Source organism: Periplaneta americana, chromosome 3, assembly GCF_040183065.1.
Source record: "Periplaneta americana isolate PAMFEO1 chromosome 3, P.americana_PAMFEO1_priV1, whole genome shotgun sequence".
NCBI classification, from domain to species: Eukaryota; Metazoa; Arthropoda; class Insecta; order Blattodea; family Blattidae; genus Periplaneta; species Periplaneta americana.
Window position 1 is genome coordinate 37,148,891 of NC_091119.1, and position 56,501 is coordinate 37,205,391.

The 56,501-nt window shown below is 35.5% G+C and overlaps 2 protein-coding genes across 2 annotated transcripts; one reads left to right on the forward strand and one right to left on the reverse strand.

Annotated features, from left to right (window-relative positions):
• Positions 1-4,387: 4,387 nt before the first annotated feature.
• RpL35A (ribosomal protein L35A) lies at positions 4,388-17,068 on the forward strand. The gene is made up of 4 exons (XM_069820322.1): positions 4,388-4,472; positions 4,820-5,111; positions 6,318-6,476; positions 16,969-17,068. Exons 2-4 carry the CDS (start codon positions 4,836-4,838, stop codon positions 16,990-16,992), a joined length of 459 nt encoding a protein of 152 aa, XP_069676423.1. The 5' UTR covers positions 4,388-4,472; positions 4,820-4,835; the 3' UTR covers positions 16,993-17,068.
• A 144-nt stretch (positions 17,069-17,212) lies between these two features.
• Positions 17,213-29,489, reverse strand: LOC138695931 (uncharacterized). The gene is made up of 3 exons (XM_069820321.1): positions 29,138-29,489; positions 20,777-20,999; positions 17,213-17,656 (listed from the first exon to the last, which is right to left on the reverse strand). The coding sequence occupies exons 1-3, from the start codon at positions 29,264-29,266 to the stop codon at positions 17,439-17,441; spliced, it is 570 nt and encodes a 189-aa protein (XP_069676422.1). The 5' UTR covers positions 29,267-29,489; the 3' UTR covers positions 17,213-17,438.
• Positions 29,490-56,501: the final 27,012 nt, after the last annotated feature.

The following is a 56,501-nucleotide window of genomic DNA, read 5'->3' on the forward strand; positions in this document are numbered from 1 at the left end:
TCCGGCTACATCAAAGGTACAGACGCGAAGTGTCCATTCTTTATAATCCCTATTCGCTGGAGCTACCCTCTATCAGGAGGCCTTTGCCCTTCAAGGGACACATTAGGCTAGTATTATTATTATTATTATTATTATTATTATTATTATTATTATTATTATTATTATTATTATTATGAAACTCCGGGTTCTCTAAAAGCCATTTGTAAATAAGTAAGACTGTTTTATCACAAATACCCGCTCCTGTACTCCATGTTCATAACCTTGTATTACGCTGATCGTCCTCTAGATTGAATTAATTCCTCATTCTGCAGAGTCTAATGAGTCTCATAATCAAAAGCATGACAAACAACAGGTACAGACTTACTGTAGAAATGCAATGGATAATGAGACAGAGTGCCAACGGAAGTCTTAATGCAGGAGGCAATCAAAATCGAACTTTCTACTGAAAGTTCGATTTTGATTGCCTCCTGCCTCCTGGGGTGTTCAGAGCACAAAGGAATCAAGTCCATTTTTGGTCAATTGGGAAATATTTCGTCTGTACATACCTTAGATGATGTGGACATATTGCAGGAACTCAAAATGGATCCTATAGTTAATTTTGTTCAACAATATCGACTTCAGTGGAAAAAACATGTCGAAAGGATGGATCGCACTAGATGGCCTAAACAAATTCTTACTTATGTACCAAGAGGAAAGAGGAAATTGGGAAGACCACGAAAGCGCTGGCATGAGACCGTAACAGATCCTGTAGGGTCTAATACGTGAGGGATATGATGATGATGATGATGATGATGATGATGATGATGATGATGATGATGATGATGATGATGATGATACCTTAGATGAGGCTACTTTATAGCATAAAAGATATGTCCTCACAATCTTTGCAATAGTGCAGATGTTTAAAATCACACTCACCTTTAATGGATTATTAACTATACCCATACATAAAGACTTTAAGTCTAATTTTCTGAAAAAGTTTATTTTTGTGACTTGATTCCCTTGTGCTCTGAACGCCCCAAATGTAGACAAGACAAAATTTATATAAGATAGAAGTTCATTAAAGACTGGAAATTTAGAATTTGAAAAGGTCCATCCAAAATTCCTTTTGCTGCAACTAAAGTGTACTGTTATAAAACAATAATTCAGCAAGACATTTTGTACAAAAAGATGGACTCTAAAGTAGACCGAAAACAAACTAATAGCACAGTCTACTATATATATATATATATATATATATATATATATATATATATATATATATATATATATATATATATATGTATATATATATATATGTGTATATATATATATATATATATATATATATATATATATATATATATAGTCACGAAGCTCAATACGTAGTAAATATGCATCCATAGATAGTTGCTAACCACTAGGATCGCTACTATCGCCTCATTACAGACAATGCGAAATAGTACCTGCACAGTCTATTGTTCCTAGTACCCGCATAAACTCAAGCTTTGTGAATGTATATACAGTACTATACTGTGCTAATAGTTCTTTAAAACAAAGTACTGTGTGGCATTTTTGGGCCAGTTAACGAGGATGACATATGAAGAATAAGAAAAATACAGAGATTAGAATTTTATTTCTGGAAACAGATATAGTCCTAATTGCAAATAACAAAAATAAAAGACTCCGTTAGTTGGGACATGTGTTGAGGAGAGAAGATGCTTCCTTATTAAAATTGCATTGCAGAAAAACCCCACTGAACGTAGATCATTTGGCAGACTTAAATTGAGGTGGAAAGGTCAAGTTCGCTGGACCTAGATCGCGTAAGGGGAACTGAAGTACACGGCAGAACAGAATGGAGGAAGCTTACGAATGAGGCCAAAAACCTGATATTTGAAGATCTATGGAATTAAGTAGCTAATGGGCTAAAGTAGGTTATATGAATATGTATAAAGCAGTGGGCAGCATGTCTCACTACGAAACTAGGCGTTCCGAATCCTGGTTGGAACAAGTAGTCCAGTTGGAGTTTCTCCTCAACCAATTCGAAGCAAATGCTGAGACATTTTTGGTGTTGTGTTCTCGGACTCATTTCGCCACCATTAATTTCAACCTCATTTATCATTATTCAGTAATTTCAGGTCAACAAAATGATAGAGTAGGACGTAATACCGTTGACATGGATTCAGATTGCATCGTTCTGAGGAAGTTACAGAACTCTCGAGTGGACTGAGAGGCATTAAACTTGGACTTCATCGGAACCGAGTGTTATGTAAGCCGAATCGATTCTTTGCACTAAATAGTGAATCACGATATTTAGGCCTATAGCAACGCAGTCCTACGAACTTCAGTCATCCCTACGGTAGCAGCGGTAAACATATTACGCCTCGGGCTGCGGTGAGTGCCTTCGAGACCCTCCTCCGTGATCCCGCGCCGTAGCGTCGTGGTCTAAGGACTCTAAAGGTAAGCGTTCGTATCGCACTCCTCGTACGAATCGCACAACTGCAGTGCATTCACTGTAACGGCTCCATCTCATCGCCTCATCGGATTCCACTATCAGCTGTTTAAAACATGACGTCGTACGATATTGACATTGCTGAAAACAGAGGAGTTGAGGTTAGGTCTATTAATTACGTCTGTTAGCGAATAAGAATTTGTAATTGCTTCATGCGTCTTAATTGAAGAGAAAGAAACGAAAGAAATATTGGTTACATAATATATTTGCAAGAAATGACTTGATTACTGTAATGGGAACGCCTCAAATTATATAATTCTTCGCAATTTTCTACACACGAAATAAGTTTTCCGTCTGGCATTTTGACGCGACACTGAACATGGCACAACATAATAGTAACAGTTGACCAACTAAATTGATTTATTAAAGAAGGCCATGATCGCACTCATCGGAAAAGTTGCCCATCCGAGAAACGTGGACGGATTTGCCGGTAGTGAACGTGGTTACATAACAATTACAGCAAAGATAGTCTTTTTCCGATCCGTGCGATTCGTCCGATGCGTGCGATATGATGTAGTGAACGCTTACCTTAAAGCCTTGGATTTTTCTTATTTTTTTTAACCGACGCATGCGAGTTTTCAGAAAAATCAAGGCTTTAGGCATCATACTTAGGACTCACGTTACGGAATACGCTGGTTCGAGTTCTAATGGGAAGGAATTTTCTCATGAAATATCAGCCAGTGAATGGGATCGGTGCTCACTTAGCATTGTGAAGCTACGAGAGATAGCGAAGTCCGGTTAAGAAAACCAGCTACAACGGCTGGGAGAATCATTGTGCCAACCATACGATATCTCCGTTCTGGGTGGATGATCGTTCACCTCTACTGAAGCATGTGGACTTGAGGCCAGCAGTCGGCTGGTCGGTCTTGGCTCTTTATGGGCTGTCGTGCCACGGATTATTATTATTATTATTATTATTATTATTATTATTATTATTATTATCATCAACTGCTACTACTACTATTACCATCCGTTAATAACTTAAAGAAGGAGCTGCGCTGTAATCAAGAAGGCTATAATAATACAGGTGAACCGTAAGTAATGCCATTAATTTCAGGGAGTTATTTTTTTTAGATATTTCAAACCAAAAATTTTAATGCAATGTTGATCGTTTTTGTTTCGCTTTCGAGATAAAAATTGTTTTATATGGAACGTGTTTTGGGAAGACTATTGATTTAATTCCCAAATATGTTCAGTCATTTTAAGCGAGCAATGCATTATGATAATAAATTATTGAAAGAATTTTAGTTTTGTCCTTTAAATGTGTAGAAATTTGATCCGAACAAATATAACGTTTTAAAATTCCTTTTCAGAACGAAGAGTTTCTCGTTAGCCACAATTTTCATAATGCACCAATACTCTTTAGGTCTTAGACTACGCCGTACTTAATCATTAATACTTTTATTAGTTAAATGTATGAACTTTTAAAACATTGGAAAGGTATTTACGAGTAAATATGTTGAGACCGGGCCCTCGTCTTATGGAAAAATAATTTACCGGACCGCGTTCTCTCAAAAGTTGAGAACCATTGTCCTAAACAACAACAATTTTGCAGTGATGATATTCAAGAAGTCTAACAACCAGTTCTCTGATGTGTAAACATATGCGGTATATCTATATGGTAATGCAAATACTTACTTACTTACAAATGGCTTTTAAAGAACCTCTTTCAAATTTAGCGGTTCTTTCACAGAGAACAGTTGCTTGCAAAGAGAATTGGATCAAAGGTAAATTATGAGTTGAAAATGTTACAAATTCATAGTCAATATTAAAATGTATATAAAATACAACATTGAAAACATATTATGTTCTATAAATATTAAATATTTATTTGTTTCTCACTTTGGAAGTTTAATTAATTAAATTAGTAGAGAGATATTTTATTTCTTTGATTCGTGTAGACAACCCTGCTCCCATCATTCTCAGTTCCTTTTTCATACTTCCGTTCTTTTGTACGGCATATGTGTTTTGGTGAAATAAGGTGTGTATAGAGGAATGTATTGTAAATATTACAAAGTTACTTTGCATGTATGAATCCAAATTGCTTGTTACTGCTGAAGTAAAAAGTATTTTCTTTTATATTCATTGGTCACATAATAATAATAACGTCTATTTTCAACGATGATGATAGATATTGTCATGTGCTCGCATAGATAGTTGTTGGCTGTTTTAGGTTAACTTTGTTATGTAGGGAATTAAATCATTAATTTCAGATAGTGTTATAGTTTAAATTGGTATTTTCAGATAATGTTACAGCTTATATTGGTATAAAGAGTGAATTTTTTTTGGAGTTCTTGTGATTTAATTTGTACTGAATGTTTTGTGTAGTTAATAGCCGAATACAATGGCGGATGCAGAAAAGCCAGCGAAGGCTAAAGTGGAGAAGAAACCCAAGGAAAAGAAGGAGAAGGCACCTAAAGAGAAACCAACAGAACGGCCCCCATTGAAAAAACGTCCCAAGAAGCGCCATGGTCGTCTCTACGCGAAAGCTGTTTTTACTGGTTACAAGAGAGGTTTAAGAAACCAACACGAGAACACAGCCCTGTTGAAGGTTGAGGGTTGCACCAAGAAACCAGACAGCTGGTTTTATGTTGGAAAACGCTGTGTATATGTATACAAGGTATATGTGATCATTTTCGGTTAAACAAATAGGCCTATAATGGCTAAACTAGCGCTGAGGTAGTTTCTTATACACCTTGCATATACGAATCTATAACAGGTTAGGTTGGTTAGTTTAGACATTTATTATGCTTTGCATTTACGATCAACTGCATCTCTACAATCCTTTTCCCCGATTTTCACTTCCGAAATCACGAAACTACCTCAGCGTTAGTTTTACCATAATTTATCTATTCTGTAGATATTTATAGTCCTATTTATATAATTTCGTGTAAATATTAATTTGAGAAAAATTCGTTCCGGCACCGGGAATCTAACCCGGGATATTCAGCTCTGCGCGCTGAGTGCTCTTTTCATCTGAGCTATGCCGGGACACGATCCAAGGTGCCGGCCGAACTCTCCTCCTACCTGCATTTTTAAGACATTCAAGCCATGTATGCAGAAGCGCATATTTAAATGACTTTATGGCCATTTTCGACAACAGTTTATGAATACTGTTCGCATCGATATATACATATAGCTTATTCACATGTGTGGTCTCGCCATCCTCATTGAATAATCAATGGCTATAAATAGTCATTCTGTAAATATGCAGAGCTGAGAGGTGCCGGAACGAATTTTTCTCAAATATATTCACAGAACGTAAGTCTTGTAGCAGCAAACTGTTAATTAAAAGCATTACATTGAACCGAACCAGAGTATTTTAAGGTTAAAATTTAGCAGAATTGTTTTATTCCTAGTAGGATTTCGAGATTCTGTTCAGAATTTGGTTGGCAATGCTGGTCTCTCCTCATTTTCCTTACCTCTCGAAGAAAATGAGGGCTAGAGACTGGACAGCTGTACTGTACTACTGGTAATAGAAATTCTCTCTCATCACCTTTACATTCCTCTCCACACGATTATTAGCTTTAGTTAACTAGGATACCTATGGTATGTATCACAATGGAAAATAAATATTCTCTTACGAAACTGTTTCCTTGTAAATTTAAAGGAAACTTTTCCTAGCATACTTTACATTAAAAACATTGCTTTGAGCAATGTTTCTCTGTTGCTAACAATATGGGATCATTCCCCCCCCCCCCATCACTTTGACATTGCTTCAATTTATGTATGATATGGACTCCAGTGCAGTGATAATCTTGAGGCTGGTATTTTAATAACGATTTTATGTGTTTCATTGTCTAAATATGGACATTTTTTTCGTTAGGCTAAGAATAGGACACCTGTCCCTGGAAATACAAGAAAGAAGACAAAAGTTCGCGCTATTTGGGGAAAGGTGACAAGACCTCACGGGACCTCAGGAGCTGTCCGCGCCAAGTTCAAAACAAATCTTCCTGCAAAGGCAATGGGACAGCGCATCAGAATTGTGAGTTACTTTACAGAAACTAAAGAACTAATGACATTATCTAAAAGACTGGTATAGCGTTCGGTTTCCGCATCGCTTACACACTATTATGAATTGTGCATTCGGCACCTCAAAACCTCGTAAAGAGCGTAGCTGCACCAGTCTTTCAGATTTTCCCGATGTCCACTCTGAGTCTTCCAATAAGCTGCTCCCTTGATGGTGATCTAAGTTGTTTAAAAAACAGTGTATACTGAGGATCATGTAAGAGTAATTCCTAAAAGATTAATTTAGTCGTCTTTTCAGTGTTGCCAACTAATACTAGATACCACCAAAAGGATAAAATCACACAATGCCATGTAGCCCTACTATAATAATAATAATAATAATAATAATAATAATAATAATAATAATAATATAATATTAAAAATAACGATGTCTTGCTTATTTACGACATCTCATCTTTATGTTGGGGAGGTGTTTTCTAAAAGGTTCAATAATTTGTAAAAGAGTATATTTTTCTTCTGGACCTCTTGCACATTATGTTAGTAACTAGTAGATTAGTGTATGGGCTATTCCATATGAAATCGAACAGTAAAAAACCTCGCATTTTTTTTATACTCTAATTTTTTCCCTATTTATACAAGGTGCTGAGGAGAGTGCATTTGCAAAAATATACTATCGAAAGTCAAACGGTTTTCGTATTGTTGAGCGACAAATTTAGCGTATTTTAGAAAAACAAGCCTCTTTCAGCGCTCAGAACTCTGGAACCATTTACTGCAGAACATTGAACGGGAGCTCATTTTGAAGCTGATATTTGATAGGTTATGATTTTTTATTTTTATTATATACAGAGAGACAGATAATCTGATTTTACTTACTTTGAGGCTTTTTGCCCATTTGTAAAAATGTAAAAAAAAATTGAGAAAAAACCTTGCATTATTAAGAGGGATTCGGCATTGTTTGCTTAATGTCACGGCAATAAGTTTCGAGGGTATTAAATAAATTATATTCACACACCTAGACTTGAAAAGCGCAACACAGCAAGCACTGGCCGAGAGATGAAGATAAGCTTTGGGCGTCATTTTACTCCTGTGTTTATGAAAACCCAGCTATGCGCTACTAGACGAAACATCACGTGTTTATGTCTACTGGCCTTGCTTGCCTAGGCTAGCTCCCGCCTCACAGTCAGCTGGTTGGCTCACACACGTACTATTTATTTTCTTTATTTGATTTTTCAATACTTTCTAGTAACATTGCACCAGTAAAAAATACGTGTTTATTTGTACTTTCAATGCAAAATCTAACCATATATTTTAAAAATATTTTTTCGTGGGCAAAGGTGTCTTAATTAAGAAAAATCTAAATTTCTCCATTTCCATCAAAAGTAAGAAAAACTGTTTACTTGTCAATATAAACTTTAACTTCTCAGCATCAAAATAAACCATGATTTTGATCATTGGGTGAAAGGCTTTTGGAGCCACAACAGTTTAAAGTTGCTAATTTTATGAAAATACGATGAATTAAAATATTTTAAATTTAAACACTATGAAGTTCTGATGCCTCAAACTTTGCACAAAGCATTGTATCATAGTTGTCTACGGACAGAAAAAGTTTCATTGTATTTGAAAATTGCAATGTCAATTTTCTCTATATTTTGGTCGATTTGAGATGGAATAGCCCATATGATCTAATATTAAAATGTATTTTGTCTGACAACATGAAATTCATTGCTTTGATTAAACAGTTCACGAATCACGAGACCTAACCTAAAAATATATTTTGTTTGATCACTTGAAATGATTAGTATGAATCCTGAAAACGAATGCCACTTTGAAATGTATGCTTTAGAATATGTACTCCATTACTGTAATAAGAGTGTAAACACGAAAGAAGTTAATTAAAATGTGAAATGGTATTTCTATCGATTACTCAAGGGCATGTATCACACGAAATATGTTATATTTATTTACACTTGGCCTACCTGACTCTAATCTCGAAATTGTAACCACAACACAAAGCAACACATACAATAAGTATTATGTGTTAATATTAATACCGGTACTGATATTAATTAATTATTAATATGTTCAAATTTCACTAGCTTCCAGTAATGGCCTCAGAAATCTAGAACAATTTGAATTTTCAGAATTTAAACTACTGACAACTTGTGTCACTGCTGCCAATATAACAGTTATAAAAATCACTACCAGTTGTATTTCTCAGTACCTGCAAACTAGAAAATCACCATAATCCACTAGCTTATGTAGTAATGGGGAAAAATGGTTAGATTTCACCCTTAGGGTATTAAGTAACATTTAGATCTTACTAGTTTCTTGGTCATTTATTCCATACATCAATAAAATTCTTTCAAATTGAATTTTTTCTTTGTAATATGATCCATCAATTGTTTCGTTTGGGGGGATGACATGTAAGTTTGTCTTGCTGTAGCAAGGTATCCCAACACAAGAGCAACCATAATTTTCAACAGAAATTTGAGGGCTTTCGGTCCTGATATGTCTGTAATGCCGGTTGGGTTTGGGATTTGATTCCACTAGACTGTCATTTGCGTGTGCTCACTTCTTGTGTTCTGGAATGTCATGTGTGAATTAAGAATCAGTCAAGCTTTTACAAAATATTTGTTTACCTTCAGTATTCTTTGGCAGCTGGATAGCTCAGTTAAGAGCAACTGGTTATGGACTGGAAAGTCCGGGATTCGATCCCGGGTGGTGACGGGATTTTCTCGTGACCAAACTTTCAGAACAGCTCCGAGGTTCACTCAGCCTCCTATCAAATTGAGTACTGGGTCTATCCCAGGAACAAAAAACTGTCAGAGTATAGTGCCAACCACACCACCTCATTCTAATGCCGAGGTCAAAAAATGCATGGAGCACTACCTTCATGCCCCCCATGTGCCTTGTGGCATAAATAGCTGGCAACTGACTTGAGCCGAGCATAGTAACGGAATGCTCATAGTGAGCAAATGTTACAAAGCGAGCATTCATGTGCATTGCGAATGCTCACTTTGAATGCTCGGCTCAGAAGTGCTCCATATTTCATTTCTGTGTGAGATGTCAGATGCGAGTGCTGCTTTCATTGTTACGGGATGGTGTTATTTGCAAGGGAAGAAGAAAAATCAGAAATGTTGGTGGCAAGCGAATGTATATACAGGCATAGGCATGTTAATGATGCATTGAATTTATTAAATATTTTGAACAATCAAGAAATCTGTGGTTAATATAAATATTCATTAGAATATTTTCTACAGATTTCGAGTACTTGATGTAATTGATCCAAGAGTTACAAAAGAAGACACTGCATTCATTTTCATAAAAATTTGTTATATAGGAGAGAATTGATTAATTTTCTCTAAAAACCACCTCATATAAAAGGGTAGTTCCTCTTACATAAATGTAGTGAGAGTTTTTACAGAAAAATAGATTCTGCCTGTAACTTCTGTGGAAAATTTTATAAAAATCCGTTAGATAGTAGAGAATTCGTTAATTTTGTCTAAATGCAACCCTGTAAAGGGGTAGCTTCTCTTATGGAAACTAAATCAGAGTTTGTACACAAAAAATATAGCTTATGCTACCTGTAACCCCTGTACAGAGTTCAATACAAATCTGTTACATAGAAGAGAAGTTGTTAATTCTGTCTAAATGCATCCCTGGAAAGGGGTAGCTTCTCTTATAGAAACTATATCAGTTTAATACAAATCTGTGACATAGAAGTTGTTAATTTTGTATAAATGCACCCTTGTAAAGGGGTAGCTTCTCTTATAGAAACTGTAACAGTTTAATACAAATCTGTTACATAGGAGAGAAGTTAATTTTGTCTAAATGCACCCCTGTAAAGGGGTAGCTTCTCTTATAGAAACTATATCAGTTTAATACAAATCTGTGACATAGAAGTTGTTAATTTTGTATAAATGCACCCCTGTAAAGGGGTAGCTTCTCTTATAGAAACTGTAACAGTTTAATACAAATCTGTGACATAGAAGTTGTTAATTTTGTATAAATGCACCCCTGTAAAGGGGTAGCTTCTCTTATAGAAACTGTAACAGTTTAATACAAATCTGTTACATAGGAGAGAAGTTAATTTTGTATAAATGCACCCCAGTAAAGGGGTAGCTTCTCTTATAGAAACTGTAACAGTTTAATACAAATCTGTTACATAGGAGAGAAGTTAATTTTGTCTAAATGCACCCTGTAAAGGGGTAGCTTCTCTTTTAGAAACTATATCAGTTTAATACAAATCTGTGACATAGAAGTTGTTAATTTTGTATAAATGCACCCCTGTAAAGGGGTAGCTTCTCTTATAGAAACTGTAACAGTTTAATACAAATCTGTTACATAGGAGAGAAGTTAATTTTGTATAAATGCACCCCTGTAAAGGGGTAGCTTCTCTTATAGAAACTATATCAGTTTAATACAAATCTGTGACATAGAAGTTGTTAATTTTGTATAAATGCACCCCTGTAAAGGGGTAGCTTCTCTTATAGAAACTGTAACAGTTTAATACAAATCTGTTACATAGGAGAGAAGTTAATTTTGTATAAATGCACCCCTGTAAAGGGGTAGCTTCTCTTATAGAAACTATATCAGTTTAATACAAATCTGTGATATAGAAGTTGTTAATTTTGTATAAATGCACCCCTGTAAAGGGGTAGCTTCTCTTATAGAAACTGTAACAGTTTAATACAAATCTGTTACATAGGAGAGAAGTTAATTTTGTATAAATGCACCCCTGTAAAGGGGTAGCTTCTCTTATAGAAACTATATCAGTTTAATACAAATCTGTGATATAGAAGTTGTTAATTTTGTATAAATGCACCCCTGTAAAGGGGTAGCTTCTCTTATAGAAACTGTAACAGTTTAATACAAATCTGTTACATAGGAGAGAAGTTAATTTTGTATAAATGCACCCCTGTAAAGGGGTAGCTTCTCTCATAGAAACTATATCAGTTTAATACAAATCTGTGACATAGAAGTTGTTAATTTTGTATAAATGCACCCCTGTAAAGGGGTAGCTTCTCTTATAGAAACTGTAACAGTTTAATACAAATCTGTTACATAGGAGAGAAGTTAATTTTGTATAAATGCACCCCTGTAAAGGGGTAGCTTCTCTTATAGAAACTATATCAGTTTAATACAAATCTGTGACATAGAAGTTGTTAATTTTGTATAAATGCACCCTTGTAAAGGGGTAGCTTCTCTTATAGAAACTGTAACAGTTTAATACAAATCTGTTACATAGGAGAGAAGTTAATTTTGTCTAAATGCACCCCTGTAAAGGGGTAGCTTCTCTTACAGAAACCATATCAGTTTAATACAAATCTGTGACATAGAAGTTGTTAATTTTGTATAAATGCACCCCTGTAAAGGGGTAGCTTCTCTTATAGAAACTGTAACAGTTTAATACAAATCTGTTACATAGGAGAGAAGTTAATTTTGTCTAAATGCACCCTGTAAAGGGGTAGCTTCTCTTATAGAAACTGTAACAGTTTAATACAAATCTGTTACATAGGAGAGAAGTTAATTTTGTCTAAATGCACCCTGTAAAGGGGTAGTTTCTCTTTTAGAAACTATAGCAGTTTAATACAAATCTGTTACATAGGAGAGAAGTTAATTTTGTCTAAATGCACCCTGTAAAGGGGTAGCTTCTCTTTTAGAAACTATAGCAGTTTAATACAAATCTGTTACATAGGAGAGAAGTTAATTTTGTCTAAATGCACCCTGTAAAGGGGTAGCTTCTCTTTTAGAAACTATAGCAGTTTAATACAAATCTGTTACATAGGAGAGAAGTTAATTTTGTCTAAATGCACCCTGTAAAGGGGTAGCTTCTCTTATAGAAACTATATCGGTTTAATACAAATCTGTGACATAGAAGTTGTTAATTTTGTATAAATGCACCCCTGTAAAGGGGTAGCTTCTCTTATAGAAACTGTAACAGTTTAATACAAATCTGTTACATAGGAGAGAAGTTAATTTTGTCTAAATGCACCCTGTAAAGGGGTAGCTTCTCTTTTAGAAACTATATCAGTTTAATACAAATCTGTGACATAGAAGTTGTTAATTTTGTATAAATGCACCCCTGTAAAGGGGTAGCTTCTCTTATAGAAACTGTAACAGTTTAATACAAATCTGTTACATAGGAGAGAAGTTAATTTTGTATAAATGCACCCCTGTAAAGGGGTAGCTTCTCTTATAGAAACTATATCAGTTTAATACAAATCTGTGACATAGAAGTTGTTAATTTTGTATAAATGCACCCCTGTAAAGGGGTAGCTTCTCTTATAGAAACTGTAACAGTTTAATACAAATCTGTTACATAGGAGAGAAGTTAATTTTGTATAAATGCACCCCTGTAAAGGGGTAGCTTCTCTTATAGAAACTATATCAGTTTAATACAAATCTGTGATATAGAAGTTGTTAATTTTGTATAAATGCACCCCTGTAAAGGGGTAGCTTCTCTTATAGAAACTGTAACAGTTTAATACAAATCTGTTACATAGGAGAGAAGTTAATTTTGTATAAATGCACCCCTGTAAAGGGGTAGCTTCTCTTATAGAAACTATATCAGTTTAATACAAATCTGTGATATAGAAGTTGTTAATTTTGTATAAATGCACCCCTGTAAAGGGGTAGCTTCTCTTATAGAAACTGTAACAGTTTAATACAAATCTGTTACATAGGAGAGAAGTTAATTTTGTATAAATGCACCCCTGTAAAGGGGTAGCTTCTCTCATAGAAACTATATCAGTTTAATACAAATCTGTGACATAGAAGTTGTTAATTTTGTATAAATGCACCCCTGTAAAGGGGTAGCTTCTCTTATAGAAACTGTAACAGTTTAATACAAATCTGTTACATAGGAGAGAAGTTAATTTTGTATAAATGCACCCCTGTAAAGGGGTAGCTTCTCTTATAGAAACTATATCAGTTTAATACAAATCTGTGACATAGAAGTTGTTAATTTTGTATAAATGCACCCTTGTAAAGGGGTAGCTTCTCTTATAGAAAATGTAACAGTTTAATACAAATCTGTTACATAGGAGAGAAGTTAATTTTGTCTAAATGCACCCCTGTAAAGGGGTAGCTTCTCTTACAGAAACCATATCAGTTTAATACAAATCTGTGACATAGAAGTTGTTAATTTTGTATAAATGCACCCCTGTAAAGGGGTAGCTTCTCTTATAGAAACTGTAACAGTTTAATACAAATCTGTTACATAGGAGAGAAGTTAATTTTGTCTAAATGCACCCTGTAAAGGGGTAGCTTCTCTTATAGAAACTGTAACAGTTTAATACAAATCTGTTACATAGGAGAGAAGTTAATTTTGTCTAAATGCACCCTGTAAAGGGGTAGTTTCTCTTTTAGAAACTATAGCAGTTTAATACAAATCTGTTACATAGGAGAGAAGTTAATTTTGTCTGAATGCACCCTGTAAAGGGGTAGCTTCTCTTTTAGAAACTATAGCAGTTTAATACAAATCTGTTACATAGGAGAGAAGTTAATTTTGTCTAAATGCACCCTGTAAAGGGGTAGCTTCTCTTTTAGAAACTATAGCAGTTTAATACAAATCTGTTACATAGGAGAGAAGTTAATTTTGTCTAAATGCACCCTGTAAAGGGGTAGCTTCTCTTATAGAAACTATATCAGTTTAATACAAATCTGTGACATAGAAGTTGTTAATTTTGTATAAATGCACCCCTGTAAAGGGGTAGCTTCTCTTATAGAAACTGTAACAGTTTAATACAAATCTGTTACATAGGAGAGAAGTTAATTTTGTATAAATGCACCCCTGTAAAGGGGTAGCTTCTCTTATAGAAACTATATCAGTTTAATACAAATCTGTGACATAGAAGTTGTTAATTTTGTATAAATGCACCCCTGTAAAGGGGTAGCTTCTCTTATAGAAACTGTAACAGTTTAATACAAATCTGTTACATAGGAGAGAAGTTAATTTTGTATAAATGCACCCCTGTAAAGGGGTAGCTTCTCTTATAGAAACTATATCAGTTTAATACAAATCTGTGACATAGAAGTTGTTAATTTTGTATAAATGCACCCCTGTAAAGGGGTAGCTTCTCTTATAGAAACTGTAACAGTTTAATACAAATCTGTTACATAGGAGAGAAGTTAATTTTGTATAAATGCACCCCTGTAAAGGGGTAGCTTCTCTCATAGAAACTATATCAGTTTAATACAAATCTGTGATATAGAAGTTGTTAATTTTGTATAAATGCACCCCTGTAAAGGGGTAGCTTCTCTTATAGAAACTGTAACAGTTTAATACAAATCTGTTACATAGGAGAGAAGTTAATTTTGTATAAATGCACCCCTGTAAAGGGGTAGCTTCTCTTATAGAAACTATATCAGTTTAATACAAATCTGTGACATAGAAGTTGTTAATTTTGTATAAATGCACCCCTGTAAAGGGGTAGCTTCTCTTATAGAAACTGTAACAGTTTAATACAAATCTGTTACATAGGAGAGAAGTTAATTTTGTATAAATGCACCCCTGTAAAGGGGTAGCTTCTCTCATAGAAACTATATCAGTTTAATACAAATCTGTGACATAGAAGTTGTTAATTTTGTATAAATGCACCCCTGTAAAGGGGTAGCTTCTCTTATAGAAACTGTAACAGTTTAATACAAATCTGTTACATAGGAGAGAAGTTAATTTTGTATAAATGCACCCCTGTAAACGGGTAGCTTCTCTCATAGAAACTATATCAGTTTAATACAAATCTGTGACATAGAAGTTGTTAATTTTGTATAAATGCACCCCTGTAAAGGGGTAGCTTCTCTTATAGAAACTGTAACAGTTTAATACAAATCTGTTACATAGGAGAGAAGTTAATTTTGTCTAAATGCACCCTGTAAAGGGGTAGCTGCTCTTATAGAAACCATATCAGTTTAATACAAATCTGTGACATAGAAGTTGTTAATTTTGTATAAATGCACCCCTGTAAAGGGGTAGCTTCTCTTATAGAAAGTATATCAGTTTAATACAAATCTGTGACATAGAAGTTGTTAATTTTGTATAAATGCACCCCTGTAAAGGGGTAGCTTCTCTTATAGAAACCATATCAGTTTAATACAAATCTGTGACATAGAAGTTGTTAATTTTGTATAAATGCACCCCTGTAAAGGGGTAGCTTCTCTTATAGAAACTGTAACAGTTTAATACAAATCTGTTACATAGGAGAGAAGTTAATTTTGTCTAAATGCACCCTGTAAAGGGGTAGCTTCTCTTTTAGAAACTATAGCAGTTTAATACAAATCTGTTATATAGAAGAGAAGTTATTAATTTTGTCTGGTTAGATTTGCGTTCTGATCCGCTGTGCGTCTGTGTGATGCAACTGTGCTTGTGCAGCTCACTTACCTGTACTGTAATACAGTGGAACTTTGATGCATCGTTTCCGTTATCGTCGTTTTCCCGCCTTTTTTTGTTCGCTTTTTTTTTTTTTTGTCCCGGAAATAGTTTCATATAAATAACGTTATTTTTTCCCATTTCCATTGTTAAAGTATCGTTTTATCAAATCGATCGTCGAGAAATGACGGTCCCAATGCTATATTTTCCCGCATGGATAGTTTACTTTTAATTTGAAAGAGCGATCTTTTTGCTCTCCATTATTATCTTCAAGCAAGAGGATGCAGAAGATTGTGATCCGGAGACTGTATCAAACTTCGTGGAGAAATGTAAAATGTATTACACCACCATGATACATGACGTGATTTGTCATCTTAGTGCAGCATGTGAACTCTCCACATACGTTAATGCAGAAATTAGTTACTACATATGTGATCTGTGCTATGAAGAAAGGTACTAGATTCTGAAAAGAAATGCAATTTTATAGTAACTTATTGATTAATCATATTTTTCCACACAAGAACAATGAGGAGGTGTATAAACACTTGATACAGTATTATGGAATATATTACGCAGTTGTCTTCAATTGTTCTCTGCATATAACTCAAGTCATGTAGCAGCAAACTAGAATAATTAAAAACATTACATTGAACCAGACCAGAATGTTTTAAGGTTAAAATTGAAGCAAAATAATTTCGTTCGAGGTTTTGTTCAGAACTTCAAAATGCCACAGGTTGGCAATGCTCGTTTTACTTCTCATTCCTCTTCCCTCGCGAAAGTCTCTGTTTTCTGTCTCTGAATTCGCAACTTGCAAAAAGATCACTTAAATACTGAACTTGTAATAGCTTTCACAACATTTCAGATCTCATTGTATTTTCTGTTATGGACGTTCAAAATGTTAATTGAGAAAAAATATTAATTATAAATAAGAGATCATCCAAGTATTCAAGAAGTTAAAAAGAATAGGGTTTAAATGCAAGAAATTTGCTTTTAGAAAGGACCACGTTTAATGTAGTTAACAACTATTGTTAATTCCAAATTTCGAGATCTGTGTCAACTCACCGAGTGTATTCACTATAACTTCTGTTCGTCCTGGTAAAAGCTACATGGACTCATATTTTGTTCTTTTCTGTTTCAGATGTTGTATCCATCCCGAATTTGAATTTTCCATCAGAAATAATCGAGAAAATGTTGTTTGGGCTGTGTACAATATAAAAATAAATTTTCTTCATTGGTAATTTGTTACTTTATTATACAATAACATGTGTTTAGACCATAGATGTCCAATTGTAACTCGTACGAGGTAACCCCTGGCGTAAGCAACCCGCAGCGCATATTCTTTAAGGTCGTTTTTCCTATTTTATATGGAAACTTACTGGTCTTAGCAGAGCATGCTTGACGTGCAATACCTCCTGGTTCTATAGGCGTTTGGACACCCATGGTTTAGACCTTAACCTATTACATTTCACTCCTTGTATACTCAGTTACTGCCAAATGTTTGTATTACAAATGTCCAGTCCTGTGGTATAAATTTAATGCTGATGCTATTTTATGTGGATTAGGTTTTGTTTAAGTTACTGCTTTTATAAATCTAGTTATACTCTTCATTCAGCACTTGTTCCACGTGATCATTGTGATGTCATTCATGTCGAAACCTTTTGCCAAAAGTTCTGAAGATACTTGTAAAAGTTCTATCTGCGAGGCACTGGTCTTGCGCATTGCCACCGCTGTCCAAAGATGTACAGATTTTCCATGCTGTATCATGCAGAAAGTCATGGTCAGTCGCGACTTAGGGGAAGCATGTAGTACTTTTACTGTGAGGTTACCTGCAAACAAGAATATATCCTTCAATTGTATCACATTTCATTTAGAAAAAATATCGTTAAATCTCTTGGAACCCTGTTGCAGTATAATGACAAAGTAGCTAGTATTTAATGTTTCTTTTCCTACCTCAATCTATTTTTACTTTTTTATCAGGGTGGGTTGGAGTAATATGGGCATAAAAACAGCCTTTATTAAGTTTAGAGACTCATAGCACAGTCTACTATATACAGTCACGAAGCTTGGGGTGATTTTTTGCAAATCTCGTGATAGTTGCTAGCCGCTTGGAGCGCTGTGAGTACTAGGAACAGCCACAGCCATCGTGATCTAATACAGGCTGTAAGGCAGACCATGTAACTCGCTTAGCCTGATCACGAAGGGCGGCGTTTCAACCATATAAATTAGTTGGAGTACATAAACAGTAACATATGTTTCTCTAAAATGTAGTGTAATTCCATTAATAAAATTTAAAACAATTATTATGAGACACTTCAGACATAATTTACTTGCGAGTTAAGACGTAATATTATTTATGGTGTGAAAATTACGTTGTTCGTATGTGTAATACCTGCCTTTATTTCGATTAAATATTGCGAAATTCTTGTACATTCATTTATGCACGATTCAATAATTTTCAATTGGACTGCACGGATATTTAGATATGTTGAAATTATAGGTTATGTTTACTGTACCAGTTGCCCCTTTCTGTCTAAATTTAGTGATCTCCAATGCCTTGTCATTCATATGAAAATTTAAGGAAGGTAGATGTGCTAAATTGAAATCCCAATATAAATTCTTTTTTATTAAACCTCAAAATAGCTTCCATTCTAAACTTGAAATGTTCACGCGAACAGATTATGTTAACATGTAAAATTCTCTTCACATTAAAATAACACAGTTTTGTAATTATTTCTGCAACATATTATGCAACAAGAAGTAAACGGAACTTATAACACACATTACACTAAATAAAGCTTAGCAATGATAAGCAATGAAGTTATAATATTTCACTGAGCTCCATACACTGAAATAGAAAACCCGAACAAACATTACGGCGTGGTCTAGATCGAAAAAGCATTGACTGTGCCATATTTCGCATTTTTGTGAAAAGTTCATTATCGGTTGTAATAATTGTAAATGGCTAAAATACAATAATTTGAATAATAACATGGGGCAAGGAGACGTTTGTAGTACTATAAATTGTAAGAAAATTAGGTTAGAGTTATCCTTCTTCCGAAAGATCCAGGAAGGTGAGTTTATAGAATATAATATATTTTTTATGAAAATAATATATAAACCTTACGTATTTCATATTTAAATAGTGAAAGGAAGGTGTTAATTTTTTTCAAAAGAACACGATATCGAAATACAATACACTTTATGGTCTGCTAGGGAAAGAGTCTGTAATGAGGCGATAGTAGCGATCCTGGTGGTGAGCAACTATCTATGGATGCATATTTCAACCGTTTACGTTTGCATATTTAGTAAGTATTAAGCTTCGTGACTGTATATACTAGACTGTGCTCATAGCCTGTTACCATAATAACATTATCCAGTCAGTTTTTTTATATGTTAGCACTGTGACCTTTTAGAATGATTTTATTGCATTTCCAAATATATTGGCCTCTTCTTATAATAACAACCTAAGTATACTCAACTTACCCCATGGATGGGGAAATTTGGTTATAATGTGTATCAGTGGTTCCCAAACTTTTTGAAGGTGCGACTTACTTTTGGGTGAGATATTTGTTTGTGATCCCCGCCCCCCCCCCCCCCATTACCATACCAGTAATTAACCCTATTCGAAAAATACTGTGATGCAGGAATTATGCCCTGGGAACCCTTGTGAGCGAATTGTGCTTAATGTGCATTAATAGATGTGTAAATGCAAACCACTTTTCAAATGTAACTACAGCAGGTGATGCTTAGTTTCTTGGAATAAGTCTACCTTAAAAAAATAAATAAAATGAAAATATTGGCAAGTGGCAAAAATGTTTGAAACAAGGGGATCGGACTTTCAGCATCTACTTGCTTAGTTGAGATAAATACTACATCATAAAATGTGTGTATTTAATGATATGTTACAGAATTGGTTGTTTTCGCATTTCATTAATGAAAACTAAAACTTACATTACTCTATTAAATATAGAATATAATCTAAATTTAACAGAAGAAATACTGAAATCAGAAGTAAACACTGAAATACTGAAACAATTGTCTTTAGAGACAATTAATATTAGGTACCCTCCACAAAACTGGCTTCATTTATACACCGACGGATCCTTGGTCTCCAGAGAACAAGGTGCCGGTGCAGGTGTTACGTGCTGTCTCTTCTCACTTTATAGATCTCTTGGATATGGAACAACAAGTTTTGATGGTGAAATCATTGCAATAAGGGAAAGTCTCAGGAATCTTCTATGCCACATCAACAAATTTAGGAATGCAGTTATATTGTCAGACTCCAAAGCAGCTATTCTATCAATCGTCTCTAGACACACACCTTCATCTCAAACAGCAGAAATAACTAAAATGCTCTCTCAATTAATATCACTCAATAAAAGAATTGTATTCCAATGGATACCATCCCATTGTGGAATCCTGGGAAACGAGAATGCGAATGCTTTAGCAAAGAAGGGCAGCACTGCTACTTACAGACCTGTTACTAAATCTACGTATTACTCTGTGAAGAGATTTATTAAATCTACATACTTAGACTTCAACAAACAAAATTTGATAACTCAATCCCAAGGGGAAAAATGGAACTCTCTGCATCAAAATCCACAGTTAATTCCCGATTTACCACGAAAATCATCTGTAGCTGCATTTAGATTGGCAACAGGCCATGATTGTTTGCCCAAACACCTGCATAGAATTGGAATATATCAGTCCCCTAACTGCCCATTGTGCAACTCAGACCAAGAAATGGATTCGGAACACCTCAAAATCTGTGCTTCAGTGGCTGGTCATGATAATATCTTTGAAAAATATTGGAGTGCAAGAGGTCAAATGACTTTATTGTCAAACTCCTGGCATTAGAAAACAACAACAACATTGTGAACATTTACTGGCTCATCACTAGCAGTTGATTGCCAACTGTATCAGTGTGTTATATTAAATTCTTTTACCTCCTAGTGGATCTATAATTTCCCAGTCTCCTAAATGTGTAACTGCAGTAGGAAGTTCCACCAAAGCAGCATATCCAGAATGTGGAGAATTTATGTACCACATCTGTTTGAAAGCTGTTTCATTTATTTTCTTGAAATCTCCTTGTATACAACTTGAGTCATCATCATATTCCTCTGACTTTTCATCCATGAACAACATAACCAGATTCCACTTTCCCATCATCTGAAATCATTAGAATATATTACATAGCACAGGAAGCTGAACAGTTTGTGTTACTTTCATTTTGAAAACCTATATAAAAACATGGCGTGCTGCTTAGCTACTACTTTTTCATTATATGATTTCGTAATTTCCACAGAATACACATTTTCAGCATTCCTGGTATCGAAGTATGATATTTTGAATGCTGTTTCTCTGTATGCAAATAAACAATGACTTGTAATTATTCGACTGATTTTGTCAATATTTATTATTGTAGAGTTTTATTTTATTTACATGAACTGAAATGGAATTAATACTGAAATACCTACATAAGTATCAAAATAACCCATTTCAGTATGTTAACCGGTCTTGAGCAAGTATTCCTATGCCAATATTGAATTACAAATGAAGAGGGAAAATTGGTTATTAATGGAGAAAAATTCGCTCCGGTGCTGGGAATCTTACCCGGGACCCCCATTTCTACATACTGGGTGCTCTAACCACTGAACTACGCCGAGGCTCAATCCACAGCACCAGATCAAATCTTTCTCCTTTGGTACTTTCTCTTAGTGGCCTTACTCCATGTTCGACATATATATTAAGTCATCACACAAGGATCGCATTCATTTGAGAGACTTGATGACTGGGATTCAACAGTATATATCGTCGTCGTTCCTGCAATAACTCCTATATGCAAAATAAATTTTTTAGCAGGAAAAAAAACACATTTATTCATTCTATGGCTGTGGTACATAAGAGATTGTGAATTCTTACATTTTAAAAAGAACTATAATTACATATACAGTAGAATTACTCATATCCGGCAACTGTGGGACAAAGCCAGTGCTGGATAATTGGAAAATACGTTTATAGGTTATGTAAAGACATACTACTGGGTGTTCAGTTCAAAGTGTGTCATGGCTCGCTGTATGCCATCACGTGGCTAGTCGATGAGCCTAGAGAATTCAATCTTCCTACACTTCTGCAGAGATGTATTACTTATCTGCCAGAGAAGTTGTCTAGCAAGTACAGCGTTCCTTCAAAAGAGTACTTACCGATACATACGGTAACGCCGGTAGTGGCAGGAATGTGAACTATTACGAAATATGTACTGAGGTGAGTTATTTCTTACTGTCGGGATATGGGGAGAAGGTTACGACGATTACTTACGTATTTGTTGGCATTAACTTCGATGGTCAACATGGACACGGAGCATTTGATTTGTATTGTGGAATGCTGCCATACACAATCGATGATAACAAATACCTTGCGTACGAATTGGCCGCGCAAAACACAGTTCGAAAGAGGTTATGGTAGCACACAGACTGTACGGACCGCCATCTGTTGCTACGACGTTCAAGTTATACCGTACACGTTCTCAAGTTCAGATTGAACACCATGATTAATAGGCAACATCTCTGACACAAAGGCTGAAACTCACTTCAGATCGCTGACTCATCAACAGTCACGTCATGACACACTTTGAAATGAACACCCAGTATAATGCACAAACATTTTTTTCATGTTAAAATTGATTAATTTTCATATAGATATTTAAATATGTTTTGAAATACGTACAACGTTTATTTTTAATTTTGAATACGGTAATGTACGTTCATCAGTTCATAATTTATTGTAATGCATAATGGCATAAAAAATACTAAGCGTTTTCGTAACCTTATGACAATTTTAAATAGTGGCCATGTGACATGAAGAGCAGTGTAGCCAACGTTGCAACTATGAAGATCAAATAGTGCTCGATGATTTGGACCTCTTTAACTTATCTCAATATCTTCTTGTTTATATATACTATCTATCACTCGAAACTTTTACGCGCTGTAGGAACAGAGAATTTCACACTTTCCTATTTAGACTCGTCCAACATCTCTTCGAAAGGGGCAAGTTCATGTGGTAAATTTAAAGATATCGTCTCTGCACATTGTTTGCAAGGCTCAAGTGAAAGCTTGGCGATGCTACCCGATCTACTCCAGGGACATAACGGGGTTTTTTTTTATCTATGTTTTCACACGTGAACAATGTAAAGAGTAAACAATATGCGGCATGTGTGATCCACAATAACCACTCTCATCTTCGTCCGACTTTTCCTTTTGCATGAATGACAATTTTTTTTTTGGCCTAGCCAAAAGTGCCATTGTTTTGTGGTATTGCCGGTTATTTGGGTGCCGGATATGAGGGATTTGCTGTATCACTATTTAAGTTATTTAATAGAGCAAAAATCTGAAAATCGATAAATATGTACATAGGAAGAATGACGATGTGCACTGTTGGGCGAATAATCTACATAACCATAACATAATTCTGTATCAAAAATTTATCTTTACAAGAGAAAGATCACAGGGACATCCCATGAAGATATGACAAGAAAACTTATGTACACTATAAGTTATTTCAAGTCTATAACCTGCCAGGATGGTGATGTATTTTATTTGAATGTCTGAACTGCAGTATTATTTAGCATTGTACTTTAACATCGGCAAGAAATGACCAACAGATTTCTCCTAGAACCCCTATCAGGGACAGGTTTATTTTACATGTAGTAAATCTGTGATACAGGCTTCTCTGCTTTACATCTCTGTGGAGCATGGCGCTAAGGATTTTTATCACTCTTCAAAATTCATTACTCTTGGTGACGTTTTAACTTGCAAACCTCAGATCCAATAGCCAGCATGTTAGCTGCAAGACCACCAAGAACTAATTAGCATTTATAAGTCATTTCATCCTAGAATGATGCATATGAAAAGTATCACTTTTCGCAAATCGAGCTTTCAGGTATAACGTAAAGTTGATTTGAATAATTTCAAGGGAAAAATTGTTCTGGGGCCGGGTATCGAACTCGGGATCTTTGGTTAAATGTACCAACTGAGCTACCCAGGAACTCTACCAGACACCGATTCAATTTTTCCCTCTATATTATCCACAGACCTCAAAGTAGGCTGACAACCGTCAAGCAACCAACACTGAGTGCACACAAACTCTATGTGACTAGAATTGTGTTAGTATAAGTGACATGTATTATGCAAATCGAGCTTTCAGGTATAACTCCCTGTAAAGTTGATTTGAATAATTTCGAGGGAAAAAATTGTTCCTGGGCCAGGTATCGAAACCGGGACCCTTGGTTAAACGTATCAATACTCTACTAACTGAGCTACTCAGGAACTCTACCAGACACTGATTCAATTTTTCCTTCTATATTATCCACAGACCTCAGAGTGAGCTGACAACCATCAAGCAATCAACATTGAGTGCATGCAAATTCTGTGTGACTTGAATTGTAGCTTTCTGTTGACGTACAGTGACGTGTATTATGCAAATCGAGATTTCAGGTATAACTCCCTGTAAAGTTTATTTGAATAATTTCGAGGGAAAAATTGTTCCTGGGCCGGGTATCGAACCCAGGACCTTTGGTTAAATGTACCACCGCTCTACTAACTGAGCTACCCAGGAACTCTACTAGACACCGATTCAATTTTTCCCTCTATATTATCCACAGACCTCAAAAGTGGGCTGACAACTGTCAAGTACCCAACATTGAGTGCACATAAACTTTGTGTGACTTGAATTGTATCACTTTTGATACAGTAGAGGAGGCAAGACCTGTCCTGTGACCATATCATGTGTCATGGCTATATCACTAGGGACCGGATTTTTATGTAATTATATATTATATTCCTTTCAACATAACCGTATAAAAATAACAAATCTTTGCGAATCTTGTAATTACCATTAATATATTAATAGTTGATACTACATATTTTTACATATTACCCCACATTAAATATTATGACTTGGTATTACATAAATCTACATATTTAAGGGTTTTATTCATTTTTAATTCTCTAAAAGGAAAAAAAAAAAACTTCTGCTGGGGAAGTTTACAATTTGAAATACACAGATTTAAAAAGCCTTTTTACCTAACCAAAAAAGGATCTATTTCGAGACAAAACATAAAGTCCTTAGTTTCAGGAAGGCACTCACCCCATACCACCCACTCTAAATATGAGTGAACAAAAGGCAACCTTTCCCATACAACTATCTTGTATTGTAAAAATTGCTCGGTAAATATAAAGTATAGCGTTGCCTTCATGCGGTGGAGTGGGACGAGGCCGACATGATTTGTCTCGAACTATATTGTTCTGCATACGTCTTAACAAGCCGTTCCCATGCAATTTGCAACCTTACCCACCTTCTTCCTAATCCTTCCAGGGAAAACCTGTGTCATGTCTGACATGAGCCGCAATAAAGTAGCTGACTTTTGAAAAATAAGCTGGAGTAAAGGAACAAACTGGAAAGATGTTGAAAGATTAAAATAAATAGCTTTTCAGGTTATTGCTTGACCTCTTTACTTTAAATTTAGTAAACCTGTATGGAAATGGGATTTTCTGAGCAATTAGGAAGTATGGTTCTCAGCTGGAATAATCCTACCCTGCTGAATGAGACAGGAATGTCACTTTTCAGACAACAGTTTGTAAATGCCTATAGTTTGAGATTTCAGTATGTACTTTGTTTCTTACAGGGAGCAGCTAAAATGCATGTGTCTCACATCTCCTCTTATTTTCTCCTAATCCAGTAAAGCGAAACAGTGCTTGCAGTACTGTTGTGTCATTCATTTCACTCAGTTCTCTAGTTTTAGTACTTACAGTACCTATAAAGTGCAAGTGAGTTTATCTACTGCTTTTAACTAACTAAAATGGCCCCTGTATCTTCAACCCTAATGACAAAAATAAAATCATTGATTGCGATGGAAAAATAGTAATGTGTCAAGTGCTCTATGAAATCACAACGGAGAGTCTTACCTATCCTATACCCGCCAGATATTGATATTAAATATTTTCATGATTTTACATATTTTGGTACATATTCAACTTATTTTTCTTGCATAAATATGTACATATTTCACACCTTGATATTACATAAAAATCTGGTCCTTATATATCACCAACGGGTATGGAAAGGGAAGATATGTTTTAGTCTGAGATGAACTTCCATGTTGGTAGAGTCATGTAATATTAACCATCATGGCTCACTTTCCAGGTCTCAACTCCCCATCTGTAATGAACTCTAGACTGATTTGAATAAATAATACAAGTACATAATTATATGCATACAGATTCATATCGACCACATAGTATCGTTGCTCTAGCCATACAAACTGTAATTGATTGGCCTCAGGGGTAAATAGTGATAACTCTCAAAATTGAGATTGACAGTTTTCTGATTCTTAACAGCCTATAAGCCAGATTATCTTTGATTTGGTTAAATAATTATGTAAATTTGTTAACAATGATTGGATTATGCTGCTTAAAAAATATGACAATCCTCTTGTGTTTACAGTAAAAATTAAAATGTATGCAATTTGTAAATGTGGGTTATCATTATTTACCCCCAAAGTCTTCAATGTACAAATAGCACCATTTTAAGAAGTAGTCATTTCAAAATATATATAGGCAAAGTGCAAATTCATCAGGGGGGACATTACAGTTTAAATTATCGATAAAAATAATGTTCATAATAATTAGCAATGTTGGCCGACTCGTATTCTTGTCGCACTCAGTTTATATTAAAAGAAGAAAGGAGAATCGTTATATATTGCATTAATAACATATGAAATACAGAAACTATACAATAGGCACCTGAAGGAGATAAATGAATATCCCCTTGGAATAAGGGTATATGGTACATTGTTTCCCTATGTACTTAGACCCTTATTCCTGGGGGGTATTCAAATATTGTCCCTGGCAAGGACAAATTAATATCTAGTCAGCAGGAGGTACCAAATTCTCTAGGGGGAGGGGGGACGATCCCTGGCATCATGAATCAGTGGAATGGAGAGAAATTCTCTCTGACACCGGGATTCGAACCCAGGTTTTCAGCTTTATGTACTGATGCTTTATCCACTGAGCCATACCAGATTCAAATTCTAATGCCGGATTGAATCTCTCTTTTTAAGTTCTACCTACTGTGTTCCCCTTTGTTGACCTACCCTTGTGTACCATGTTACAGTATGTGTGACAGTGGCACAATGTCCAACCACAAGTACAGAGGTGCACTCATTACGAGTAACTAAGTGGCCGGGGTCCGACGGAACATGATGCCAACATAATGTGAAACAACTGAGATTACTCTGTCATTTTTCGTTTTAGTATATAATTTATTTCCAAGAAATAGTCTGGCCAGGCATCCTGGGTTGCCAAAAACACAGAATAATAACTATTACAGTAAAATAGATGAGTCAAATTGAAATGTGAACTAGGAGCTTAAATTTAAGAATTAATAAATTTGTACATATATAACAATCACACACTAACGAATAGAAAAAGGGGGGAGGGGATTATGATATTCCATATAAATGATTTTTCAGAATCGCCACAGACCCTTTAATGCTAGAAGTAATTATTTTTGGAATGATGTCATGGATTCCAAATGTTTTGATAGTGTTTACAGTTGATCGTGGGATGGTGCCCCTCGCTCCGATCATTAAACCATGCACTTCCCAGGTGCCTTCCATCTGATATTTTTCTCGAAAATACGGAATAGTAGGCTCATAAATTTGTTGTTTCTCTTTGTTGACCTCGGATGGTTGGGTCTGGCTCATCTCAAAGCTAACAGTTGGGTCCAGTATAAAGCCTTTACTATTAGTCTTGTCTAGAGCCACGATGTCCGCTCTTCTAATTCCACCACCTTCAGACGCAACGCAGTGCACCTCTTCATGGACCTCGAAGGATTTGTTTCTAAGGGCTTGTGCTATTAGCTTTCGGATGTTATGATGGCGTGAATTTCTCAGAAGTTCTCCATGCTGACAGGATCCTAGGACGTGTGCTAAGGTTTCAATCAACTGTAAGTCTGAAGGTGGTTGTGTGCAGTAGTGGTGTTGAATTTTTAATTTGGAGAGGAATTACTTTCAATTGACATACCGGTGCTCTTAATTCTAGATGTGTCATGCTCCTGTTTCGAACATCTATCCAATAAATTGTTCATGAGATAAAACACTCTTGGTATGAACATTACTACTTGGTATGCTTAGAACAAACTAGCCAATTTTTCCAAATTTATAACATTAATATTGTGTAATTTGAACTAGTGAGCATTAAAACCCATTTCTGGCAAGCATGACCTTCTATGAAGACTGCACATTTTAAAGCATCTCTTGAACAACACAATTCAACACATAAACCAGTGGTTGTCAGCACTCACTGAAATGGGTAAGAGGTATATCGGAATATGCACCGTTGTGCAGAAGGGAGAGGGAAAAAGCATACCCGCCAGCAACCACAGATGCACACTAGTGCATCTCTTATCCGCGGGTAAGAGATGCTAGCCTGAGGGTCCACTGTGCTGTTGACCACTGATATAAACAAGCATCATTCACGGCAAAATCAAACATTTACAATAATGATTTTTCCTTATGCAAAAATACGGGAGCTGGGAGACAAAAATTATGGAAAAATATGGGAGATTCCTGCAAATAGAGGAAGGTTGGCAACCCTAGCCAGAAATGGCTGACAATTTTTTCCTGGATCCCTCTATTAAATACAGAGTTCTTTTTACATTCCATAGTCCACTGCTGCAGAGTAATGATTAGCATGACTGACTGTGAAATGAGCGGGCTTGGATTCAAATCCTGTTCTCTGGGATTTTCCCTCAACCCATTAAGAGCAAATGCTGGATAATTTTCGGTGCTGGACCCTGGACTCATTTCGCTGGCATTATCACCAATATTTCACTCAGATGCTAGGTAATCATCGTAATTGATGAAGCAATGTAAAATAAATTAATTAAAAAATTATATGCCATAAATTTACGACAAAGGTTTCCTAACTTTACTTCACTGCTGGAAGAAGACATGCTAAGAATTTTATCATCCTTGACCAGATTGAACTTGCGAATCTAAGACCCAACACTTAGCATGATAACCACGATATCTCATTATTAAAATAATATTGGAAGAAAGAAGACTGATTTCATTCTTAAACCCGGGTATCACACACATTTGTGCGCACGCACACACATAACAAAAGAAAGTTTTTAAATACATTTTTTTCCATTCAATATTGATCACACTTTTGTAATTATGGAACAAACTTTCGTGATTGGAAGCACAATCTGAAACACATAAATAATTGAGCTTTGTATGAACGTACCTTATCGACATGTATGTTGCCCTGAGACTTGAAAGTTGGACAGGGCTTCATTTTGTAGTAAAAATAAGGATGTGAAAACACCACAGTTGAAAAACATAATGTAAGAGGTAACACGAAAAGCTTAAACATGTTGTGATACTAAATCTGAAGCCGACATCAACATGTTTTTATATTTAATTGGATGCAGTAAACTTAATGGAAGTCTCTTTGATAGCCGACTTTTATCTTAAAATTTCCTGGTTGTATATGCTGAATCCTGAAACCTTAAATTCATAAATGTAGAAATTAACTTCATTATCAGTAGGTTGTTGGCCTCTTACGATAGCGTAGTGATTCATGAACTGTGATAAAACCATTTCCTGTGGGAACTTTCGCTATAGCCTACATGTTGCTGTATTTGTATGGCCTTTTGTTCAGATTGAATATTGTTATGCCTGGGCAGTCTAGGATTACTGGTAATTTAGCTTAATGAGTAATAATTTTTTTCCTCAGTAAAGAAAATATAAAAATTGGAAATTTATCTTTTGAAGAGGTGGAGAAGTTCAAATATCTTGGAGCAACAGTAACAAATATAAATGATACTGGGAGGAAATTAAACACAGAATAAATATCGGAAATGCCTGTTATTATTCGTTTGAGAAGCTTTTATCGTCCAGTCTGCTGTCAAAAAATGTGAAAGTTAGAATTTATAAAACAGTTATATTACCGGTTGTTCTTTATGGTTGTGTAACTTGGACTCTCACTTTAAGAGAGGAACATAGGTTAAGGGTGTTTGAAAATAAGGTTCTTAGGAAAATATTTGGGGCTAAGAGGGATGAAGTTACAGGAGAATGGAGAAAGTTATACAACACAGAACTGCACGCATTGTATTCTTCACCTGACATAATTAGGAACATTAAATCCAGATGTTTGAGATGGGCAGGGCATGTAGCACGTATGGGCGAATCCAGAAATGCATATAGAATGTTAGTTGGGAGGCTGGAGGGAAAAAAACCTTTAGGGAGGCCGAGACATAGATGGGAAGATATATTAAAATGGATTTGAGGGAGGTGGGATATGATGATAGAGAATGGATTAATCTTGCTGAGGATAGGGACCGATGGCGGGCTTATGTGAGGGCGGCAATGAACCTCCGGGTTCCTTAAAAGCCAGTAAGTAAGTAGTAAAGAATTTTATTAGTTAATGGAAGTTTTATTTGGTAATTCTGATTTATTATTGATAAAATTTGTGTCAGTACACGTGGTTAGGATTGTTTTTTGAGGTGTTGCCCACAGTACATCACATGAGCTAATATCAATTCAGATACAGTAGTTTACAAAAAAATTATTTTGTAGGCCTATCTGATTTCAAGTATTGGGAAATAAATGGTTTATAAAAATACATTGAATAGTATTAATGTTATGGTAGTGACTGCTTGTACAGTCTGTTCTATGTGAATGAACTCATAATCAGGGGCAGCTTTCGAAGGAGGGCTGCGGAGCTGCAGCACCCCCAGACATTTGTGGCTCTTGTCTCGTTTTATGTTGTGAAATATATTTATTATACTTACTTACTTACTTACTTACAAATGGCTTTTAAGGAACCCGAAGGTTCATTGCCGCCCTCACATAAGCCCGCCATCGGTCCCTATCCTGTGCAAGATTAATCCAGTCTCTATCATCACACCCCACCTCCCTCAAATCCATTTTAATATTATCCTCCCATCTACGTCTCGGCCTCCCTAAAGGTCTTTTTCCCTCCTGTCTCCCAACTAACACTCTATATGCATTTCTGGATTCGCCCATTATTGTAGGGATTCGTAACAATCTGTTTTTTACGGTGATGGGTTGTTAGCCCTTCGCTCAACCCCCAAGCTGGAGGACCACCCCTCATCGGCTGTCCATGACTGCTTATTCAATATATTCACAGCTACCCTCCATATCTGGAGGCCGTCTCTTCTATCCGCAACCTGAGGACGCGCCATGCCGTGGTGATAGGGACCCACCATACATATATTTATTATACAGTCTCTATTTAGCGGCTCGAATTTTTTATAAAATTTCGCTCTCATTGACATGCACGCAATCATTAGTGAAGTCACTTCCTCCCCTGGTGCTGCCAGAGTGAAGCCAGAGACAAGGACTATGGGTGTAGCCACTTCCTCCCCTGGAGTTGCCAGTCTCCTCTCAGATGCTTTACGCGTTAGTTTTACCCCTCCCCCTGCTGCCCCTCGCCATGAATCCAGATTTTCCCAGAGCTGCAAAATTTGCAGCAGCTTGTCAGTAGCGCGCAGTTTTAAATACATTTTCTTTAATGTTGTGAGTATAACAAGTGCAACAATGTTTCATTCTGTACAATATTTACAGTCTATTCAGTTCAGAAATTTAACAATTCAGGAGAAATGTGAAATTAAGTGCCCATCAGTTGAATCTCATAATGGAAAGAGCTGCTAAACAAAATACAAAGGCTCGCATATTTTTTGCTGATTTATCCAGTATCCCTGCTTTCTTCTCTCGATCTCCTCACAGTCTGTATTAGATTAATGTGTTTCAAAGACAATTCCATCAGCTGGGGCAACAAGATGGAGTTTTAAAATAAGAACAGTAAATGTTGTTCATGAGAAGAAGGAGCCATTGCTAGAATGTTTTCAAACCATAATGGAATCTGAAACATCTAACAACATCACAATAAATGAGGCAAGCACGGAACAGTGCACAGTTGAGCAGCGAGATCTGTGAAAATGAAAACCCTAAAAAGCGTCGTAAGGTCGAAGGGATTCAGACAAGGGTTGCGGCAGCCAAGGAAGTGTGTGACCTCATTATCACACAAGCTAACACCCGATTCCAGTTCATAGATCATCTGATATTATCTTTTCTTCTGTGTCAAGAAAAATTTGAATGCTACTAAAGCTCATTTCCTGAAAATGACCTAAATGTATGTGTGAAGCTTTTTCCAATGTTTGATAAAGACAAACTAAAAACGGAACTCACTGTGTTGTATCAGAGACAAGAATTCAGAAATATCAGTGACGCAGTCAAGCTCTTGCAGTTTCTTCTATCTGAGAACTTGCAGGCCTCATTTTCAGAAGTTGTGAAACTACTACGCATAGCTATCACCATACCAATGACAACTTCCGAACCAGAACGTTGCATTTCGTGTTTGAAGAGAGTAAAATCCTATCTTAGAAATACGATGAGAGAAGTGACTGCATTAGCTATGTTTTCCATTGTAAAGATTATGTTAAACAACATACCGGATTTTAATAAGAAAATGATTCAAAAGTTTGCAACCTACAAGACAAGGCGCATGGAACTAATTAAAAAAAAATAAGTTGCTTGGTTTATTTTTGTATGCAGCCCCCTTAATTCAATACCTACAAGCCGCCACTGCTCATAATACAATTTACATTTATAAGATTACTTATGTTTCAAATTGATTAACTCGGGACAAATATTAAATTTGCAGAAAAATATCATTATCAATTAAGTCAAACACAATTTCCTCATGTACTGAATTCAGTCCTCTTTAATATCTGTTCTTTGTTGGATTTTTGTTTCGGCATTCTGATACAACCTCACGTCACTCAAGCAGGTCTACTATTGGGAAGAGTTGGATGTTCACTCTCTCTACTCCTTACAGACAGTAGAGACACCTGGCAATGCAATGCATTTTGTAAACAATAAGTTATATATCTGTGGCCGGGAGGAAAAAGGTCTTAAGTCAATTTTTTGTGAAAATGAGATTTTTATGTATATTCTGAAAGCGGAAACAATTCTCTACAATCTGGTAAAACGGCTAAAGTCAAATAAGACTCCTGACTGGATTTATAGAGCGTTACCAAATGTCCTAAGTACTTTTTGAATCGAGCACACACAGAATAAAGGACTTAAGAATATTTAATACTTTATTCCTTACAAACCATCACATGTTTACTTTCCATGCTTCCCTATTAAAAAGGTCTGACTTGTATTTTAGCCATTTTATCACATACTGATGCCCTTTCCTTTTAAAACTTTAAGCACCGGGGTAAACAGTCCTATAATTGTTTAAAACCCATTTTGCATTCCTAATAATTTACATTTCTCATTTATTTTTACATGAAAAAGGTCTTATGTTTAATAGTCCCTTCTACTCAGTTTGGCTTCTAGTCTTAAAAGGGCTTAATTGCGGCTATTTTTGGAAATAATCAAGAAAATTGTTAAATGAGCAACATTACCTATTTTAGAAGAAATATAAACAAATAATATCCAGGAAAAACTCTTAATTAAAAAAACTCTATAATTGACACCAATTTCAGTATTTCTACTGTTCTCCTGAAAAGTATAAAATTTTTACTTAAGACCTTTTTCCTCCCGGCTACAGATATATAGAAATTATTTACTACCCTGATATCAATACAGTACTTTTCTTCAGCCCTAATAATCATGTATCTAAATATGTTGTTGTTGTTGTTTTCTAATGCCAGGCGTTTGACAATAAAGTCATTTGACCTCTTGCACTCCAATATTTTTCAAAGATATTATCATGGTCAGCCACTGAAGCACAGATTTTGAGGTGTTCCGAATCCATTTCTTGGTTTGAGTTGCACAATGGGCAGTTAGGGGACTGATATATTCCAATTCTATGCAGGTGTTTGGCCAAACAATCATGACCTGTTGCCAATCTAAATGCAGCTACAGATGATTTTCGTGGTAAATTCTGAGAACTGCTAGGCAGCATATTAGTGTTATTATTAGAGAATAAATTAACTTGGACAAGGAGGAGAGATCTTGCAACACATAATTAGGAATGTTTATTGTTGCTGAAGACGATTTCATTACATGCTTTGTTTTTGAAACAACAGATAAGAGCTCGGGTATGAACATTATTTAATTTAAACAAATCTCTCGCCTCTCGCTCATGTTTATCAAGTAAGACAATACGTCTTGTTGTGATTCCCTGTTATCGGGCTTCGTCAATCGATATCCTTCAAGATATACTGAAAGATGGTTGTTTAAAAAACGATTTGGCTTTCCTATTAGCAATCTAAGCTTTTTGTGTGACACCATAAAAAAACTCGAAACATCCAAAAACCTGTTGTCTGAAACAGGGAGGTGTGTGCTGTGAAAATTAAACTAGACTCGCTACCAGGTTCAGAAGTACAAGTACTAAGGGACAAATTCCAGAATGTGTTTGGGAAAAACAGTGGATATGAAAAAATGTGTAAAGTTGCTCAAGTATTGGAGGGTGTGCCTGTAGGTGAAATTGACGGTGTTTGTGTTTGTGACATTCCTCTCTTTAAATATGCATGTCTGTCTTCCTGTGATGTGGAAAGATCGTTTTCACAGTATAAGTCGTTGTTCAGAGATAATTGGCATGCATTTGTGATGGAGAATTTGGAGATGACCTTTGTTGTTCACTGCAATTCTCGGCCAACTACTAGCACTCAAGTGTGGTTGGTGAGTACCTAGTAACGTTTTTTTTTTTCCAAGCTAAGTAAGGTATTTTTGTCATATTTAAAAAAAAAATATATATATATTTTCTTATTTTTAGCAAATATTTTCGTACTTTTTACTACATAAAAATAAATATATTTAAAATTTTTAGCACATAAAAATCCGCTCCCTAATGATAAGAAAAATAAGAGAACCTAAGTCTATTAGAAGAGGATACTACTCTGTTCCTGAGTTGAACAATTTTGTTGCTATGATGTGCATTGCTAAAGTGAGAAGGACAATAATTATGTTGTAATTATGCAGTAATTGTTGCAAAGTAATAGCGTTTATATGTTAATTTTGTCATTAATTTATTAAAATGATTTAAAATGTCATTATTCTAGGCTTTGCTTTTTGAAAGGAACTAGAAAACCTTTTCCTCACGGTAACATTGTCTCATTAATAGAAAAAGATATTATCTCATCCTTAAAAAATATACCTGGAACAAAGTAACCCCAAGCGGGGGCAACTTTGGCCCAGTTTTGCAAAACTTACAAAATTGGCACTCTTGGAGAAGCAGAAAACTTGTGTTTGCAGTGGTACAATCTTAGGAACCCCATAAGTAGTAATAGGAGACTTTAGTAGTAGTAGATTCTTTTACTCCTTGGTGGAGCATAGGGCATCAATGAGAGCTCTCCATCTGACTCGATAGACTGCCTTAGCTTTAGTCTCATTCCATGTTTTTTCCATACTGTCCACCTCTTTGTTTGCAGATCTCGACAACCCTGTTGGGCATCTCACCTTCTGAACACCCTGGGGATTCCGCTCCAAAGCCTGTCTTTAAATTGCATCAGTCAACTTTCTTAAAGAATGCCAATTCACTTCCATTTATGCCTTTTAATTTGAATTTCGGTGGGTTCTTCATTGGCTAGTTTCCATAAATTTTCATTGTTTATTATTACTGACCAGTAAATATTTAAAATTCTTCTCAGACATTTGTTTATAAAGGTTTGTAATTTTGTATTAAGAATATTACTAGTTAACCAAGTTTCAGACACATAGAAGAGTACAGCTTTTACATTGCTTCTGAAAAGGAGCGTTTTTTGCAAAAGTCGATAGATGCAGAAATTTTCGAAAGTGAATTACGTATGGATATCGTATGTTTTCTACCTCCGGAATCGATCTATGCAATCAGATTTACCAAAACTTGATTCATACCGTATGTAGAGACTACCAAACCTTCCAGGTTTTTTCAAAACTCGATAGATCCTGTCACTTAGTGTAATTTCTGTAAAATCTTGATTTCTGCATCTATCGACTTTTGCAAAAACGCTCCTCAATAATGTTTAATTTTGTCCTTCTAGAGGTGTGCTTATTTTTCCAAATAGGATAAAGTGGAACTCCATAAAACACCAGAAAATTATTGACTTCATAGAACTGAAAATTTAAACTTTTAGAATTGTTCCCCCCCCCCCCCCAAAAAAAAGTCGGCGAAAGTAACCCCAGTTTACTGTATGTAATATAATATCCTTGAATACGGTATTTTAAAATCGTAGACCCATTTTTTTTTCGTCATGAAGTATTTACGGTAAAATTTCTGATCATACAAAGTGTTTTTAAATATGTTGTTGACCCTTACCTTGAAAATGTATAGAATCCGACACTGGGGAAAGGAACAAGATGAAAACTTTTAAAACATTTACGTAATTGAGAATCGTATTATTAAGTGAAAGAATTGTCAGAATGATACATTTTGTAGTCGTTTCTATAAACACGTTTTCGGACAATACTTTTGTTCTTTTTACTTTCTCATTGTAATTACGAAGTATCAATAGTAGAGCCTGGCTACCTACCCTATTATCTGGCCACCCTACCCCATTATCTCCTGGCTTATTTGCCTTATGAGTGATGCCTTATTGATGTCACTTATTGAGGTTCTATCCTGTCTTTGAACAGTTGACTAAACAACAATAATAGGCCTAGACCTAATTATTATGTGGCAAAAAATCGATTTCAAGATATTCTCGACGAAATAACCTTTTCAGCAACCTTGACTCCGAAAGTCATGGTTTCACATGTCATCTAATAACTACCTGTTTTTCTACATGCTGTCATAACCTCACCCACTGAAACAATTCTTGCATTACAGAATGTTAAAAATAAATTAGCATATAACATTAATATAGTAAAACATAACTCATGTAATGTGCACACATTTTAATAAAAGTATGTCTACAATAAAATGTTAATAAATATTCTTAATTATCATCAGAGAATATTTTCGTTACGGCATGTTAAGCTGACTGTATTTTTACTATATAGTTTCACACTATTCACTTCATGCTGCAGCATGAAACAGTTCCGAAGTCAATAAATGTCGGTGAAGGATGTGTACTCTTCTTTTACCCGAAGAAGCTGCGTCTGATGTTCTGAAAAAAAAAAAGCTTTAGTTAACGTTCACATGTAGGCCCTACTGTCGTCAGTTGTACTCGTGCTTGGTCCAACACACATCTCCATCTTGCCGTACTGATGGCCAGGACAGCTTTCGATCCCACAAAACACGACCTGAAATGTGTTGATATCATTGTCCTTGATTGGATCAAGTCCCTCCTCCTCCTCCTGTATCAGTTGTCGCGCAAGTTTGGTGGCGTGGTACTCGTTGCAGTGGTCCTTTTGCCTCTTGCTCTCAAATAATTTTCTCCTCACCGTTTTATCTACTGGTTCTTCGCGATTCTCGCTTTCGCCTCCAACAGTAGAGAACTCATAAGGGACTTGGTCTTCACAGGGGTAGATATTGTCTTCAACCGTCTCACAATGCATCCCTTCACCACTCTCATCTAGGATGTGGAGTGTTTCCAATAGATTCGACTCATCAAACTTAATTTTTTTGCTTATTATAGATGGTTCTGATCTGTCGTAATTTGAAGTTGATTTTAGTATACCCTTTCTTGGCAGCCTTTGCATATTTTCCTCCATATTCACACTGACGAATTACAGTCCAAACCGTTTTCAAGAATTGTAGCTACACAGTTTGAAGGCTTAGGAATTGTAATAATTTATATACATAAACGATCTTAGATTTCCTTCATTCACTTACGTACTCTTTATTGACTAGTGATATGCCTTTCTGACCGAATATTATTGTTGAAATAACTATACCTTAAAAGCTAGTTCTGTGCTGGAAGAGAAACTGGATAATTTTCAGTTCATTGTTGCGACATCTGAAGACATGTTCCTAAAGATGGAGAAAAAACGCTCGCAACACTCGAATAATTCGAAAACATGACGTCATGACTCGATTATGTATCGAAGAGATCGTATGAAATCGTGTATAGTTGGAAAAATTCGATTGTGGATTCTGTTATTGTTCTAGATGCTAAGCTAAAGACAGGGTCAATACTAATAAAAACTAATGTACCCGGTATTAACTTAATGATTTCATTTTTTTTTATTTATAAATAAAAATAATATTATGTTCTTATTGTATTGCTGAAGAAGTTGCGACTGAAGTTTTAAGTACCATTCTTGTGTTTTTTTATTGTGCCGGTACTTTTAATATTCACGTAAAGCAGAGATAGCAACAATAAATTTTTGGATTGTGTTCTGAGATGTGATTTCTTGCTTAAAAAGAGAAAAGGAATATAATATTACTACTATTGATGATGCCTATTCTGAATTAACCTACAACATTAAATTAAGTAGTACAGAACTACTGTGAGAGATTTACAGGCTATGTAGGTCTATATTAGTTTGAAAAATTAATATATACTAATAATAAAACCGTAATCTAAATTTTTGCGGCAATTTTGTGACAAACCAACAGGTGAAAAGTGGCATGATGGTTTTCAACATTATAAAAAAAAATGCATTCCATTTGAAAGTCTTCTCAAAATAGTGTTATTAATCATGTGTCTTTAAGTCAGTAATTCATCATTTGAAATACTTTTCCCCACAAAGAACTCAATCTGGACAGATGAAAATTAAAGAATGACAACTGAAACAGTTAAAGCTTTGTTACAAGTGAAAACAAACTTTCATTGGTATGTTTTTCTCGAAAATCCGCTTGTGTTCGGGATTCCCGATTTGATGCTATCGTGGCAGAAGTTAGTCAAGGGCGAATACAACACCGCATCCCGTTCCTGAATATCGCCTTTATTTCCAGAGATTAGAGACTGATACACGTTAGGTTGTCAGAAAAAAGTCTATAAAAAATGCACCGGATTTGCTCGATTTTATTGCTGATTACTATTAAACATGCGGGGATGCTACAGTTAAAAGGGCGGGTCTCTGTGCCCCTTCGTTCTCCTTGCGTAGCGAAAAGTCTGTTTTGGAGAGTCAAAATGATCATTTTTTTAAACTTTGCCGGGATCTACCGTCCATATGCCTGGGGTCAGAGGGTTGTCCTTAGCACTAGAGATAGAGTTCGACGAGCTCTATTCAATGCACTACTCAGGTCTGTCCTCACTACACATAGAGGGTTTTAAGGCGGCGAGAATGTTGGCGGTATGTTGGTATGTTTTTCTCGAAAATCCGCTTGTATTCGGGATTCCCGATTTGATGCTATTGTGACCGAAGTGTTCCGGATTCCCGATTAGATGCTATCGTGACAGAAGTAAGTTAAGGAGGAATACAACACCGCATCCCGTTCCTGGATATCGCCTTTATTTCCAGAGATTAGAGACTGATTCATGTTAGGGTATTCAGAAAAATGTCTAGAAAAAAAGTGCACCGGATTTGCTCGATTTTATTGCTGATTACTAGTAAACATGCGGGGATGCTACAGTTAAAAGGCCGGGCATCTGTACCCCTTCGTTCTCCTTGTGAAGCGAAAAGTCTGTATTGGACAGTCAAAATAATCATTTTTTGAAAATTTGCGGGCCTCTACCGTCCATAAGCCTGGGGCAGAGGGTTGTCCTTAGGACTAGACATAGAGCTCGACGAGCTCAATTCAATGCACAAAACAGCTTTGTTCTAACTACACGTACTGCGGAGTTATGGAGGTTAGAATGTCGGCGGAATAATGGTTTTTTCTCGAAAATCAGAAACTATTCGCGATTGCCATTTTGATGCTATCGTGTAAGAAGTATGTCAAGGGGGAATACAGGGCCGCATCCAGTTCCTCAGTATGGCCATTATTTCCGGAGTGAGAGACTCAAATATTTTAGATACATAAAAATTGGGGCCAGAATAAAGTGCGACGCATTTTCTGGATTTTTGCGGTGATTACTAGGGAACATGCGGGGATGCTACAGTTAAAAGGGCGGGCCTCTGAGCCGCTTCGTTCTACTTGTGTAGAAAAAAGTCTGCTTTGAAGGTCAAAATGGCCATTTTTTTAAATTTTCACAGCCTCTCCCGTCCAAACGCGCGGCGATAGAGAGCTGTCCTTTATACTGAAAATAGAGTTCGGCGAGCTGTAGTCAACGCACTCATCGGCTTTGTTCTAACTAAAAGTACTGCGGAGTTATGGCGTCTAGAATGTCGGCAGAAAAGTGGTTCCTCTTTTTTCCTCGAAAATCAGAGAGTTTTCGCGATTGCCATTTTCATGCTATCGTGTAAGAAGTAAGTCAAGGGAGAATACAGGGCCGCATCCAGGTTCTCGGTATGGCCATTATTTCCGGAATTAGAGACTCAAACATTTTAGGTACCCAAAAATTAAGGCTCGAAAAAAGGGCGACGGATTTGCTGGATTTTAGCGGTGATTATTAGGGAACCTGCGGGGATGCTACAGTTAAAAGGGTGGGCCTCTGAGCCGCTTCATTCTCCTTGTGTAGAAAAAAGTCTGTTTTGGAAGGTCAAAATGGCCATTGTTTGAAATTTTGCCGGCGTCTCCCGTCAATACGCGAGGGGATAGAGAGTTGTCCTCTATACTGAAGATCGAGTTCGACGAGCTGTATTCAACGCGCTCGTCGGCTTTGTTCTAACTATCCGTACTACGGACTTATAGCGGCAAGAATGTCGGCGGAATGATTGTTTACCCTTCCCCTTTTCTTCAAGAAAATCAGAAAGTGTTAGCGATTGCCATTTTGATGCTATCGTGTAAGAAATAGGTCAAGGGGGTATACAGGACCGCATCCAGTTTTTCGGTACGGCCATTATTTTCGGAATTAGAGACTCAAATATTTTAGGTACCCAAAAATTAAGGCTAGAAAAAAGTACGACAGATTTGCTGAATTTTAGCGTAGATTATAATGCGGGGATGCTACAGTTAAAACGGCGGGCCTCTGAGCCGCTTCATTCTCCTTGTGTAGAAAACAGTCTGTTTTGGAAGTTCAAAATGGCCATTGTTTGAAATTTTGCCCGCCTCTCCCGTCCAAACGCGCGGGGATAGAGAGTTGTCTTTTATACTGAAGATAGAGTTCGACGAGCTGTATTCAACTCACTCATCGGCTTTGCTCTAACTACATGTACTGCGGAGTTATGGCGGCAAGAATGTCGGCGGACTGGTGGATTACCCTACCCCTTTGTTTCTCGAAAATCAGAAAGTATTCGCGATTGCCATTTTCATGCTAGCGTATAAGAAGTAAGTCAAGGGGGAATACAGGGCCGCATCCAGTTCCTCGGTATGGCCATTATTTCCGGAATTAGGGACTCAAATATTAAGGCTAGAAATAGTGCGACAGATTTGCTGGATTTTAGGGGTGATTATTAGGGAACATGCGGGGATGCTACAGTTAAAAGGGCGGGCCTCTGGGCCGCTTCGTTCTCCTTGTCTGTTTTGGAAGGTCAAAATGGCCATTGTTTGAAATTTTGCCTGCCTCCTCCGTCCAAACGCGCGGGGATAGAGAGTTGTCCTTTATTTTGAAGATAGAGTTCGACGAGCTGTATTCAACGCACTCATCGGCTTTGTTCTAACTACACGTGCTGCGGAGTTATGGCGGCAAGAATGTCGGCGGAATGGTGGTTTTAAACCCCTCCCCTTTTTTTTTTCTCGAAAATCAGAAAGTGTTCGCGATTGCCATTTTGATGCTATCGTATAAGAAGTAAGTCAAGGGGGAATACAGGGCCGCATCCAGTTCCTCGGTATAGCCATTATTTTCGGAATTAGAGACTGAAATATTTTAGGTTCCCAAAAATTAAGGCTAGGAAAAAGTGCGACAGATTTGCTGACTTTTAGCGGTGATTATTAGGGAACATGCGGGGATGCTACAATTAAAAGGGCGGGCGTCTGTGCCGCTTCGTTCTCCTTGTGTAGAAAAAAGTCTGTTTTAGAAGTTCAAAATGGCCATTGTTTGAAATTTTGCCGGCCTCTCCCGTCCACACGCTCGGGGATAGAGAGTTGTCCTTTATACTGAAGATAGAGTTCGACGAGCTTTATTCAACGTACTCATCGGCTTTGTTCTAGCTATACGTACTGCTGAGTTATGGCGGCAAGAATGTCGGCGGAATGGTGGTTTAAAACCCTCGCCTTTTTTTCCTCGAAAATCAGAAAATGTTCGGGATTGTCATTTTGATGTTATCGTGTAAGAAGTAAGTCAAAGGGGGAATACAGGGCCGCATCCAGTTCCTCGGTATAAATTCCGTTTACATTTCTAATTTATATAGTTTAAAAATATCTAAAACACGGTTTGCGACGTCGATATTGGATTAAGATTTAATTTGGGTGTAGAATTTCAATTTGTTTAGGTCTGTTCGACCTTTAAAATCTTGGCCATTATTTCCGGAATTAGAGACTCAAATATTATTTCAGGTACCCAAAAATTAAGGCTAGAAAAAAGTGCGACGGATTTGCTGAATTTTTGCGTTGATTATAATGGAACCTGCGGGGATGCTACAGTTAAAAGGGCGGACCTCTGAGCCGCTTCGTTCTCCTTGTGTAGAAAAAAGTCTGTTTTGGAAGGTCAAAATGGCCATTGTTTGTAATTTTGCCGGCCTCTCCCGTCCAAACGCGCGGGGATAGAGAGTTGTCCTTTATACTGAAGATAGAGTTCGATAAGCTGTATTCAAGGCACTCATCGGCTTTGTTCTAACTACACGTATTGCTGAGTTATGGCGGAAAGAATGTCGGCGGACTGGTGGTTTAAACCCTTCCCTTTTTTTTTCTCGAAAATCAGAGTGTTCGCGATTGCCATTTTGATTCTATCGTGTAAGAAGTAAGTCAAGGGGGAATACAGGACCGCATCCTGTTCCTCGGTATGGCCATTATTTCCGGAATTAGAGACTCAAATATTTTATGTACCCAAAAATTAAGGCTAGAAAAAAGTGCGACGGATTTGCTGGATTTTAGCGGTAATTGTTTTGGAACTTGCGAGGATGCTACAGTTAAAAGGGCGGGCCTCTGAACCGCTTCATTCTTGTGTAGAAAAAAGTCTGTTTAGGAGGGTCAAATGGCCATTATTTTTTAATTTTGCCGCCCTCTCCCGTCCAAACGCGCGGGGATAGAGAGTTGTGCTTTATACTGAAGATACATAGAGTTCGACGAGCTGTATTCAACGCACTCATCGGCTTTGTTGTAACTACATGTACTGCGGAGTTATGGCGGCAAGAATGTCGGCGGTGTGGTGATTTAAACCCTTCCCCTTTTTTTCTCGAAAATCAGAAAGTGTTCGCTATTGCCGCTTTGATGCTATCGTTTAAGACGTAAGTCAAGGGGAAATACAGGGCCGCATCCAGTTCCTCGGTATGGCCATTATTTTCGGAATTAGAGACTCAAATATTTTAGGTACCTAAACATTAAGGCTAGAAAAATGTGCGACGGATTTGCTGGATTTTAGGCGTCATTATTAGGGAACCTGCGGGGATGCTACACTTAAAATGGCGGGCCTCTGAGCCGCTTCGTTCTCCTTGTGTAGAAAAAAGTCTGTTTTGGAAGGTCAAAATGGCCATTTTTTTTATTTTTCCGGCCTCTCCCGTCCAAACGCTCGGGGATAGAGAGTTGTCCTTTATACTGAAGATAGAGTTCGACGAGCTGTATTCAACGCACTCATCGGCTTTGTTCTAACTACACGTACTGCGGAGGTATATCGGCAAGGATGTCCCCTTTTTTTTCTCGAAAATCAAAAAGTGTTCGCGATTACCATTTTGATGCTATCGTGTAAGAAGTAAGTCATTGGGGATTACAGGACCGTATCCAGTTCCTCGGTATGGCCATTATTTCCTGAGTTTACAGACTCAAATATTTTAGGTAGCCTACCAAAAAATTGGTGCTAGAAAAATGTGGGACGGATTTGCTGGATTTCAGCGGTGATTATTAGGGAACCTACGGGGATGCTACAGTTAAAAGGGCGGACCTCTGAGCCGCTTCGTTCTCCTGGTGTAGGAAAAAAGTCTGTTTTGGAAGGTCAATATGGTCTTTATACTGAAGATCGATTCGACGAGCTATATAACCTCTCTCATTATCAAAATAATTTCATAATTATTTGGACATTTATAGTAGTAATAAGCGTACTATATTTTGTACAGGGACATCATTTTATTTTTACTTCAATTTTTATTGTACCTGAGTTTTTGAATATACTTCACTCCCACCCCTCCTACTAATGAAGTTTCAACTGTTCTCCAGACAGAATCAAGGCCGCATATAGTAAACAGCACTGAGTTATTGAGTATAGTACGTTCCAGAAATATGTTCGCGTTTTCCAGTGACGAAAGGACTTTCAATATTGAATCATATTTTCGCACAGGTACAGTCCGTTTGCCTACGTCGCATTCCGATTTCCCCCACCTGCTTCTGCACGCCCCTCTGTAAAAGCAGGGCTGTCTTAGCTCTTTTCTGAAAACATTAATTTCTGTTAGGAATTGGACGTTTACGTAATATTATACAACTGTTTAAAATAACTTAAATAAAAGGGCCTCGTTAAGTAATTAACTGTCACGTGAGTTCCCCCTTTCTACGATCCTGCAGCATTACCACTTGGACGGACAGTAGATAGCATGTCTGAGTAATTTTATCTGTGCAGGTCGGGCAGAAGTGAAGATGGAATTTACAGTACATAAAGTACTATTTTATAGAGTAGGTACAGAATTATTTTAACATGAGTTACTAGTACGAAGGACGAAACTGGCAATTGGAATTAGATGCAGTAGTCTATAGTGCGATATTATGCACAAAAGAACTGAAGCCTGTAGGCCTATCGAAATGAACGGCCACCATTTTCAAAAATGTGTTTAAATATCCATATTATGATTATTTTTCAATTGAACTTCATTCTCTATAATGTACGCTAATGTGCTGTAGACAGAATAATATACACTGCATAATGAATACGTTCGCATGAATAGCTCAGTTCGTGAGTAAAAACACTTATTCTTAATACAGTACTGCATTTTGATTAAACAAAAACCTAATGAAAATTATCGAACTCAAAATCGCGATATTTCCTAGATTACTTAAATGGATGAAGTACTTTTCTTCCCTCCTATACCTAGTAAAGTGATTTGTTTGTGTTTTACGCCGGTATCATCGAACTCCAGTCGTGGAAGGAGGTAGCGAACGGTGTTTCCGGTTCTCTAAAGGTATAGCCAGGTTAATATTAAAAATGTTTGTAAAAATAAAATGATGTCCCTGTATATCTTACACTGTCTTCAGTGTCTGTTTTCTCCTATTTCACATTTTCTGACAATTATTATCCTTGCAAGGGACAATATGTAGACTTCAAATTGGGTAAAAGACTTCATTGAGGTACCAAGTTTAAGCTCAAAATTGGGGCTATAGTGCAAGCTAAAATTATTATTTTTAATTGATTATAATTATTTCATTCCAGGAATGTACAGATGTATTCTAATGTGGAATATGTTTTGAATGTTTGAAGATAAATAATTGTAGGTACAATTGTTCGTATGTAGGGGATGATTTTGGCGACAGAAGTTTTCCAGCTGGTCATTTAGTAATGGAATGAAGTCTGCTCAAAATGTTATTCATTAAAAAAAATATGTTTGTGGTTGCAAATTATATTTTCAAATGTGAATAATAAAAATTGCTTAGTTTGCTCGAAATAATCATGTCAGCAAAGTTAGAAATTCATTGAGGAAAAAATGTGGACTCATTTGTTTTTTTTTTTTCTTCCAAATGAGTCGAGTTTTGAGTAATCCAATTTGTAAAGGAATGAAGTCTGCTTAAAATGTAATTCATTTTAAAACAAGAAGTGTTTGTGCTTCCAAATTCTTGGTGCCATAGCTCCGTCATCCATGTCTATAGTGAATGAGTTCCTTATGATAGGTAGTTTTGACCGCAACTGCAGAGTCTGAATCACATGTAACGTACTTTCTGTTCCATTTGGAATTGCAATGTACTGTTAACTGTTGTTTACCAGGAATGGTTAGTATTAATGTACTGTCATCCTCTGAGGAGTTTAGGGCTGAGAAGAATGTGGTTCCGACTAGTCTAGCGCTGTACTGGAGTGGGAGGGAACAGTGACATCGCCAGTCTGGAAGGAAGTACAATCATACTGAAAACATTCGCCCAATTTACGAGAGCAGTGTGCCTATTAGTTTTCTGACGTATTTTTGGCGAGATAGAGATACAACCATTCGTACTTACGTGTTCAGAGAAGGAAAGTATTGTAGAACATTTTACTTATTTATTTATTTAGTCTATTATTTATTTATTCTGGTGAAGTTAAGGCCATCACACCATCAGAAATACAAATGCAATAAAATAAATAAACATAAAATCATAATAAAACTACAATAATGTAAATGAAAAGAATCATACTATAAAATTGAGTGATTAGTAGAACTGAGTTAAATTTGTAATCAATTTAATAATAATAATAATAATAATAATAATAATAATAATAATAATAATAATAATAATAATAATAATAATAAACTTCCCCCATTAAGGGTAGCCCTTACGGACTCAGTATATCCTCAAAAAATTATTATACATATGTAAACATAGATATTAAATTTTAAAAAAGGGAAACAAAGAAAAGGGCGTGAAAAATTATAATTGCTATTAATGTGGCATCATGTGATTAATTAGGATCTGGCAGGATTTTTTTAACCCAATTATCACAATGTCATCCCTCAGAGATCTTGGGAGAGCAAACTGCCGTCGAAATTCTTCGAAAAAAAGCTGGTATAGTCCCTCGAGCACCTGTGAGCAAGCCGAATACCTCAACGTGAATTAAGGCATATTTCAGCTTGAAATAGTTGACTCTAGGCTCATAGATCGACTTCTTCTCAAGGTGGACCTCGGCTGACTGATGGCATTCTACTTCGAAACGTACCGTGGGGTCCACAATGATGCCCTGTTTAGTGTCAGCATTGTGCGCTAAAATATCTACTCGTCTCGTTGACCCATTTTCCACAGCATGTTTGCTTAAATATGACTTGAAACGGTGAAATATTTAATATGAGTAATTCATATAATACAGGGGACTATAAGCAAAGTAGGGAGGGAACGTTCCTACTCACCCCACATTCGTTTGATTGACAGGCGAGGGGTAAGGCAGTTGTTTTGCTAAGTCAAGTGCAGTGGTGGACTCGACACATCTTGCACAACAGTAATTTCTCCGCTCTTATTTCTCGTTTTAAAATCTTTACAGTATTTTGTTTATAGGAAGTACACGTATCATACAATAATTATGACGACCACCTACTGTCATTAGGCAAATTATATATTTTTCAATTGTATAACCATTCCTTTATCATGTGCACGAAAAATTCTTGAACTGCCTTGTGATCGCCATAATAAAATATTTATTTTTTAAAAACAATAAAGAAAAAAGCAAAGCTCCATTGTCATTTAACTGCACAATATATTAAAAGATACAATGCTCAACATAATAAATTGTTTCTTTTTAAAACCAATAAAGTAACTAAGCTCCATTGACATTTAACTTGAAATATTTAAACACAATATAATTATCAACAAAATCAATTGTTTCTTTTTATAAATACTAAAGAAAGTAAAACTAAGCTCCACTGTCATTTAACTTTAAAAGATATTAAACAAAATATATGAGATATGAATGAAATGAAATACTACTGTAGGCCTATACTGCTGGTTTTCATTTTTTTGTTGTTGATTGCCCTCGAAATTTCTTGTTATTAACTATAAAGGATATATTTGGCTCTAAAATAGAACAACTCAACCGTAATACTGAAACTATGTGCATGTCTGTGATCCTAGACCTGGAGATACTTTTGGTCATATTCATTTTGAAAAGAAAAACAGCTCACAACAGTAAGTTGAGCCAAACATAGATACAATACACATTGCAAATGTGCGCAGATTAAGGAATTGCTCCTCTGGTAGGTATTTAAAGAGATCTAATCCATTTTTCCTAAACACTTTAGTGGCGTGCTCTTTGGCATCTCTATAGTGGCTCTGATGCTTGGGTAACATCAAATACAAATGGATTATTGAACAGACACATCTCCATGTCCATTGCAGTTACTTCTGAAAATCTTTCCTGGAAAGAGAACGCATCAAGTAGGCCTAATATGCACTCAAAGTTTTAAATAAGTTCAGTTCCAGATAGGCTACTTAATAAAATAATAAGTATCTAAATCCTGAAAATACCATAAACATATCTTGTTTTGTATCTTTTCACATATATTACGAAAATAGCTTTTAAAACTCTAAATAAATACTTGTAAGATCACCGAAGTCCGCTTTGTGCTTCCGATCAAAATGGCGTTTAATATTGAAGCGTTTTATATGCGCAATTTTAAACCTACATGTTAAGCAACGGACTTTCTTCTTTTTGTAAGTAACAAAAAATTCTTTCTGCCACTCTTCCTGAAACTGACGTCCCAAGATCGAAGCCATACCCGCCACTGAATGAAGCGTGTCTAGAGAAGCACCAGGCGGAGGAGAGGGTCGGTGGAGTGAGGTAAGGCGGCTTTGAGTGCAGTGGCCCTTCGGAGCCATTTTTCCCCATGGTTGATATAATATTAACATAGCTAACATCAGGGAGATGTTTGAGCAAAAATTGCAACAATATATTTAATATATTTATAACAAAATCACATAGGCCTAGGTAAACAATATGTATATAAAATATTCACACACTACTACAAATTGAAGTCTGCATATTTTTGGACGATTAATACTTCCCACTCCGCTCGGCTCGGCTTAGCTGTAGCAACAAAAGAATCTACCTGCACCGATGGAAAGAATACCTCAGGTCCCAGCGCTAAACTCGTCGGAGGAAGACAGTATGCCACTGACATTGCAGGTTATGCAATAACGAGAGCTTGTTGACAGAGTTTCGTGTTGAGGTTCTTAGTAGTTAATAAGAAGGAATTGGGAACAAGTGCAATGAATAATAGAATTGACTAATCTCGGAAAGTTTGGTGGAGCTTTTTCCTCTCAAATGAATGGATATTGATAAATTGTACAGAGATATGGCAGATTTTTGTTGACTAGCAGGAAGTGAATTGAATGGTAGTTATTTATGAGAGACATATCAGTTTACCCTATTAGCTCGCATTGCCACTCATTTCTCCAGGAGTCAGAAGCACGTAACAGTCAGTGGCGTAGCATGAAATTTTGAGCAGGGGAAGCTAACTCAAGTTGTCTTTCATGTACATATGAGAAAACGTATTACAAAAATATAGTCTTAAAATAAATAGTAGTCAATTACAGGTCAGCAGTCCGAAGATTGGTTGGAACCTCGTAAGTAACACCAATAATGGTACGTAGTAAAATATGGTTTCACGGTTTACACATATCTCTAACAAATAGACACGTATAGGCCTACGTATAACATTAGCTCACTCCTTGTCATACTTAGAGAAATCACAATATTAACGGTCAATAGATACAGTGTTATTATCATTACGTAAGTATACGTCTGTGTTTTGGTTGTGTCCTTCATTTACAGCAAGGGAGTCGGTCATTTGTTTTCTAAATCACACTTTTGTTCGTAAGTCAGTCTTGATAATAGAATTGTCCTAAAAAAATCAAGTAAATTGGTGTCAGGAACTGTTATTTCACTCATTATTTATTATTTCAGTCACAATATACACGAACATTTCATCTGAACACAACTCACGAAAGGGATAACTCGGAAACTAAATTATTTTCAATGTAAAAGCTAGCTTCTTGCGAGCCTTGCGACCAGGGTAGTTTAGTTGGAAAGGGATGGAAAATCTGCGGGGTGGGTTACACAGAAGAATGAGTGTAAGAAACCGGTCTGCTTGGAAGCTGATGTGTGCAGGCTTCTCGTTTACTGCTGCATCACAAATCATCTTGAGCTGCCGCATCACAATATTTAACGCATAAATATAAATTCTATTAAAATTAATCAATAATTTTGTACATAAACTGCAGATTTATTATTAAATTATTATTAACTGGGGAAGCTGAGCTTTTTAGCTTACATTGACGTTACACCACTGGTAACAGTAGTATCTGGTTGAATTATTCTAGCTTTGAGGCTGTTTATGTACTTTCCAATTATGAGGAATGTTGAAACTTCACTGTCAGCAGTTCCACAAATACTAGATATTCATGTAGCATGATGAAATTATGGAAAGTGATTGACTCCATGTCAGTACTGTAATTTTTTTTATTATTTCACCCTCTTGTCTTTCACTTTTCCCAGTTCTTGCCCGGTTATGTTTCTCTTTGGCTGTCGTTCATCTTTTATTCATTTTGTAAGATTTGATTTTCTAGTTATGAATATTTTTCCTTTGGCGTTCTTCATTTGCTTTGTCTGGTTTATGTATTTCATGATGTCTTTGTTGCATTGTTGATTTGAAACATAGTAGAGATATTTCAAGTATAACATTGCTAATGTTTGGAGGCTGATTCCTTGGGTAGATGGTAGTATTTCGCTGGATTGCCTGACAGTGATGTTTCCTTCACGTCGCAGATTGGTGTGATCATATTTGCAGCAGTGTCCTGGTGGCATAATACAGCTAAACACGTAAAGAGTTGCAATGTGAGAAAACAAGGTTGAAAGAATAAGTAGTTTAGTTAAATAATATAAGTTTATTTCATGAAATGTATTAAACACTTTAATTGCACTATAAATACGTGTGTGTGTGTGTGTGTGTATGTATGTATGTATGTAGGTTAGGAGAAATAATTCTTAACAATAAAAGACATATTGTAAACTGTGTAAAAGCTAATTTCATTGTCAATGATATTCACTATCTAACATGTTAATAGGAGGCTCACGGTATAGAATGTTCGACGTGATTAAGCCTAGTACAGTGGACTCTCCTAAGTTCGACAGAACAGAACTGAAATTTCTGACCAATAAGGGTAGTGGATGTGACAGGTGAAATGAATACAAATTCTTATTGGTTATCCATCAACGAATACAGTACTGTACTTGCATTTCGTGCCCGCCCCGAGACTTGTACCACAGTGGGTTTCGACAGTTCCGTCTCAAAACGGCACAATTCTCAAATAGAAAAAGAAGAGTTCATTAATTTAAACTCAGTGATCAATATGGATGTCCTAATCAATAAAATATTCTGTTTTCCTTTAACAAAAGTATCACTACAAGACACAGGACCAAATTCTATTCAAATGGCAAACGCATAGTGCCCTTATAGGGGTGTGTCTAATTCTCCTACCTAAACAGTCGAGCTGTAGGATGTCGAACTTAAGAGCTTCCACTGTACATGGTGATGCAATAAATGACATTCAACTTCACGGATAACCTTCAGTATAGTGACGGTAACATTACATGAGTGGTTTTGTAATTTATTAAGGAATGTAGGAACAGAATATAATTATTTGGGAAGGGAATCATTACCAAGCAAGATAAAGATTATGATTTATGTTTACAAATGACACTCAGTTTTGGAAAAAACAGTTGATTTATTTTCTTTGTTACAAAGTGTCAGGTTATACAATTCTAGCAAGGGTGCAGCAACCATAGCGAAGGAAGATTGGTTAATGGTATAAATTAAATAAAATCGAAATAAAAAAAATTAATGAAATAAATTAAAATATATTATATTAAATTAAAGTAAATAAATTGAATTAATTAAAATAAAATTAAATTAAATTAAGTTAAAATAAATAAAATGAATTAAAATATATTAAATTGAAATAAAGTAAACTGAAGTAAAACATATTAAAATAAAGTGAAATAAATTAAACTAGAATAAAATAAATTGTAATAAATTAAAATAAAATAAACAAAATTAAATTAAATTAAAAATATAATTTAAATTAAATTAAAACAAGTTAAATTAAAATAAAATAAAATAAATTACAATAAATGAAATCAAATAAAATAAAATAAATTAAATTAAAATAAATGAGTTTAAATTAATATAAATTACATCGATATAAATTAAATTAAAATAAATCAAAATGAAATAAATTAAATTCAATTAAAATAAATGAAATAAAAAAGAAATTAATTCAATTAACGTAAAATAAAAATAAATAAAATGAATTAAATTATAATAAATTGAATTAAAATAAATTATATTAAAATAGAATATATTAAATTAAATTAAAATATATTAAATTAAAATCCAGTTTCAATTGCACAATGTTGTGTGCTCTGACTGTACAACACTGAATACACTGAACATTAAATTAAATTAAAAACATAAATTAAAATGAATTCAATTAAAATAAACTAAATTAAAATAAAGCAAATTAAAATAAATTAAAATATAGTAAAATAACTAAAAATAAATTAAAACATGAAATTGTATTCAAGTAAATTAAATTTAAATCAATTAAAGAAAATTAATTAAATTAAAATAATCAAAACTGAATTAAATTAAATTAAATTAATTTAATTTAATTTAAATAAGTTAAATTTAATTTAATTAAAATAAATTAAATTGAAAATAAAATAAATGAAATTAAAATAAATTGTAATAAAATAATTTAAAATATATTAAATTAAAATATTAAAGTAAATAAATGAAATTAATCAAAATAAAATAAATTAAATTAAGTTAAAGTCAATAAAATGAATTAAAATAAAACAAATGAAATTAATATTATGTATATCCGGTGCTGTGGATTAGATACGGCGTAGCTCAGTGGTCAGAGCGCTTGGTACGTAGAACCAAGGACCCGGGTTCGATCCCCGGCGCCGGAGCGAATTTATCTCCTAAAATATTAAGTGTAAAATTAAATTAAAGTAAATTGATATGAAATAAAATAAATTAAAATAAAATTACTTCTTATAATCAGTGGAGCGCATTACCTGGGAAAGGTAAAGGAATTACATTCTACTCTCACTGGAAAAAAGGTAACACCTGGATTAGCAATAAGAAAGGTCTATCTTGTGGCCAATGGACCGAGGTCATTAAAATGAGCCCCAATGTTATCGCAGTTAGATCTCTCCCTGGTAGAAGCCTTAGCAATACCCATTGCAGGAGATGGAATGAGCATGAAACGTTACCCCACGTGCTAGGTTTCTGCCCTCAGGGCGAATTACTGCGAATTGACAGACATAACACATTCCGCTCAATAATTGCTAACAGATTAAGGGAACATGGTGAATACGAAGTACACTATATGAGGAAGTTCAATGTCTGGATGGAAGGATCTACATGGCGTGCTGACATCATAATAATTAACCGAGATAAAAAAAAAAAACTGGTCTCATTCTTGACCCCACTGTAAGGTTCGAAATTAATGAAGATCAACCAAATCAGGTAATGAAAAGAAACGCGCTATTTACCTTCCATGCTGTGATGATCTGAGTCATAAATAAAATATTCAAGATTAGAATGTTATTGGACTTATGTTTGGTGCGCGAGGAACAATTCCCAAAATTACATTGGAGATCCTCAGAAAATTAAAGGTTCCTGATAAGACTCTTCAGACAATTGCATCAACCATTTTAAAATCTTCATTGAACATCATCAATCACCATCTCTATTCATCTTTATAATATTCAATGTATATTATTTATTTTCAATAAATTTTTATCGTTTTGATAGCTACCAAATATTGTCGCAGAATATTCTTTTTTAAAATTTCATTATGTATTTTTTTACATTAATTTACATTTTGTTTTTTGTTCATTTTAATTGATTACAATGCCGATATTTTAAATCCAAGATTTGGACGCTATCATTTCGATGATATTCTCTCTCTCTCTCACACACACTAATAAAATGTAAAGCGCCCAATGGGAAAAAATCCATATGACTCTAGTCTAGAAGATTGTTGAGATATACACTGAGTGTCACACTGTTCACTACACTGACTCCAGTCTGTACAAAATTGAATCAACGATACTGATCTCTTGTTACATTCCAAGGCATGGTAGGTATCACACTGTTCACTACAAAGTACACATATATACATTCATGGCAGGCCTGGTGGAAAGACTTCCTGGTGCAGATGTGATGGTGGAAACCATGGATCACTACGTGCCTCAGTTCATATTATGCTCGCATCCATTCCTTATTTACCATGGCGTCAGTATTGTAGAATCTTTCACTTATGGAGTCGGAGCTCTCGTAGCAGTTCCTCACATGCTGGTGTAGATAGCAAGCGGTGAAGTGACATTAAAAGACTTGTACAGACTAGACGAAGTAATCAGTGAAACAAAAAAGTTGCAAATTGATGATCGGGCATCTGATACGAAAAAGAAATCTTGAAACAAAATCTTAAATAAATAAAAATTAATAAAAAAATTAATAAGAAATAATAAATAAAATATAAATAAATAAAAATATAGCTGTTACATGAAATTAAACTAGATTTTAATTAAAATTAAACGACAACATGTATAAAAAATGAAATAAATTAAATTACATTAAAATAAATTAATGTAAGAGAATTAAAATTAAAAAATTTAATTAAACAAAGTCACTCCTGATACACTCACCAGTCACTCTTTATTCACTCACCAGTCACTACTAAGTCACCCTGATTCACTCCCGAGTCACTCTTGATTCCCTACAGTCACTCCTGGTTCACACCCGAGACACTCCTGGATCACTCCGAGTCACTCCTGACTCACTCACAAGTCACTCACGGTTCACTCACTGTTCACTCCTGATTCGCAAACGAGTCACTCCTGATACAGTCCCCAGTCACTCCTGATTAGATCCCGAGTCACACCTGATAAGCTCCCAGTCACCCCTAATTCACACGCGAGTCACTCATGATACGCTCCCGATTCACTCCCGATTAACTCCCAAGTTATTCCTGATTCACTACCAACTCGCTAATTATACACTACCAGTCACGCCTGGTTCAGCCAGTCACTCTTGATTCACTACCGAGTCACTCCTGATTCTCTCCAGTCACTCTTGATGCACTCTGTCACACATGATTCACTCCTCAGACACTACTTATTCACCCAGTCACTCCAGGTTCACTACCCAGTCACTCCTAGTTCACTCCCAGCTCACTCCTGATATACTCCCAATTTACTCCCTACTCACTCCTGGTTCACTCCCGAGTCACTCCTGATTCAATACCTAGTCACTCCTGATTCACTGCCGAGCCACTCCAGATTCACTCAAGAGTCACTCCCAAGTCTCTCGTGATTCACTCCGGAGTAACTCATGATTCACTCCAGAGTCACTCCTGATTCACTCCCGGTCCACACCTGATTCACTACCGAGTCACTCCAGATTCACTCAAGAGTCACTCCCAAGTCTCTCCTGATTCATTACCCAGTCACTCATGATACATTCCAAAGACACTCAACATTCACTCGAGTCCCTCCTAAATAATTCATGAGTCACTCTTATTCACTCCCAAGTAACTTCTGATTTACTCAACAGTCCCTCCCAAGTCACTTCTGACTTACTCCCAAATCACTCCTGATTAACGCACCAATAGATCATGATTCACTCCCCGTTCACTTCCAATTAACTCCTGATTCACTTCCGAATCACTCCTGATTCCCACACTGGTCACTCCTGGTTCAGTCTTTATCACACCTGATGCACTCCCGAGTAACTCCTGTTTCAATCCCGAGTCACTCACGGTTCATTCCCGAGACTTTCCTTGTACACTCCCACTCCCGATTAGCTCCCAAGTCAAACCTGATTCACTCTCAAATCATCCATGATTCAATCCCGAGTCAATCTTGATTCACTCCCGAGTAGCTCCTGATCAACTCCAGTCACTCTTGATTCACTCCAGTCACCCCACATTCAATTCTGAGTCACACCCAATTCACTAATAATTCACTCCCAGTCACTTCTCATTCACTCCTGATGAACTACCGAGTCACTCCTAACTCCTTAACTTATAAAGAAATTTTAAAAATTCCAAGAATTTTCACATCTTTCAAAATTTAAAAAAAATACAAAACATTTCAAAATTAAAAAAGTGAAAAAAAAATATCAAAATCTTCAAAACTTTTCAAATTTAAAAATAATTCAAAATTTTTTAACTAAAAAATTTCCATAATTTCAAACTATTCAAAATTTCAAAATTTTAAGATTTTTGAGTTTCAAAAATTTTCTAAATCTTCAATATTCCAAAAAAAGATTTCAAAATTTACAAAATTCAAAAAATTCCAATAATATTAGCATTTAAAAAAATTAAAAAAAATTAAATTAAAAAAATTCAAACTTCAAAAAAATTTTTCAAAATTTTTTCGAAATTCAAAAAATTACAAAATTTTCAAAATTAAAAAATACCAAAATTTTTCAAAATTACAAAGAAAAAAACAATATTTTCAGAAATTTTCAAGTTTCCAAAATCTAAAAATTTCGAAATTTTAAAATGATTTCAAAATTCTAAAATTACAAAAAATTTCAAAATTTTTTGTATTCAAAGAATTCCAAATTTTCGAAAATTTTCACAATTGAAATAAAGTTAAAACATTTTACAAATTTCAAAAAATTTTCAAAATTTTTCAAATTACAAATTTAAAAAAATTACAAAAAAATTAAAATATTTCAAAAATAAAAAAATAAAAAATTTTTCAATTTTCAAAAAATTCCAAAATTCAAAATTTTGAAGTTTTAAAATTCAGAAAATTTTCAAAATGTTTCTAAATACCAAAAATTTTCAAAATTAAAAAAAAATTGATATTATTACAAGATTAAAAAAATTTCACAGTTTTTCACAATTCAAAACAATTTCAAAATTTTCAGACTTTCGAAAGTTCTAA

Coding starts and splice junctions, on each gene's coding strand:
- RpL35A (XM_069820322.1), top strand. CDS start 4,836: ATGGCGGATGCAGAAAAGCCAGCGAAGGCTAAAGTGGAGAAGAAACCC. Junction 5,112..6,317: donor GCTGTGTATATGTATACAAG/GTATATGTGATC, acceptor TTTTTTCGTTAG/GCTAAGAATAGGACACCTGT. Junction 6,477..16,968: donor TGGGACAGCGCATCAGAATT/GTGAGTTACTTT, acceptor TTTCTGTTTCAG/ATGTTGTATCCATCCCGAAT.
- LOC138695931 (XM_069820321.1), bottom strand. CDS start 29,266: ATGTTTAAGCTTTTCGTGTTACCTCTTACATTATGTTTTTCAACTGTG. Junction 21,000..29,137: donor GCAACATACATGTCGATAAG/GTACGTTCATAC, acceptor TAATGATTTCAG/ATGATGGGAAAGTGGAATCT. Junction 17,657..20,776: donor AATTATAGATCCACTAGGAG/GTAAAAGAATTT, acceptor TCTTGTTTGCAG/GTAACCTCACAGTAAAAGTA.